The sequence below is a fragment of the Mesocricetus auratus genome, unplaced genomic scaffold (genome assembly GCF_017639785.1).
Source record: "Mesocricetus auratus isolate SY011 unplaced genomic scaffold, BCM_Maur_2.0 Super-Scaffold_100013, whole genome shotgun sequence".
NCBI lineage: Eukaryota > Metazoa > Chordata > Mammalia > Rodentia > Cricetidae > Mesocricetus > Mesocricetus auratus.
In genome coordinates this window covers 22,937,288-23,009,376 of record NW_024429196.1, presented here as the reverse complement: position 1 = coordinate 23,009,376, position 72,089 = coordinate 22,937,288, and the positions used below count along the sequence as shown (strand labels likewise).

At 43.5% G+C, this 72,089-nt stretch overlaps 1 protein-coding gene across 5 annotated transcripts; it reads left to right on the top strand.

The window, feature by feature from the left end:
• Positions 1-27,390: 27,390 nt before the first annotated feature.
• On the top strand, positions 27,391-69,062 carry Optn (optineurin). Of its 5 annotated transcripts, none has more exons than XM_040755514.1 (14): positions 27,391-27,548; positions 36,300-36,476; positions 37,489-37,691; positions 41,697-41,879; positions 44,783-44,856; positions 46,796-46,930; positions 50,329-50,428; positions 51,937-52,052; positions 53,374-53,523; positions 55,016-55,109; positions 56,596-56,754; positions 60,683-60,816; positions 63,519-63,601; positions 66,718-69,062. In XM_040755514.1, the coding sequence occupies exons 2-14, from the start codon at positions 36,311-36,313 to the stop codon at positions 66,843-66,845; spliced, it is 1,725 nt and encodes a 574-aa protein (XP_040611448.1). In that variant the 5' UTR covers positions 27,391-27,548; positions 36,300-36,310; the 3' UTR covers positions 66,846-69,062. The 5 variants fall into 5 exon arrangements, with proteins under 5 accessions (XP_040611448.1, XP_040611447.1, XP_040611451.1 ...); XM_040755513.1 differs by having other exon boundaries at positions 27,391-27,559; XM_040755515.1 differs by lacking the exon at positions 27,391-27,548 and adding an exon at positions 27,628-27,775.
• The last annotated feature ends 3,027 nt before the right edge of the window (positions 69,063-72,089 follow it).

Sequence of the window (72,089 nt, the reverse complement as noted above, 5' to 3'; positions counted from 1 at the left end):
CATACATACACACGTGCACAAACGTGCACACATAGCACAAATGTGTACACACATGCATGCACACATATTACACATGTGTGCACACATGTACACACATGCACACATACATGCACACACGTGTGCACACACATGCTCTTCACAAGCTCTTCTACATTATTGTATGTCAGAACACCGTCCAAGAATGGAGTCCTGTGAGAAGAATTCTGAGCGCTTGTAAGAAAATGCAAGAAAGCAAGAGTCTTGTGACCTGTTTCTTCCAAACACAGAATTGTTCTTGGAATGTGTTTGCATGCCCCTTTCAGGTGTAGCGGAAAGGAGGGAGTTTACTTCAGATTATTCATTACAACTGGCTATTGTTATTTGTTCATATCAGTCTAGGGAAAAACATGGTTTTGCCACATATGGCTTGTCCTTATGACCGTACCCTGTATGCACGTGACTCATCTTAACCCTCAGAATACAAGCTGTCTGACGCTCTGAGTGGAGATGGCCACTGCATGAGACTTTAGTCTGTCTCGTTTTTAGGCTACATTTGCCCGTGTTCCACCACCTAAAAGTGGTAGACAATTGTACCTTTGCCCTTTAAAAACATGTCATCACTTTCATTCCTCACCGTTTAATTTATCTCAAAAGTAAAGACAGACATGCATATTCCCACACAAGGATACACACATTTATATACACATACACTCACATACTTGTGCATACACACACTCATATACATACACTCACACATACAAGTACACTCATGTATGTAACCTACTCACATATGCACATACAGACGCTATACATAAACCCACACATATGCACACCTACCAACATACATCCACATATATATTCACACAAAAACATGCACTCACATATATATGCATACTCATATATGTACACTCACACGTACACATATACACATGTGTAGACTCAAAACACATGAATACACATGTACATGTACATTCCTAGGAAATTCCCTGTATTGGGGTACTGTTTTACTGAAGTATTTTCTGACCTCTGTTCCCATGATTCCACAATGTCACTACATCCCTGTGAGGGAGGCCATTTTCTTGTCTGTTTTTTTTATTTTGATACATATTTCCTACTAAAATGGAGCAAGTTAAAATGTCTTAACTGACAATAGAGTGTTTTCTTTACAATGCTGACCTTGCATTAAGTGCTTCCTCAATTTTTCCAGAGAGGGATGCCGCTTGGCCGCAGCCTGTCATTTGGCGCCATCTGCTGGACAGAGGGAGTCTGAGCAAGTCAGAGCTGAAGCCCCTGGAACAGGCATTGAGTGCCTAGAAATAAAGAGAGCCAAATATTTCCTGTTGAAACAGTGCTGGTGTGGCTCTACGGCAAATCTGCAACTTCCCGTGCATGTCTCCAAGTTACCCCTTCCCATCTCCTCCAAATTTCACAAAACACCTCTTTATAGCCTTGGTCAAGGCAGCTCGCACTGTAGAACAGAAGCCACTGCCGTCACTGCATGCCCAGCGTCCAGCATACGGTCCCGGACACAGTCAGGGCTGTGAGGTGTGTTTCTTTTGGTCTTGTGACCTTCGAATGGCATGGTGATCAATATGGAACATGGGAGATGATGAAACACAATAAGCAGCTGAGGTTGAACCTGAAACTTCTCCCTCTACCTCCCCATGCTGGGTTACAAGCATGTGCCACCTGGCTTATACAGCGCTGGGAATCAAACCCAGGACCTCGTGCATATGCGGTAAGCACTCTACCAGCTGAGACATATGCACAGCCCTGTCCCATCACTTCCTATGATCCTCTGCATTAATTGGCTTTGTCACGATTTCTTCCGATCGTTGTCATGAACACTGCTGAATTCTACTAGGAGCTCAGCCGGGCAGAACACCCACGGAGACTCACTCAGAAGGCAAACAGCTGGTGCTAGCCTTTGCTTGGGCCTCTGGGTTCTCCCCATCGAGACCCTCACCGGCCACAAACTAAACAGGCTTTTTCATGATCTGTCAGCAGGCCTCCAAGAGAGTAGAAGCTATGGGCAGTGATGAAACACAATTTTATTGTAAGCAGACATGCAGTGGCTAACGGTTAAGGTCAGGTCTTAGTGTAATCCCAGTCCTCCAGTAGCTGGAGCAGGTAAGTAGAGAGTTTGAGGCATGTATCAACAAAAATACAGGAAATTCTAAGTAGGAAGTCTGCCTGCCTATAATATATTTGTGAAGAACCGGAAAGGGAATGCTAACCAGGAAAAAAAGAAGCAGAAATTAGTGACAGCACCGTGGATGGGAGGCAGGTGAGAGCATGGTCTTGCTTACACATCCTCTGAGAATCAGACTGAGGTTGGATAAACACCAGCTGCTCCAAATGCCTTCTCAAATTCTTAAAAACTTCTTCAAATTAAACAAAATGGAAATTCTAGAGACCATGTAGCCCAGGTCAACCTCAAACTTGGTCCTCCTGCCTCAGCCTCTGAAGCCCTCAGTAACCTTTAAAAATTGATAGTCCGAAGTTCTTCCTAGTGTACAGTTAATTGTGTGCATTAACCTGGTCAAACACCACTAAAGAAGCTCTCAGGAAGGCATGTTCTAGGTGTGGTTAACTTCTGAGTGAAGCCTGTGACTCTCTGTATTGTGATCTGGTCCTTTGAAAGCCTTAAGAGTAAAGACTGCAGTTTCCCAAGATAGGAGGGACTTCTTTTCATCTAGACTCTATCAGAGAAATGCTGCCTCAGTTTCTCATCTGCGGAATTTGGACTCCAAACTGAAGTTCCAGACTGCTGATCTCATATAAACCTTAGACATCCCTTCATCAAATTCACTCTTTTGCTACCTCTCTCTCTCTCTCTCTCTCTCTCTCTCTCTCTCTCTCTCTCTCTCACACACACACACACACACACACACACACACACACACACACTCCTCTCTTTCCCCTATTGGACTCATTTTCCTGGAGAATGCTGACTAATACATGTGTACTATACACTATATAAATACAGCATCATGTGTCATATAAACTCACTAAGAAGTTAACTTTGGAGGTGGAATTGCCCTCCAACTTCATACCCAAGCATATCTGTCTTAGCATACCCTCCAAGATCTTAGTCCAGGAAAAAATGATCCCACCCCCAGCCCTATGAGAAATGGGCAGGAGAACAGCAAAACAGCCTAAGAGCAGAAACATCACAACCTTGAGAACAAACAAATTCTTAGAGGAAACACACCATGTCCCTGAACACAGTGAGGGGGTATGTCATTCCCAGAGGCCTTCCTGAAGCAAAAGACTCAGCTGCAGTTTATCTCATGATAGAAAATGCCTGAGGTGGGAATAGCTAGCTGGGAGTCTCGCCCAGATGTCTGCCTGTGACCCTTCCCATGGGTCAGACATTCCAGCAGTCTATTTGGTTCTAGGGCTCCCCAGCCAGTCCCAGATGAGGTAAACATCTGACCTGCACTTGCTGATTTATCCCGTTACCCTGCTTGCTGGACTCTTCATCAGTTCACTCACTGGAAACTTGAAGCATGGCTGTCCTGGCTTATTCTCCACTTGGAATAGACTTTGCTGTGTAGTCCGCCTCATTGGTTCACAGGTCTTAATGTGCATCAGGATACAATGGAGTCATTGTCTCTGGGAGAACATTTCAGGGCATCTGTCTGGGAAAAGTTCTATAGTCATACTTGTGATGGCTATTCTTGGTTGTCAACGTGACTACATCTGGAATTAACTAAAATCCAAAAATATAGAACACACATATGAGGGATTTTGCTTAATTCTATGTGTAGGCCTACTGCTGATCTGAATCTCTGAGGTAAGAAGACACATGCCTTTAATCCAGATCTTGAGGTTCGAAGACACACCTTTAATGTGAACCACACCTTCTGCTGGAAGCCTATATAAAGCCATTGAAGAAGGAAGCTGAGACATCCAGCCTTGTGGACGGAGCATCTACTGGATTCTTGAACTTTCCATTTATAGGCAGCCATTGTTGGATTAGGTGAACCACAGCCTGTAAGCAATTCTAATAAATTCCTCCCTATATAGAGATTCATTCTGATATTCTAGAGAATAGCCCTGAGCATTGAAATACCTGCTGTGCATTACATTAGATTTACTAAAAAACTTTTGACCACTGAAATTTTATCAAAAATGGTATATATTTTAGCCAAAAATATGGACTAGAAGTAACATTTCTTACATACACACACACACACACACACACACACACACACACACACACACACACAGTGTGCCACATACTGGACTAGACTCCTCCCAGAATGCAGAAAGCCCTGGGTTTGATCCCTAGCACCTCATAAACAGTCGGTGATGGTGCGCACCTGCAATCACTGCCCTTGGGAAACAGGAGGATCAGAAATTCAAGGTCATCCTAGGCTACACAGCGAGTTTGAGGGTAGCCTGGGCTATATGGTACCATGTCAGGGAGAGGGAGGGAAGGGGGAGGAGTAAAGGGAGAGAGAGCGATTTTGAAGCTCACTGGGTTTGAAGAGAGTCAATGACCAGCAGAGTTTCTGGATGGGGTGGACATTCAAGCTTTGTTAAACACAGATATGATCAGAACTCTTGTACAGTGACAGTTGAGGCACACAAGAATTGGTACAGTGGTGACCACAAGGAAGCAGGCAGAAACACCAGTGTGAGACCCAAAAGAGAGGTTATCTGTAGTTCAGATGCTGAATGTCCCCAAAGGTCTGTGCTTTTAATAGTATGAGGCTCATAACAGGGTGTGGTGGCAAGAATCTGTAATTCCAACACTTGGCTGAGGCAGGGGATCTTGAGTTCAAGGTAAACCTAGACTACATAGTAAATTCCTGTTCAGGAAGAAAGAAAAGGAAGGAAGGAGTGAGGAAAAGAAGGAAGGAAGGAATGAAGGAAGGAAGGAAGGAAGGAAGGAAGGAAGGAAGGAAGGAAGGAAGGAAGGAAGGTAGGCTCCAAGGAGACATTATGGAAGATCATACACTGCCTATCAATAATATCCCTTGCATTTCTAACCAGTTCTGTGTAGTCTGGAGAGTCTGCACTCCCAATTCCCTGCAGTTCTTCTAAGTTGTTCTCTCCCACAATTCACAGTTTGTGGGTTCCCAATCTACTGACAGGTATCCTTATAAACTGAGAAATTTAGACACAGTAGCACATGCCTGGGAGCCTGGTGTGCAAGTATGTATGAGACAAAGAACTCCAAAGATTGCCATCAAGGAATCAGCAGCCACAGAACACTTTCCCTCTCAGTCTTCAGAAGGCTTGCCCTGCCAACACCTTAATATCAGAGAGCTAATATGTCAGTCAGTCAGTAACAGAACACTTGGCATTAACAACTTGAAAGAGGAAGGATTGATTTTGCTCGTGGTTTCGGGCCACAGTCACTTGCTCTAGGTTTCTGAGCACCTGGTGAGACAGAAAGCATCCTGGCAGACACAAGAGGGGGAAGAGGTTGCTCACATCTTGCCAGGAAGGAAGCAGAGAGGAATCATGACAGCATAGGACTGAGGCAGCACAGATGCCAGTGGCCTGCTTCCTCTAACTGGACCCTACTTTCCACCACTGCACCTCATCTATTCAGTTTTTACCCATCAACGGATTAAACCAGTCATTAGATGAGAGCACTCCGATTTAATTGTTACTGGGAACATTTCATATCACAAATACACCCTAGGCAGTCTCTTGATCACATAAAGCCATCAATAACAATTAGCCCCCAAAACTGTAAAACAATACGTGTTTGTAGTTTAAATCAGCCAATCTATGGTGATTTGTTTTGGCAGGTCCCAAAAACATGCCCCTGTTAGAAGCAGAAGTGCTCTTTAGATAAGATAAGGTATGAAAGGGACAGGCTTGATGACTAACTGATCTGGGGTCAAAGATATCTCTAGAGCTATTAAAAAAAAAAACTAGAGCCCGTCACAAGCAGGCCAATGTCCCCATCAGATATACCACACCTTCAAGTGCATCCTTATCAGCTGTGAAAGAAATGTTTCACTTCTCATTTGACTTTCTCTTACTTCTGTCTTTTTCCTTATTTCTCATTTGTTCAGGAACCAGAGAGAGAGGAAAGGATGATTTTCTTCACTCCCTCAAGAGGATGTGTTGAGCATCCATATCTGTGATAGACTCAGATATTTGAATGATTAGAGAGAGACTAGTGTTGGGAGGTGTGGCCTTACCTTGTTGGAGGAACAGTGTCACTGGGGGTGGGTTTTAAGGTTTCAGAAGCTTAAGCCAGCCCCAGTGGCTCACTTGCTCTTCCTGCTGCCTGCCAATCCAGGTATAGAACTCTCAGCTCCTTCTCCAGCACCATGTCTGCCAGCGTGCAGCTATGCTTCCCACCATGATGATAAGGGACTGAACCTATGAAATTGTAAGTCACCAGCCCCAATTGAATGTTTTTCTCTATAAGAGTGGCTGTGGTCATAGTGTCTCTTCACAACAATAGAACCCCTACGGCAATATCCTCCTTCCCAGAAAGATCGGTGACTCCCTGGCAAAGTGTCCCAGTCATCCCAACAATGTGAGATACACATGGAGACATGAGGTCTAGTGGTGTCAGAGTAGTGGACAGAGGCATCAAAATTAGCAGACATGGATCAGTGAGATGGTACAGCAGACAAAAGCACTTGCTGCCAAGCCTGATGACCTGAGTTCCATCCTTGGGACCCACATGATGGAAAAGAACCTACTCCCTGAAGATGTCCCCTGATCTCTGTGTGCACACCTGTACACATACATACATACACATACACACACACACACACACACACACACACACACACACTAAATGTAAAAGGCAGAGATTAGCATATGAAAGAAAGCGATGACCATCCCTACCAAGGCTAACTTGTCATAGAGCACAATTCAGAATGTTTCCTTCTCTGTGAATGACCAGAATGACCCGCACCATAGCCCCATCCTTTGGTAAGCATCACCATTAAGCTGTCTCTAGCCCACTTCCACTCTCAGAAGTGCCTTTTTCTTTTAATAAACCAACCTGGTATCTACTACTATCCACAAATTCCTGATGCAATTCCTTGTTGCTTAAATTCTCCCAAGGTGCCCTCCAGACTCCTGTGGCAACCTAGAACTGGCCACCTAGCAAGCCTCAGCCCTGGAGAAGGGGAGACGAATAAGTACCCTATCATATGTTCTCCACAGACAGGTCACAGCTGTGTAGCCAATGGAGCTGTTCAAGCAAGAAAAGTTCACTTCAAGGCGACTCCATCCCTGTGTGAAAAACAGAGATGGCTGGTGACTTTGACATGTCAGTTTCTTCTGCTAACAGCCTTGCCATGTTCTGTTGCACTGCCACTGAGCTTGGTAAGAGGGAGTCCAGTGACCTTGGATAGAGTGTGTGGTCTTCAGTACAAAGCATCTGGTAGGCGCTGGGTCCTGTATCTCCTTTTTGGAACCTCACAGGGCACATTGGCATATTAAATGCCTCTAATGGAAAGAAGCTTCAATTTTGCCAAACAAGATTTGTTTGAGCCTTCATGTAGAAAACCTATGGGTAACCCATAAAACATTTGAAGTTTGGAGGGCCAAATATTAATTTAAGAAGTCTGAATGAGAAGAAAGTACATTAGAGGCTGAGACGATAACTCAGACCTAAGTTTTACCCCCTAGTACCCATGATAAAGCTGGGCTCAGTCAGCCATGGTGGCATACACCCTTAATCCCAGTACTCAGGAGGCTGAGGCAGGCAGATCTCTGAGTCTGAGGCCAGCCTGGCTACACAGAGAAACCTTGTCTCAAACAAACAAACAAACAATGGGCTCTGTGGCGTGTGCCTATAATCTCAGTGATGGGGAGAAAGAGCTCAGAGGGACCCTTAAACCTCACTAGACATCCAACCTATCCTAGTTAATGAGCCCCAGTTCCCAATGAGAGGCCCAGTTTGAGAAAACAAGATGTACAGCTGCTGAAGAATGATGCCTAAGCTTGAATGCTGGCCTCTGCACACAGGGACTTGCACATACACAAAGACACACACCCCATATGCACACCTGTGCACACACACATACAAACACACTTTTTAAATGAAGAAAGAACTTTTTTTGTTCAACTTACATTTTTTAATTTTTATTTTTAAATTTAAATTAGAAACAAGGTTGCTTCACATGTCAATTCCAGGTCCCTCTCCCTTTCCCTCCCCTCCTCACATGCCCTCCCACCTACCCCTCTAATATCCCCTCATTTCCCCAGGAAGGGTGAAGCCCTCCATGGGGGTGTCCATAGTCTGTCATTTCATCCAGGGCAGGGCCTAGACCCTTCCCCAAGAGTCCAGGGTGAGAGTGAATCTCTCATTGTTGGATGGGCACCCAAAGTCCATTTGTATACCCGGGATAAATACTGATCTACTACCCAAGACCCAATAGATTACCTAGGCCTCCTCACTGACACCCACATTCAGGGGATCTTGATCAGTCCTGTGCTGGATTCCCAACCATCAGTCTAGGATTCAAGAGTTAACCCTTTTCAGGTCAGCTGTTTCTGGGGGTTAAACCAGCCCAGTCTTAACCCTTTTGCTTGTCAGTCCTCCCTCTCTGTCACTGGATACCTAGGGTTCAGCTCAGTGTTTAGCTGTGGGAGTCTGCCTCTGCTTCCATCAGCCATTGAATGAAGGTTCTGTTTCACAGACTCTCTGGCCATGGGATTGTAGGCTGGCACTCCCCAGATCTATGTCTAAAATTCATATATGAGAGAGTACATGCCATGTTTCTCTTTTTGTGACTGGGTTACCTTACTCAGGATGGTTTCTTCTAGTGCCATCCATTTGCCTGCAAATTTTAGGATTCCATTGTTTTTTTTCTGCTGAATAGTACTCCATTGTGTAAATGTACCACATTTTCTCTATTCACTCTTCAGTTGAGGGGCATCTAAGTTCTGCTTATTACAAATAATGCTGCTATGAACATAGTGGAACAGATGTCCTTGTTGTATGAATGTGAATCTTTTGGATATATGCCTAAGAGTGGAGTTGCTGGGTCTTGTGGTAGATAGATTCCCATTTTCCTGAGGAATCTCCATACTGATTTCCAAAGTGGCTTGTACAAGCTGGCACTCCCATCAGCAGTGCAGGAGTGTTCCCTTTTCTCCACATCCTCTCCAGCATAAATTGTTGTTGGTGTTTTTTATTTTAGCCATTCTGACAGGAGTAAAATGGTATCTCAGAGTTGTTTTGATTTGCATTTCCCAGATGGCTAAGGATGTTGAGCACTTTCTCAAGTGCCTCTCAGCCATTTTAGACTCCTCTATTGAGAATTCTGTATTTAGTTCTGTAGCCCACTTTTTAATTGGATCCTTTGGTGTTTTGGAGACTTGCTTCTTGAGAAGAAAGAACATTTTTAACAGAAAGAAAATACATTAGAAAGTATGGTTGCAGGGGCTAATGAAGTGATTTAACAGGTAAGGGCACTTGTCACTGTGGGGACACCACACCTTGAGCAGAGACCCACTTCCCCATCGGCCTGGGAGTAGGCAACTGTAAGACAATGTTTACTAAAAACATGTTTACTAAAAACAATACAATGCCCTGGGCAACAAGTTCCTGAAAAGGGCTGGCCCATGGGACCTGCCCTGACCTCGACTTTTCCCAAAGACTATCTGCCTCTTCAGACCACCCATTCCCACCTCTGGTGTCAGGATATATAATAACAGAATAGGAATAAAGGAGCCTTCTCGAGGAGCCTTCTGGTCTCTGTGTCGTCAATCCTGACACCCTTGCCACATTCTCGGACACAGGCTGCGCAGCGGATACGGCAGTCACCAAGCCTGAGAGCCAAGTCCTATCTCCAGAACCCACATAGAGGAAGGAGAAAAGTGATGTCCACAAGCTGGCCTCAAATCTCTAGACTCACAACCTCAGAGACTTTGGTTTCTCTGTCCTTAAGCCTCAGGCCAGTTGTGAGGCAAAATAAGTATGTCATGGTGGAAACTCACAGTACAGGAAAGTTACTCACCCCATGACAGCCAGGGAGTAGAAAGTAAGCTCATAATTATGCCAAAACTCCTCCCAAAGCCTTCAAGCTTTGACTCCAAATTACAGGTCAAGGTCTTTGGGATCCAATGACCACCCAAATGTCACTCGTAAACACTATGACATTGGGGGGTCTGTTTTGGAGTATTAGTTGAAGATATGCTACATTTCTTTATGTTGTGGACTATTAGTTTAATGATACAAAGATGTGTTGCATTCTTTTATGTTGCTTCTGTTTAGCCCCATGAAGCTGTGTTACTTTGCCTGTCTAAAACTCCTAAATGGTCTATTAGAGAGCGGAATGGCCAATAGCTAGGCAAAAGAGAGAAGTAGTCAGGGCTGGGAGGCAGAGAGAATAAATAGAAGGCAAAAAAGAAAGATTGAGGAATGAGAAAAAAGGAGAGGACACCAGGAGCCAGCCACACAGCAAGCCACAGAGTAAGAAGAAAGGCCAGATCCTAGAACCTTCATCCAGTGACTGATGGAAGCAGAGGCAGATACACACAGCTAAACACTGAACTGAACTCCTGGAACCCAGTGACAGAGATGGAGGAGTGATGAGCAAAGGGGTCAAGACCATGCTGGGGAAACCCACAAAGACAGCTGACCGGACAAGGAGGAGCTCTTGAACCCCAGGCTGATGGCTGAGAGGCCAACAGGAGACTGATCCAGACTCCATGAAGGTAGTGTCAGTGAGGAGGCCTCAGAAATCTCTGGGGCCTTGGGTAGTAGATCAGTGTTTACCATGGTGTAAACATTGGGAGCCCATTCCACATAGAAGGATACTCTCTCAGCCTGGACACATGGGGAAGGGCCTAGGTCCTGCCCTGGATGAAATGACAGACTCTGGAGATCCCCCCAAGGAGGGCCTCACCCTCCCTGGAGAATGATGTGGGGATTGGGTGGGGGGCTGGAGGGCTGATGGAGGGATAAGGCAGGAGGGGAGGAGGGATGGGAGAGGGAGCTGGGATTGACATGTGAAGCAATCATGTTTCTAATTTAAATAAAAACATATATTGAGATAAAAAAAAAGAAGGCTGGGTGTTGGTGGCACATGCCTTTAATTCCAGCACTCGGGAGGCAGAGGCAGGCGGATCTCTGTGAGTTCGAGACCAGCCTGGTCTACTGAATGAGTTCCAGGACAGCTTCCAAAACAATTGCAAATTAATGAACAGGAAGCACATTTATCACTCATTTAAAAAATATGGCTCAAAATTTTAGAAGTAGTATTGAAAAGAACAGAATGATTCCAGTTCTACAGAGGTAATATGCAACTCTTAAAAAAATATAAAGGAGGCCTGGGCAGACACTGCCTGGAATGCCCACTAAGGCCAACTTGGCTGCCATCAGGGCCCAGATCCAATGCTTTGAGTCAGTCCACACTAACATCTACTCCATCTGTGAGCTGCCGGAGTGAGGGGAGGAACCAGTCCTGTAGAACCAGATGTTTCTACTAAACAGGGCCAGTCCTAGGCCTGCCAGCCATCCCCTAGCATGAAGCTACTGCAGCTTCAACCCATGCTGCCTGCCCTTCTGGGAGACAAGAGTGTGGGGCAGTGGTACTGGCCACAGGCTACTAAGCACAAAAGTTGAGCCTGCAAGCCTTGGGGCAGCCAACATCAGCATCAAGACAAGGAGGTGTGCTGCAGCCTGGAGTTCAGATGCCTTGCTAGCTTCAAGATCACTCTGACTCTGCACTACAGCAGGATACCCAAAACAAGTCTTGGCAATGGTCCAGTATTTATGGTACATCAAAACCCAGAAATCTTGAACCAGACCAATGACTGGTTGCAATGAACACTTGCATATATGATGGGGGAAGTCCTTCTGTGTATATGTTTTTCTTATTGGCTAATGAGTAAAACACTGATTGGCTGATTGGCCAGGCAGGAAGTAACATAGCAGGGACAAACATGAAATCGCTCTCTGCTCTTCTCTTCTCTGCAGACATACTAAGCAATTGACATGCACGATGCCAGAGGAGTAACAGGCCCCTGGACCTTTTTCCAGTAAGATAAGGCCACGAGGAAATACATAGATTAGTAGTTACAAGTTAAGAATAAGAAGCCCAAGTTGCCAGCCAACAGTTTTATGACTAATATAGCATGTCTGCGTGTATCTTTGGGACAGAGAAGAGCAGCGGGACCTAGCCGGGCCACAGAAAGCTCACGGTACACATATAAAGCTGTTTGGGCAATATATATATATATATATATATACACCCAGTGACACACTGCAGTTTCCAATGCCATTACAACAAGCAAAGATTCCGTGGAGAGGTGAGAAGGGCGGAGGAATGGCGTGGCATGCGCTCATGGAAAGAGGTGGAGCTAGAGGTGCAACAGAGAGAGGCAATGTCTGTAAAAGGTGTGAGGAAAGGCTGCAGTGGACAGGGGAACATGCTGTTGCTGAGTAGGGTTGGCAGGGTGGTGAGCAGCAGCCCAGAGCTTTCGCAGACTCAGCCCATGAACATGCTGCAGAGCCACAAGTCGCCCCAGCTCTGAGCAGCAACAGGAGGTCAGAGATGAAGAACATGGTTCATTTTCTTAACAGAACCCCCTTGAAAGACCTTCATGGTTGGTGCAGCCCCAGAGGCCATGTTGGTGTCCATGGTCTGTGCTGCTGCCCCGGGCAGTGTTGAAGCTGGAGGTTCATGTGGATGTCTGTGGTCCCTGCTACTGTGAGAAACTATGTGGAAATCAATGATCCATGCCCCCACTGACTATAAAGGGCAAGGAAGCTACTTTTGCACTGGTGTCAATGACTGCAGACTCAAAGTTGACAAAGAAAGACATAGAAGGCTTCTGTGACCTCTACCCCCAACACACAACCCAACACCCCCCCCAAAGTAATAGTCTAGACAGGAAGCCATTGAAGAGAACTCTTAAAGGATGCTGCAGTTTAGCTCTCTACAACTGATAACTTCTGGTGAGAGTTGGGTGGGAAAGGACTCAGTTTTCTTTAAGGAGCTGGCCACTGGGAGTTTGACCATGCTCCAGCAAGTATATGATAAGCACAAATTGAACTTTTTTTCTTCTTTTTTTGGGAGGGCCACAAGGGTTGGAGGACAGACCTGGGAGGACTGGGAAGTGAGTGTAATTGGGGTGCATTATGGGAATTATGAAATTCCAAAATAATCAATAAAAATACTATGTTAGAAAAAAGTATACAGGAAATGTGAATTGAGTCAACTAGTGTTATAAACATAAGAAAGGGTGTTATAAGACTTAACTGTCCAAAGTCCACTAGAGGCCGTATCAACTGCAGTTAACACATGTGTCCATGTTGGGTGAATTATATGACAAATAGGCCTTTTTTTTCTTGAAAGGAAAGATAAGAACTAGGAATGAAAACTGGTCTGCAATGGGCTTGAGTGCAGGGGCATAGCTCAGTGGCACAGCATGTACGTAGCTTGCATGAAGCTCTGGATTTGATCTCCAAGACACACGCACACACGCACACACTTTACCCTCTCTGGCAGATCCCTTCAAAGACCTTTAACAGACAAGTAGTTTTAGTTTTTTTTTAATTAATGATCATTATGTCATTGTACAGAGTAACAGGTTTTATCATGGCATTTTCATACCCATAGAACAGTATTCTTTGTCCTCTTTCAGTGTCCTCTCCAAGGTATTTGATTTTGATAAAGATTCATCCTAAATGGCATCAGTTTGCGGTGATATATTATTTATGATCTAATAAAGCCACTGAAGATCAGAATGCTGAGCAGTGATGGCAGACACCTTTAATCCCAGCACTCAGGAGACAAAGGCAGATGGATCAGAGTTCACACTTTTAATCCCAGCACTAGGGAGGTATATAAGAAGGAACCCAAGATGGGCGTTGGTGGCATACGCCTTTAATCCCAGCACTCAGGAGGCAGAGGCAGGCGGATCTCTGTGAGTTCGAGACCAGCCTGGTCTACAGAGTGAGTTCCAGGACAGTGAGAGCTACACAGAGAAACCTTGTCTCAAAAACAAACAAACAAAAAACCATCTTCAGGCCACCTTGCAGAGCCAGGATGGAGACAAAGATCATCAAAACACACTTGATCAGGACTGATTAGCTACACACATCTCTTGTCCCCTGCCCCAATCCTTCCTCTATTTAAACTTGAAACTCATGTCAGAATCCCAAAGATAACACTGAAGTCATTTGGATACTGTGATACTACTGTTCTTTATTCCTCTTCCCAATGTATTCATTAAATGTCCTCTCACAGTTAATCATTTGTGTGTGTATGTGTGTGTGTGTGAGAGAGAGAGAGCAGGCATATGTGCTCCACAAGCACATGTAAAAGTCAGAGTACAACCAACCTCAGGTGTTGGTCCTTGCCTAGATCCTTGTTTGATACAGTCTCTGTTCTTCGCCCTGTATGTCTATCAGATCAGTAGTCTGAGCCCTTCCACCTCCCATGTCATCACAGGAGCACTAGGATTACAGATGTGAGCTTTACATGGGTTCTGGAGAATCAAACTCAGGTTCCCATGCTTGCACAACAAACACTTCACCGCCGAGCCTCCTCTCTAGCTCTGTCATCTCTTTAATTAGTATCTCGGGATGGTAGGCAAGCCTAGCTGGAGGCCTTTGCACTAAAACGCCATAGAATTTGAAAACTTCAGTGATAACAACATGCCACAATAGGACTTGGAAGAAAGAAACACCCTTCTAGTCCTGAAGACCTAAGGAGACAAAGAGCTCACACATACCAGGACCTACATGCATCAGCAATGAAGGGGCCAAGGTCATCTCTTCTTCCTGGGTTTACAGAAGCTTAGGTATGCTGGCACCTAATCCCTCCATATTACACCCCTTCCCTCCTTCATTTCCCCCCTCCTCCCTCCCTCCTTCCTTCCCTTCCTTCCTTCCTCCCTCCTTTCCTTCCTTCCTCCCTTCCTCCCTTCCTTCTTCTTTTGAGGCAGGGTCTCACTATGTATTCTAGACTAACCTTAAACTCAAAATTTTCCTGCCCTGGCCTCCAAAGTCCTGGAACAACAGTGTGTACCACAAGAGCCACCACCAGGACTGGCCCCACTGTTACATAACTAGTTAGATATTAGCAAACTTAAAAGACATTGAGGCTAGACCCTTCTGTCACAGTCAATAGCCTGAAAAACAGAGATGTAGAACAGTAGTGCTCTAATTACTAGTCAGAAGACTGGAAACTGAGTCAGCTTTCTAGACCTAGTAGGAGACACGACACCCTAAATGTCCTAAAAGGTAATTAATGCATAGCTGTCCCAGTATAGCTTGAAGACTCCTAAACCTTATATGATCACTGCATACAGAAAGCTTTCTCATAAAGGACAAAAGCATGCCACTTTCCCCTCAAGTAAGAATCAAACCAAAAAAGAGTAATCAACCACCTGCACAGAACAAAATCCCCCAGGAGAGCTGCTTGACCTAAAGACTTCAGAAATAGTCTAAAACCTGGCCGATGTGTAAGCCAGCCAGCACAGAGTCCTCTCCCAGCCCTTGAGAAGGACTCAACTGTGTTCCATAAAAAACTCTGCCTGTCTTCTACAATGTACTCTGGGAGTGCCTTCTGAGTCCATTTGCTGGAGATCAGAAAGACCAGGGAGCAGAGGGGAGTGTGGGAATCCCCTCAGCCCCCTAACACCTCCACCCTCCCCCACCAACCCAACACAATGTCTCTCAAGCCACACCCATCTGCAGCAGTCTCTTTTCTCTATAAAGGAAATGGCAAATTCTACCACTGAGAGCCTAGCTGTAAATCTCTATCCCCATAACAGCCTCCCTGAGTGTCTGGATTCCAGGAGAAAATGGGAGTCATTCTCACTTCCCCCAGGAAGATTTATAGACTTCAGGTTGTCAGATACTGAGACTTCAAAGGGCCACCAGTAGCAATGTAACCCCCACCCATATGAGCGCACCTTAACTAGATGTGCCTGGCCTCAAACTAAGTCACAATCTTCCTGCCCCAGAGTAGCACTTTCTTACTGCAGAATTCCCTGCTGTCCCCAGACTGCCCAGGAGTCAGGGACAGCCTGAATGCCTCTGAGACCTACCAAAAGGGATCCCTACTTTGCCTTATGGGCCTGAACTCTCTACAGAGTACTCACCGTCCGTCCGTCCGTCAGTCTGTCTGTCTTTGATGTCACTAACTTCTAATAAATATTTTACTCAGAAGCACAAACCCTGAACTTGAAATCCTCCAGGGGTGCAGAGGATGACAGCACCATCCACGCTTGCAGAAGAGCGAAGAGTGAACTGTCCTTTTGGACAAAATAAGTGAGATAGAGGAACGAATAAAAACCACTGTGGTGCCCTTGCCACAAGCAAGTCTAGCATATCAAGCGAAAGCCTAGAGATTTAAATAAAAGACAAGACGTTCAGCTGTTTGTGCTAAGAGAATAGGTGTGCACCCCTATGTGTGTCTTTATTGCAAGGAGTGAGCAGCCTTATATACAGACTTACAGCACAGTGGAAAAACCCCACAGTGGAAAACATGTAAGAGTCCATGTTTTCCTCATACTAGATAGTGCAATAAGGCCAGGGTTGTAAGCCAGGACTAAAGAACAGGATGCACCTGTGGTTATCAGCTGAAAGCAATGCACAGAGATCATGGGGGCTGGGACCCAACAAATCACAACACTTCAGTTTCTCAAATTTGGAGCAAGAAGCTAAAGCCGTGTATTAGATTATACACCCAGGTCATTTCTCAGGCATGCACAGAAGAAAACATCAATAATTTTTAGACAATAACAAAGAATTACAGGATATTATAGTAATTATTTTCCCAAATCACTGGCTCTGGATAACTAACACTTGTTTTGGGTTGAATGTTGTCTTAGTGACTGTTCCACTGTTGTGAAGAGACACCATGACCAAGACAGCTTAAAAGAGAAAACATTTAACTCAGAAACTGTAGTTTCTGATGGTGAGTCCATTTTAGTCATGGTGGGGAGCATGGCAGCAGCTTGCAGACATGACCTGGAACAGTAACTGAGAACTCACCTCTGACCCACAGGCAGAGAGAGCCAGTGGGCCTCAAGCCCACCCCAGTGACACACCTACTCTAAAGGCCACACCTCCTAATCCTTCCTAAGCAGTCCACCAGGAACCAAACATTCAAGTATATGAGCCTATGGGGGCATTTCTCATTCAAACTACCACAAATATGAAATGATCCCCCATAGGCTCACATGTTTGAACACTTGGTCCCCAGCTGGGGTCGCTGTTGGGGAAGGTTGTGGACACTTTAGAAGGTAGAATCCACTGGAGGATGTGAATCACTGGGAACTTACCCTCAGGCTTTATAGCCCAGCCCGACACCCTGTTCACCCTCTGCTTCCTGAATGTGACTGCAATGTGTCCAGCCTTCCTATTCCTGACATCATGCCTTCCCTTCTGGCCACCATGTCTCCTTCCTCTCCATGGTGGATTGTACCCCCAGGAACAGTAACCCCAAATAAACCCTTTCTTAAATTGCTTTTGTTGGGGCATTTGACCACAGCAATGAGAAAGTAGCAAAGGTAATACTTTATTTTGTTTGCTTTTTGTTTTTCAAGACAGGATTTCTCTGTATTGCTTTGTAGACCAGGCTGGCCTTGAACTCACAGAGATCCACCTGCCTCTGCCTCTGCCTCTGCCTCCTGAGTGCTGAGATTAAAGGTGTGCACCACCAATATCTGACTCAAAGATAATACTTTAAAAGAAAGTTTTGGTCCAGGAACTCAATGGTTTAATAACAAAAACAAAACACAGAAGTGAGGATTCATCATTTTGTCTGTGCTTTTCTCTGCTCTGGTAGAAAAATAACAAGAACTACACAGCTTTTGCACAATGGGAAAGGAGTGGATAGTTCTTAGTAAATGGTCATCTTACTGTGTATCTTAATTATTCTCCTTGCCAACATTGCTAAGTATTAAACAGAAGCAACTTATGGCAAGAAGGATTTATTTTGGCTCATGGTTCAGAGGGTTTTCAGTTTCCCAAGGTTGATAACAGAGACACATGGAGAAGATTTTCATGTCTTAGAGAGCAGGGCTAGATCCTAACCCTTAGAGCCCACCCCTAGTGGCCTACAGTCACCAGCTAGGCCCTGTGTCCCAAAGGTCTTAGAATCTCTCAACACAGCACCACTAGCTGAGGTCTAAGTGTTCAAACACGTAAGACTGTATGGAATACATCACACCAAAACACTCTGATACTAATATTAACAGAGCATCAATCCATCACCCAAAAGATAAACTGGGATTTGGCTTTTCAGGAAGCACAGCTTTTTCTTTTGGGACTTGATATTTTTGCCTGAGCTTGGACCCTAATTTGCAGCCTTTCTCTGACATTGCTGCAGCTTTGCCCCTCAATTCTGAGAAATGATTACCACCATGTAAGTTTCCAGGGAAACCTACAACCAGAGGCATGTACATACAGACACTTGTTTAGGTCCCTCTTTTCAATTTCTTTAGATGTACCTGGAAACAGAATTGTTGGGCCATATGCTAACTCTGTTATACATTATTGAACTTTATCTCAAAGTCCTAGACTAACAATCGATTCTGGTTCCCAAACCAAACAATCCAGAAACGCCAAAAGGTTTTTCTTATAGTGCCTCTCTTTAGCCAATGTAGGTTTAACCAACATAGGTTCCATGCAAGCATTTATGTCTTCCTAAAATGTTTTCTTTCCTTTTCTTTTGTATGCTTATACGTGGTGTATGCAGTGTGTGTGCGTGTGTGTTCAGGTATACATGCCACGCGTATGTGAATGGAGGCCATCCAGTGTCCTGCTCTTTCACTCTTTGCCATATTGCTCTGAGACAGGGTCTTTTACTAAACCTGAAGTCGGACTGACAGCTAGAAAACCCCCAAGAGCCTCTTGTCTCTGCCCCTCCATAGCCTCAGGATTACAGACATGAATGAGGTCATTGATGTTGTGGATTCAAATTCAGAGCCTTGTGCTTTCGAGTGCTCTTACCTACTAAGCCATCTCCCCAGACACACACAGATATCCAACCTTTTTCTGCTATGAAAATATTCTTAGCTCTAAGTTTAACAGATCTTTTACTACCTGCTATGTAGCCTAGCTGCTGGAAGTTGTGAGAAACTGTCTTGGAATCTGGTCCTCTTTCTGGCTAGCATCTGTAGGAAGTAACGATGATGATCACTACACTATAAAAGTAACTTAAGTCTTCTCTGTGAGTTCGAGGCCAGCCTGGTCTACAGAGTGCATTCCAGGACAGCCACCAAAACAATACAGAGAAACCCTGTCTCAAAAAACCAATAAATAAATAAATAAAGTAACTTAAGTCTAGCATGTATAACATCTCCGTCTCAATACACTGTTTATTCCAAAAATCCTTTTGTCTCAAGAGTATAGACTAAATACCTATATACCATAAAATTTACCTATTGTGCATGCACAATCCAGTGACACCCACTCACATCTATACCATTGCATAACCATCATCACAATGCAGTGTCAGATATATCCATCGTCTCCCTAAATTTCCATGAGCTTGTTTCTAAGGAAAGCCACTCCCAACCCCAGACAATAACTGGTCTTTTCCTGTCTCTATTTTCCTTCTCTAGACATCATTTGCTGAATCTTGGTCCATAGAGTCTTCTGTATCTGTATCATCGAGTATCAATAGTCTGTTAGCTGAGCTGTGTATTAAATGTTACACATCTTTTCTTTCTTAAATTCCATCCAGCCTATGCCAGCAGGGGTGTCAAGAAGCCAATTTCCTGAAATCTCTCAGCCTTCCTTCCATAAGGGCACACAAAAATCTAGAAGATCTTTCAACTCACTTCGGAACCAAGGACATTTATTCTCCAACCCAGCATTCTCACTAATGCCCTCACTATAAAACTCATCTACAATGACAAGCTTGGGCACTAGGATCTGCCAAAAGGTCTGAGTTCCAATAAATAGGCCACATAGCTGTCATCTGAAGGTTCTGTCTTAGACAATTGTGAGGCCACCAATCCCCTCCCTTCTCCTAAGCTGGAGGAGTTACTATTCTCTCTAACTGTTGTGAACTTCCCGCCCCATCCTGCCTCTCTACTCCTCCTAGGACACCTGGTATCTTAGTTAGGGTTACTGTTGCTGTGAAGAGACATCAAGACCATGGTAACTCTTATAAAGAAGGCAGTTAACTGAGGTGGCTCAGTTACAGTTTCAGAAGTTCAGTCCATTATCATCATGATGGGGCACATGGCAGCGTGCAGGCAGACATGTGTTGGAGCTGAGAGGGCTACATCTTGACCAGAAGGCAGCAGGAAATCGACTGACTATCACACTGAGGGAAACTTGAGCAGAAGTGACCTCAAAACCCACCCCAAGAGTGACATACTTCCTCCAACAAGGCTACACACCTCCTGATGGTGCACTCTCTATGGCAGCCATTTTCTTTCAAACCACATTTCACATCCTGGCCCCCAAAGGCTTATAGCCACATCATAATGCAAAATAATGCATTCAGTCTGATTTCAAAAGTCTCAAAAGTTGTTTGAAATTCCAAAGTCTCTTCTGAGAGCATGGCAATCTCTTAAATGTAATCCCCCTGTAAAAATCAAAATAAAAAAGCAGATCACATACTTACAGCAATACCCATCCCTGGTACCAATTTTTGTCTTAGTTAGGGTTAATATTGCTGTGAAGAGACACCATGACCATGGCAACTCTTACAAAGAAAACATTTGATTGGGGTGGCTCATTTATAGTTTCAGAGGTTCAGTTCATTAGAATCGTGACAGGGAGCATGGCAGCATGCAGGCAGAGGCAGACATGGTGCTAGAGTTGAGAGTTGACCAGAAGATAACACAAAGTCAACTGAAAGTTACTCTAAGGGAAACTTGAGCAAAAAGGTCCTCAAAGCCTGACCCCAGAGTGACACATTTCCTCTCACAAGGCCACACCTCCTATTAGTGTCACTCCATCTGGGGGTCATTTTCTTTCAAACCACCACACCTGGGCTAGATAATATCTCTTTAAGTCAGCTTTTTCAAAGGCAAGAATGAAAAATGGTTATTCTTCTAAGAACTGTGGCTTAAGAGGAATGCAGAGGCCACTAAGATGGGGAATACAGAGGGACCAGTCAGCAGCTCAAAACAGCAGGTCACAGTTAAGCAGGAAAACAAGGGCATGGCGCACAAATCAACGTCTCACTGAAAGCCAGTATGTGGCTATTCACTTGCCTACCCCAAAACCACATCACTGAAGCTGCAAAATGCATGTTTCAGTTTCAGTCTTAGATGACTAACGTTCTAGCTGCTCATTGAAGGGTAGGAGAGAATGGAAGCCCCACTCACACTAAGAAGTTGATCTGACCTTCTCCAGGGAATTATGTTAAATATCCTGCAGAAACGTTGATTGTGTAGGTGTTAGCTAGCTAGTGTATAAAATGAGGACCTGACTGCTCCAAGGTATGGTTGAGGGGGAAGTTTTTATTGCAGATATGAGAGAGAGTACAATCAGTAGCATCTGTAAGAGTTCTGGGCAGGGAAAGAAAGTAATTATGACCAGCAGAATGAACTGGGCCATGAGAGAATGGGGGAGGGGGAATGGGGAGGGTGGAGGGCAAGAGAGCATGGCTGAAATAAGAAGGTTATATGGGAATTAGAAGCTGGGAGAAGGGAAGCCAGGAGCCGAAGAAGTTTATGATAGGGGGTGGGGTGAGAAGAGCTGAGAGGAGTCAGGATACCAGCATGGACTCTGTGACAGGTACCTGTGATGCTAAGGAGCCTGGAGGCCAGCATGTACTTTGATATGCTAATAGGTACCACAGTTAGCCATTTGTCCTGAGTTACTGTTGTACCTGACAGATATTCTTAGCAGGCTTAAAGTTCATTGGATATGAATTACTTCATCATAATCAGCAGCTAATAAAACCAGGAATTGAAACTATGAAACTCTGATTACTGGTTCAAAGAATAAGATCTGAGTTCTATATCAGGTCCTGGGTAGAGACATAGCATTATTATGCTGCCTCAAAATCCAATTGGTTACTATCTAGCTGGCATTTTTCTAGTAGAAAACAGAGACATTGTTCCCTCCCTCAAGAGTTAATCTAAATTTGGGGTTGGAGAGATGGCTTATCAGTTAAGAGTACTTGCTGCTCCTCCAGAGGACCCTCGTTCATTTCTTCAGCAACCACATTGTGGCTAACAACAATCTATAATTCCAGTTCCAGGGGATCCATCACCCTCTCCTGGCTGACTCAGATACTAAGCACATACATGGTATACTTACATACAGGCAAGTAAAACCTCATATGCACATTTAAAAAAAAAAGAGTTAATTCTAATCATCCAGCCAATCATCTGGGGAGAAAAAAACTGCAAATCTGCTCTAGAGACTCAAATGTATAAAACCTACTTAAAACATAGATGGGTACAATGTTTGTTTGACTACTGTCTACTCTCACTTTTTTCTTTCTTTTTTTGGTTTTTCGAGACAGGGTTTCTCTGTGGCTTTGGAGGCTGTCCTGGAACTCGCTCTTGTAGGCCAGGCTGGTCTTGAACTCTTGCCTCTGGATTAAAGGCATGTAACACCACCGCCTGGCCACAGCAATTCTTATAGAGGTAGAGAGAGGTAGGAGATAGATGTTAACTAACCAGAACTGACTTTAATAATTATGTTACTGGTCAAGCTGGCTTGCTCACCCCTATCTTGGACCAATTAAGTTTAGAAGCAATGTCTTCTGACAGAGAAGAAAGGGGACTCTTGTCACAAAGCCTCTGCTGGAAGACTCAGGGGTACAAAGGGTTTTCAGAGAGAGGAAAGAGTAGGAGAATGGGAAAGTTACAGACTGAGCAGAACTCTGTCTTGCAAGGCTGCTTATCTCCTTCCACCTCTGGCCAAGACATTGTGATGCTCTTTGACCTCCTGGGACTGGCTCCAGAATTTTTAATAAACATAATGCTGTAATTTCTACCTCATAGTGATTTACAAAGCTGATGACTAAGGAGGGGAATTACTGAGCCTGGCAGAGGTTCTGGGACTCTAAAGAAACACCATTTAGCAGTTAACATCTTAACAGGAAGAGGCACAGGAGGGCAGAAGGGTAAAAGGGAGTAGGGACCTTCCCCACTGTTCCCTAGGCTGACACAAATGCCAGGCATGGTTGTAAGTGCCTTGTGCATGTTACACACAGTTCATTTAAGCAAGCTGAGCCAACTTGAGCATGACGGTGTTGAATGAAATGCCCCCCACCCTTGTATTCTCGTGCATTTGAATACTTAAACCCCAGTTGGAAGCTGAGGGGGAGGTTTAGGAGGAGTGGCCTTGCTGGAGGAAGTGTGTCACTGGGGGAGTCTTTGAGGACCCAAAAGTCACAAATATTCCCAGTTTCTTGATTGTGGATTGAGATGTGAGCTCCCAGCTTCTGCTCCAGCCATGTTTTCCCGTGATGAAGGACTCTTACACCTCTCTTCTATAAACTGCCTTAATCATGGCATTTTGAAATGGTCCATACAAGATAGTTAGTTACAACCATGCTGATTAACCCAATTAAAAATTTTAATCTTCTTATTAATGTCCACACCAAGAGCAAGCTGCTGCCTCTTAAGTCTCTTGGTGCCCAAGTTAGGGGTACACCGTTTTTAAAGGCAAAAACCACAAAGACCATAATTTACATCAAAATTGGATGAGGGTCAGAGTGAGCTTGAAACAGAGTAACAGGACAATTATATTTGACTCAAATCATCTTTAGTTATTTTAGTTTACTTTATTTTGGGTAATACATCTAGACCATGGTCAAGGCCATAGAAATCTCACATGTGTTGCCAAGGCAAATGTGACCATTCAGAGGAGGAGGCAGGGCTGAGAACTGTCTAAGAAAACACAAAATGGAGTTGGAACAGAATGGTATGACGTTAGGCACTTTGTTTTATAACAGCAATAGAAAAGTAACTAAGACGATGAGTGATTCCATTTTATTTTCAGCCTGATGTGTTAGGACCTAGTTCAAAAGTTTAGTCCAGAAAAATGGTAGCCTATAATTTTTGACAAGAAGAGTGTAAATAACTCCAGGCACTCCTAACTATCCTTAGGTAGTAGGTGGTTTCAGAACCAGGAATTTTAGGGATTTTAAAAGGGTAATATGTGTGTCTCTTATAGAGCATTGCACCTCCAGAAGTTCTGAAGCAGCTCTCACACAAATTAATTAATGTAAAGCAGGACACAGTATCTAATGCCTTTAATCTCAGCACTGGGGGTAGGAGGGTGACAGAGGCAGGCAGATCTCTGTGAGTTCTAGGCCAGCCTGGTCTGTATAATGAGACCATGTGAAGAAGAAGAAAAAGAGGAAGAGTTGAGGGGGAGGAGGAGGAGGACAAGAGGAAGAGCAAGCCAAAGCAGAAGCAGCCACCACCACCCCAGCTCCAGCAACCCCAACAGGATGGGCTGGAAGGCTGAGACAGGAGGATTGCTACAAGTTCGAGATCATCAGATTTTAAAGTGAGTTCCAAGCCATCCTAAACTATAAAATGAGACATTGAAAAAAATAGTGTATGTAATTAAATAGTCCTGGTCAGAATATGCGGTTTGGTTTATCACTATTGATTTTGGTTCTGCAAGGTGATCAAAGTCCGTATCTATCTATCCTTATAGAACCAAGCAGAAGATAACTTCTGGACCAGGGTTTGGCACTGTGGTCATCTTGGATAACTGCCCAAGAATGACACACAGAAAGATAAACATCATGGAAATCACTTAGCTAGGAGTGTGTGTGGGTGTGTGTGGGTGTGTATGGGTGAGTGGGGGGAAGGGAGGGAAGGAGGGAGGGGCATTGTAAGTGTGCTCCAGGAAGAGCAAATTGTCACATGGTTACCTTGATTACCTTTTCTACCTGGAACTGCCTCTCCCCCTCCCATTCCATGCCTCGGTAGCCTCACAGCTTCCCTGATTGTCATTTTACCTCTCACCTCACCATGGCTTAAAATAGAATCAAAAGCAAAAGCTTTAACAACCTAGTTTAATGATCTATGAGGGTAGGAGGAGAAGAAAGCAGAGGTGAGGGGAGGGAAGGGGAAGAAAGGGGAAGAAGAGGGGAGGGATTTGTAACCCAGGCTAGCCTAGAACCCCCTCTGTTGTAGGAGTAGTCAATGACAATTGTGAATTTCTGATTCACCTGCCTCTAGCAGTCCCAATGCTGGGATTACTACAAATTCCAAGATTGTAGGATTCTAGTAGGTGCTTATGTGGTTCTTATAATGCTGGGGATCAAATCCAGAGCTTCATAAATACTAGGCAAGCTTTCTACCAACTGAGCTCCATCCAAGAGTGTCTAGATGTGTAAATACAAGCGAAATGGAAAGTGGGAGGAGAGCATACCCCAACTCCACAGGGACAGAATCTTCAGTCTTACGAGCATGTCCCAGCCTCCCCATCTCTATTTATGTGTATCTGTTAAAATATTATTTTGTAATAAATTTGAGTTTTGTGAGGGGCATAGCAAATGGATAAGACCCAAAGAGGAGAACCTGTAAATCCCAATTTACAATAGGTTAGTGGGACAGAAACTCTGGTAAAACAACCTGGAGCTTCCACTTGGTGTTGGAAGACTAGAACAGATCTGTAGGATGACATTCTTACCTGTGGGATCTACCACCACATACAATACTAGCCTGCCCTTGGGGTTCCAACAGGATACACCCTCAGCTGCAGCCACTAAGAGCACCACCTGTGCACATTCACTACATTCCCTTTTAAAAGGGCCCTGCACACCTCCCATCCTTCTTTCTGATTCTCTCTCTCTGCCTCTCCCTCTCTCTCTTCATCTCATCTTGTCTCTTCTCCTGCTTCTTTCCCCAAAAACTAGTCTCCCCTCTCCCTTCCTCACCCTTTTCCATTCATTTTCCTCCAATAAAAAAAAAAAAACCTCCACTCACTTTGGGAGCCCATTCCCTATGAAGGGACACTATATCAGCCCAGATACACAGAGGAGTGCCTAGGCCCTCCCCCAAATTATGGGACAGACTTTGATGATCCCCCATAGAAGGCCTCACTATCCTTGGGAAGCAGATGGGGGTGGGTTGGGAGGTTGGTAGGGGACATGGGAGGATAGGAGGAAGGGTGAATGGGGGGGTTGATATGTAAAATGATTGTTTCTAAATTGAAAAAATACAAACAAAAAACCTCCACTCAAGCTCTGTTGTATGGTGTCTTTCTCTGGTGCCAATTTTTTTTTTAATCACATTGGTTCCCTGGCAGGTGTCAGAAGTCAGTAGAATAAAGGACACTCAGCTGACATCCCCCGAAAATGTAACTGATTGGTGGTGGAGAGACCTGACCAGAGGTCATGGAAGTCTTCTGTGTTGATTGTAGAGAGTATTAGAAAAATGACAGGCACTCCCTGACACAACTTCTCAGACCTCTGACTGGGTCTCGGGTTAATTTGGAGCCAGGTCTTGGAAAGGACAGCAGGTGATCTGGTCTGGACAGCAGACTGGGCAGGGCTGGGCTGCCTCTTCCTCATGTTAGGGATCCCTACCCTCCCTTCAGACCTGTGAACAGGTGCGTATGCAGTCACAACCACGTGTTTCTTATCACCACCGCAGTCCTTTCATCAGCAAACAAATTTCTTCCCTGGTTGTGACATCCATTTAACCTTGAGCACAAAACCTGATCTCATGCTGTCTTCTGAGCCACCCAGGAACCTGCCCCAGTTTCTTCCTACTTACCTTTCCCTGGGGGTCTGGTTGTCAAGACAACGCTTTGCCGGGAGCTCACCCTTCTGATCAAATGCCATCTGTGTCTTGCGATGCCACCTTACTGATGCCTTCTCGGGGACCAGGAATGCAAACCAGGGCAGTTCCCTATTGTTTTCTAGCTTTTCATTCTTCAGTATGGTATAGCACCATAACAGTTAAGACTGCTTCCTGAATGTCATCAATCTCACCCGCTTGGGTCATCTGATGCAGCCATGTGTCAACAGATTCGGGCGAACAGGAACAAGAGCATTTTACAAGCTTACAATCTTTCCTTCCTTCCTCCCTTCCTTCCTTCCTTCCTTCCTTCCTTCCTTCCTTCCTTTCCTTCCTTCCTTTCCTTCTTTGTTTTCTGTTTTGGTTTTTAATTAAAACCTCCTAAAGAAGATAGGGAATCAGTGTGCTGCCTAATTGTAAGGTAGGAGTGGGCAGAGAAACTGACAGAAAGATGAAGGCCTTGCTCTGAAGATGCCTGCGACCCTTCTGAAGGGCTCAGAGAGCCCGTGTGATTCTGATTTTTCTCTATAGGCACAGGAAAGCCCGACTCTGCCCATTCGGTCATATTAGTACTTTGCTGTAGTTAACGCTAGGTGTCTGACACTTCGTTTTTCTCCCAATTCACTAGCACCAGATCGCAGAAGTAGATCGCCGGGCTCAGGAAGAGATGCCGAGGAGGGCGGGGCTTTGGGAGTGGTTTTTCAGGGGCGTGCCCTGGTGGGCGTGGTCTGGGAAATTCCCCGGCTAGGGCGGGAGCGGGCTCTGTGGTCAGCTGAGCGGCGCCCGGCGGGTCTCGAGGCCGCGCGTCACCGTCCAGCTGCCCGTCGCCGCCCCCTGGCCGGTCCCTGGCGGGCGTCGGCATTCAGAGCTCTGGTACTGGGACAAGATGCCAACGAAGCAGTGACCCGAGAGGAGCGGATGTAAGCGGACGGTGAGCCGGGCTGGGGGTGGCGGGCGCTGGCCGAGCGCGGCGACTCTCCCCGGCGGGCTCCACTCCATCCTGGCAGCGATTCTCGCTGTTGCCGTCTCCCGGAGCCTCCTGCGGGGAGGGTGACGAAGCTGGGGCGGCCCTCTGGTAGGAGGCTTCCCTGGGAAGGCTTCCAAGGCCCAGGCGAATCCTGACCTGGTGTGAAAGGGCAGCTGAGATGTGAGTGGGGGTATGGGGGTGGCAGCCGCCCCAAAGAACTCCCCTCTTTCCCCAGCATGGTAAAACACAGGCTTGGCTGGCCGCAGGTTACTTCCAGTTCAGGTCACTAAGGTGGTTTGAAGGTGATGTCCCAGGTTGATGGTGATTAAGCAAGCAGTCGGTTCATTATAAGGAGAAAGTGGTTCAAGGTACTGTCGCAAGGAATGAAGGCACTCCGAATGATGTGGCCCAGGAACAGAAAAAAATAGAGACCCCTTGCCAAAGTGACAGGCTTGCAGATGGATATGTAAACTGTTGTGTCTATCTGGGAAAGGGTGCTATATCCATGCATGTATATACACCCGTGTATATTTGTATTGTGTGGGGAGGGAGGAAGGAGAGACAGAGACACAGAAGAATATATGAGAATGAGAATGAATTTAATGAAACTGGGAACTTTACAGTGATGGTTTTTACCACAGGCAATGTGTAAATTGGAGGCAGGAAACAAGCCTCAGAGGAAAATAAAACTCAGCCCCTGACCTGGCCTTCACTATCAGACTCCTATAGGTAGGAATGTAAGCCAGAGATGTTTAAGATTGAAAAGAAAAACCTTAGGGAGAGCCTCAAGAAAATAACCTAAGGTAGTATTGGGCCACTGGAGCTTTCACAACTATCTCCAAAGCTGCCCTTTTACCCAAAGCAGCCTGAGGAGCCCCATAGCCTCAGGACTGATAATGGGGTAGAGCTGGACAGAGCAGAGGCCACTGCCAGAGACTGCCTTGGATTTGATCGGGCAAATGAAATTTCATTGTGGACTGTGTGCATGTTTGATCTGTTTACACTGAGCTGGTTTGAGCAGTACTTTATGCAGTGTGTGCAACACCATGAAAGTAACTACAGTTCTTACAGCTGGCCTGTAAATTGCATATTATGTGTGTGTATCTATGCGTGTTTGTGAGAGAGAGGGAAGAAGGAAAGAGAGAGAGAGAGAGAGAGAGAGAGAGAGAGAGAGAGAGAGAGAGAGAGAGAGGAGACTCTATTTTGTGAGACTGAAATGAACTTGAAAGGAATTGGTTATTATCTTTCTCCTGAACTCCCTCATTTAAGTAGCACATAATTGTTCTGGCCATGAAATATCCCTACTGATCCCACAAATCTACTTTCCTGACTTTTTTATTATAGAGACTTAGCATGTTAATGAGCTTTCTGGATTTTCTGGAATATCAAAATTCAAAAGGAAAGAAATTAAACTCCTTAAATTGTATTATATTTATTCTCTGTATGTGCATGCTTGTGTGTGCATGTGTGTTCATGGATGTATGCATCTGCTTGCCATGGTGTTTATGTGGACACCAGGGGGCACAGTCTGTGAGAGATCCATGGAGCCCATTCAGGTTGTCAGGATTGGCAGGATGTGCCTTTACCCGTTGAACCATCTTTCTGACCCATAAAGTCTTGTTTTGGTTTGGTTTTGAGACAGGGTCTCACTAGCTCTACCTGACTGGCCTGAAACTCACTTTGTGTAAACCAAGCTGACCATGAACTCACAGAAATCTGTTTTGCTTTTGCCTCACAAGTGCTGAGATCAAAGGCATGCACCAACACCCCTCCCCATATCTTTTTTTTTTTAAGTTAAATTTGTTAAGGCTTTCCTTGATTCTGCTTTGGCATGTTATGATAACGAGTTACTAGAATTTGTGTTATGTAATAATATCCAGATCTTTTGCAGTGGTAGAGAAAAACGGTTCTGATTTTAAAAATAAGTTTAAGAAGTTGACTTCAGGAATCTGGATGTGAACACCCTAGACCTGCAGGAAATTCATAACAATACTAACACATGGGCTCTGTGCTTACACATCAGAAAGCTTTTTACAGGTGCTGGACTTAAATAGCTCGCATTAGGCTGTGTTTTCATCTTGTTTCAATGAACACTTACTCAGAGGCTGCTGTGTGCCATTCTCTATTAAGAAAAAGATGGAGAGAAAGTAGATGGTGTAAGGCTGGCAATAATTGCTGAGAGAGCTAAGGAGCTGGAAATACAAATGGTTATTAGGTGCTAAGAACTGCTTCTCCACAAAATGTCATATTTGCGCTGGACTTTGAAACTGCCCCATGAACATGTGCCAGAGCAAATGGGAGCCAGGCATTTCACAGGGAGGACACTGCAGAGGCAAGGACACAAGCCAAGAATGCACGAAGCCATGAGCCCCTTAGTGTGGTGTTTGTGGTTTGATGACAGGAGGTGACATTGATGTCTATGGATAAGTAAGCTTGAAAATAAATAAAAATAAATGACTCTCAACTTCAATTGCAGCAGGATTGAAATGAAAAGAGAAAAGTGCTATTAAACTCATTCAGCAAAACCTGGTAATTTTTTCTTGTGCGCACCACAGTACTGGGGACACAACAGTAGACAAAATAGGTGAAAGTTAAACATTGCCATTGTCAGGCAACTAAAGCCCAAGCTTAAGTCTTTATGGATGGAGATGTGAGAGCTTTGGGAGCATTTTGGAGGTAGAAGTGACTGGACTTGATGACCCCTTTAGATTAAGGAGAAGGGGGTTGGTTGGAAAAAAGTCTTATTGCCATGTTCCTGCCTTCGAAAGTGAGTTAAATCTGTTTCTGTTTTCTGTGTATTATTATAAGTCATGAAATAACCTTACTAATAGCTTCCTTGGAAACAGTATCAAGGCTTCTTTTACTCTAGAAATAACATAGGTGTGTGTGTGTGTGTGTGTGTGTGTGTCCCACCTTCCTTTTCCACAGAGATATTGGGTTTAATCATGAAATCTAACCAATGACCCTTTATTTTATATGTTTATTCTGTCACTGTGGGTGTGAGTGCACACATGCCGTGGCATGTGTGAGGAAGACTCAGGACAGCTTGTAAGAGGCATTTTTTCCTTCTGACATGTGGCTCCTGGGGTCATACTGGTCAACAAGTGCCTTGACCTCCTGAGCCATCTTGCTAGCCCCCTTTAGCCCCTTTTGTGAATGGAAACTGCACTTTACCATAACTAGCTATTGGTGCTCTTCAGGAAACAGGTTTTCATTGTTGAAACATAATTGACCAGGATCAGCAGTAATACTTTCTGCTCTCCCAGAGGACCTGAGTCCTGTTCAGGACCCACTGCAGGCAGCCCAGCTCCAGGGAATCCAATGCCTCTGGATCCAATGCACATACCCACATATGAACACACACCTACACATAAAAAAGTCATCATTTACCCATGGAGGTACTGAACCTGTTAATACTTCAGCCAAAAATCTGAAGACTCATCTACACCAGGGAGAAGGACTGAGCTTGTTTTGTATCCAGTGTCCAATGGGCAGTAAGTTGGCATAAGGCAGATAACAATGGGCACATGGTCTTCTGGCTGTCAGAGCCATCCTGTAATGGAAGAGACAGTGCCTGCTGGGGGGCATGAGCCAGTTGTGTGCAGCCACAAACCATTGAAACCACACAGACATTCTTGTATTGAATAAGAAGTCAGTAGATTATCTCTAAGGCCAAGTCAGGAATGAACTTTATGCCCGTGTCTCGGGTCAGGTCATTACTATAATTATTTAACCTCAGAATAAAAAGTACAAGTGTACATGGTTAGAGACTTGGGGAGCACATCTAGGGAACAGAGCTGGGAATTTGCCTCTGACTTTCTGCCTTGGTAATTCCCAGTCTTTCTTAGTGAAGTCTTGACAAATCCTGTGCTTCTTTATTTTTTTAAGATTTATTTATTACATATACAGTGTTCTGCCAGAAGAGGGCACCAGATTGAATTGTAGATGGTTGTGAGCCACCATGTGGTTGCTGGGAATTGAACTCAGGACCTCTGGAAGAGCAGTCAGTGCTCTTAACCTCTGAGCCACCTTTACAGCCCCATTGTGCTTCTTATTGTATCCTCCCATTGTTAAATATCTTCTTCTTTATTTTGCAGCTGGGCTTGCTATGTAGCCCAGGCTGGCGTAGAACTTCTGGCAACCCTCTTGCCTCAGCTTCCCTGGTGATAGGATTATAGGCTTCTTGCACCATCATGCAAACCTAAAATTTTTTTGGTTTGCCTCATGCTAATTCTTTTTCTTTTTCTTTTGTCTCATACTGTAGACTTCGCTGGTCTGGAACTCACTCTATATCCCAGGTTATCCTCAAACACAAGGCATTCCTTCTGCCTCAGCTTCCCAAGTGCTGGGTTACAAGTATGTACCACCTTCCCCTTCTTACTAAAATCTTTGCCTAGAAATGGCACTGATCAACCCAGATCAGTTGGATTTCTATGAGGAATCCTGCTGTTAGAGGGAACCTGCCAATAAATACTTCTCTCCAGTTTTGTCATCTCTGAAGATACGTAAAAAGATATGTATCTCCGTGTTTGCTTAGTTGAATGTAGTTCAAGAGGAAGTTAAAGACCTAGACATTCAGGCACCAGTGAGTTGGTTTAACAAGTAAAGGTTCATGCTGCCAAGCTTAATGGTCTGATTTCCATCCTTGGGACCCAGATGGTGGGAAGACAGAAACGAGATGCCATCTGACCTCCACATAGACGGAATGGTGGAATGGTGCTTGTGCTTACTGGAGCTAGTGCTCTCTCTCTCTCTCTCTCTCTCTCTCTCTCTCTCTCTCTCTCTCTCTCTCTCTCTGTGTGTGTGTGTGTGTGTGTGTGTGTGTGTGTGTGTGAGAGAGAGAGAGAGAGAGAGAGAGAGAGGATAAAAATGTTTGATTTTGAGATTTAAGTGTTCTCTCACTACATTCTCCCAGTAGATGTTTCGAGTGCCCATTGTATAGTGGTAATCCGTTAATATTTTGAGTACCTTTAAAGTACCCAGAAGTCCTGACGTGACCTTTGAGTCTTCCCCTCTTCCTTCAAACTGCTTTTAGTAAAGTGGTGGTAGTATTTGAATGCTCACATTTGCAGTATATGCTAACTTCTTATTCACCATGACATTTGAATTATGGAATTAATTTTCCTAACAACGTTTGGCAACAATGTGACTAGGTGAGTATTTGTGAGAATGGTCAGTATAATGGTAGTGGTGTAGTGATATATTATTTATGATTTATTAAACTTGTCTGAAGTTGGGTGTTGGTGGCTCACGCCTTTAATCTCAGCACTCAGGAGGCAGTGGCAGACAGATCTCACAGAGGGAGTTCCAGGACAGCCTCCGAAACATTATAGAGAAACCCTGATTCGAAAAACAAAACAAAACAAAACAAAAGCTTGCCTGAGGATTCAGAAAGCAAAGTCAGTTACAAGTTATAGAAGCCAGGCACACACCTTTAATCCCAGCAGCCTGAAGCTAGGAGGTGCTGGTACACACCTTTAATCCTAGGACTCAGGATTAAGAGATAGATCTCTGTGAGTGCAAGGCCACCCACATCTACACAAGATTGATCCAGTTCTAAAGAGAAACAGTTCATGCCTTTTATCCCAGCACCTGGGATCACATGCCTTTAATCCCAGAATTAGAGAAGTATATAAGGATCAGGCAGTCAATATTGAGGAGTCATTCTCCAGCCATGTTAAGAATAGGAACACCTCAGCCCTTTTATAGGTAAGAGCTCTCTGGTAGCAAAAACAGCCAAGTTTTGCTTCCCTGATCTTCAGGTTAAATCCCAATATCTGTCTCTGGGTCATTTATTTTTCACGTTACAGATGGAACTAAACACATCTTCTAGATGTCTGTTTATTACTTTTAAAAAATCTATTGAGATGAGCATAGTCGCTCATCTTTGTAATCTCAGCACTCAGCATGTAGAGGCAGGAGGATCACCATGAATTCAAGGGCAATCTGCTCTACATAATGAGTCCCAGGCCAACTTGGGCTATAAAATAAGACTGTCTCAAAAGGCAAAGATAAAACAAAATCAAAATAGTGTGTTGGAAGCCGGGCGGTGGTGGCACACGCCTTTATCCCAGCACTCGGGAGGCAGAGGCAGGCGGATCTCTGTGAGTTCGAGGCCGGGCTGGACCGACAGCCTCCAAAACAATACAGAGTAACCCTGTCTCGTAAAACCAAAAAAAAAAAAAAAAAAGTGTTGGAATAGGTACAGCTCACAGAGTGCTTGCTAGCACCCATGATACCCTGGGGATCTGTTCCTGGCAGTCACTTCCCAACACACAAGTCTGTCAAATGTTTCTATGGCTTTTGCTGATTAAATGCCTCAAGAAAATTTACTGATGCTCCAAAAACTCCATTTTTAATGAAATGTTATCGCCAACATCAATATGTGCATAAATTAAAAATTGATTTTTTTTCTTTTCTATGTGTATGTATATGCATGTTCACCATGTCTGAAGTTGGCAGCAGTCATCTTCCTTGATTGTTCTCTAGTTTATTTATTGAGGCAGGATCTCTTCACTGAATCTGGAACTCACAAATTCTAACTAGTCTAGCTGTCCAGCTTGCTCCCAGGATCCCATCTCTGCCTCCCAAAATGCTGGCATTACAAGGGTCCGCCGTATCTTTCTGACATGGAGATCCAAACCTCGAGCTTGCACAGTGGCATTTGGTCTCCAGACTATCTCCTCAGACCCTTTCATTGGTTTTACAGGGACAGGTTTTCACCGTATATCCCACAATGGTTTGAAATATGTGATCCTCCTGCCTCAGCATCCTAAAGCAGTGAATAGAAGATGTGCACCATCATTCTCAGTTGCAAAAATGTTACGTGTCAGAGAAGGTGGTTCTCCTGCCTGTCACAAGAGCTACCAATGTCATGTATAATGGAATACAACTCATGGAACCACGCAGGCACCTTAATCATGAGGAGCTGGCAGTCTAAGAGCAATGCCTTCACCCCCAGTTAGAAACAAGATTGGGTACTGAGGCTGTAGCTCAGTGGTAGAGCACTTGCCTGACATGCCTGAGCCTCTAGATTCAATTCCTACAGGGGTAGAGGGGAGCCAGTGCTCACCAGCATGTGCCCATATGTGCCTTCTTCATCCCGGGGCTTTCTGTGCCACTGGTGACTGCTTTATCATAATCGTAGGGCAAGCATTATCATTTGATGCCATTTGCTGCATAGATGGATTTAAATTTTTCTTATAATTAATTCTCAGAGGTAAAGTTTTTAGTTTTTAAAAAATGTATGTGTGTGTGCGTGTGTGTGTGTGTGTGTGTGTGTGTGTGTGTCTGTGTGAGCATATAGCATGTGTATGTGTGTGCTTATGGAGGCCCGAAGAGGACAACAGGCCAGAAGAGGACATCAGATCCCCTAGAGCTGGAGTTACAGGCAATTTTGAGCCATCTGACATGGGTGCTGGGAGCCAAAGAGGGCGGAGTACTTTTAAATACTGAGCCATCTCTCCAGGCCCAAGATTTTTTTTTCATTCATCTCTCTGGACTTCAATCATTTGCCCTTTGTAGAATAAGGCAGTGTGTGTGTGTGTGTGTGTGTGTGTGTGTGTGTGTGTGTGTGTGTGTGTGTGTGTGTTACCTTTACTTTGTATTGTTTTATGATCCTATTCACGTCAGTTCATGAAACATGAAGATGAATTTTTTTTGGCCTGGAATGTGTGTGTAGCCAGTCATTGGAAAGATGTCTGTTTGCATGAGCGGTAGGTAATAAAGAAGTGAAACTGTCATTTCTTCTTATTTATGTGTTCTCATTGACATGTCTATGAAATAAAGCCTCAGGCATAGAAGTGTTTTCAGGATATGCAGTAGGTATCAAGCTGCTTTAGTGTTTTGTGCATATGCACGGATAAATATCATATCAAAGCCTCAAGTAAAAAAACTTTCTTGCGCCTTCTTTGTATTGTAAGATGGTATCTTCATCTCAAATTTGCCATGTACCACTTCTAACCTTAAGTGAGCTGTTACACCTGCTTCTCACCTGAAAGATCATGATTAGGGATGTCACCAGGCGCTGGTGGCCCACATCTTTAATCTCAGCACTTGGAGAGGCAGAGGCAGTATGATCTCTGTGAGTTCAAGGCCAGCCCTGATCTACAGAGTGAGTTCCAGGACAACCAGGACTGTTACACAGAGAAGCTCTGTCACAAAAAAACAAAAAACAAAAAAGACTAGGGACATGTCTGGTAGAGTGTTTCAGCACGTACTAAGTCTAAGAATTGCCAAAAATAAACATTAACTTCCATTCCTTTTTATCAAAGATAAAATATGGAAATTTTAATAGCTTTCAATAAATATAAAATATGCAGAGTTTAATTAGCTTTCAATAAATATAAAATATAGAGATCTTAATAGCTTTCAATAAATATATAAATGAAGATTTTAACAGATTTATTGAACCCTAACTCCTAAACTATACAATTCACTTAAAAAAAGGAGATTTGAACTTAAAAGATGTCAGGGGTTATGTAGTGATCCTACATCAAGGCTACAGATATTATTCTAATTATCACTTCCTATACTTGGAATCTCATTTCCATTTCCACCCCCTTTCTATGCATGGCCCCGTGAAGGTGGGCCATGCGACTGGATGTGTGCATACTGCTACTCATCACTAATAGATTTGTGGGCCTTTCCAAGGCCTGTGGCAGACTGAGGACAGCTATATCTTTAGCTTGTGGCTTTTCCATAGGACCTGTTATCATGTCCCATCAACCTCTGAGCTGCCTGACTGAGAAGGGTGACAGCCCCTGTGAGAACCCAGGAAATGGAACCCCTAGTAGGGTTCACCCCAGCCTGGACACATCCACTCCTGAGGAGCTGTTGCAGCAAATGAAGGAACTCCTGGTTGAGAACCACCAGCTGAAAGGTGAGCAGGACTGTCTTCTGGATTTGCCATTCAGGAAACAGAGTCCCTTCTGCAGAAGGGTTGTTAAGTGAGGTCCTGTCTCAGCCCATTTCCCTAGGGGGAGAAACAGCACAACAAGACTTTGAGCTGTACTGCAAGGCTTTTATTTACATACATTTACATGTCAGACTGAAAAGTACTCTGTTTAGGGGCTGAGAGTGTAGATCAGTAATAGAGAGCTTGCCCAACATGTGCAAAGCTCTAGGATGGATCCTCACCACTATACAAAACCAAAGTATTCCATCTCTGAAAATAGTCTAATGACATTTTAGCCCATTTAAAAGACAAAGCAGAGGCACCTCTGATTACAATTTGGTGTCAGTGTTTGTCAGGAGAAAGCACTCTGAGCTAGGCATGATGGTGCAGGGCTGTATCTTAGCTCCAGAACAGAAGAGGCCCTGGGATTCCAAGTTGAGTGCTGTCAGGTGCTAGATACCAAGTTTTAGGCCACCCTGGGCTACATACATAGTGAAACTTGGTTTATACTCTGATACCTCAAGCCATGGCTAATTGAACATTGTAATCAAAGAATGATAGGTCCTCCCCCAGTCTTCCAGACTTCTGGTAATTAACAGGAACTTATATCCCAAGTCAATTTTATTTGGGGGATTTTGTTGTTTTGAGACAGTGTCTTGTGTAGCCCAGGATAGCCTGCTGCTCACTGTGTAGCTGAGACTGACCTTGAACTCTCCATCATCTTCCCTTTTGCCTCCCAGTGCTGGGAGTACAGTTATGAGCCGCCATGCCTGGCCTTTCTTGTGACCATTACGGACTAGTAATAACAGTGTTAGTTTGAGAGCAAACTCTGCTCACATCGCTGTAGTCTTTTCCCTGCTGATGCACCCATCCCAGGCCACTGGGGTGTGATTAGACCCAGAGCCCCTAAGTATTGAAATAGCCAGAGGGGAGAGCTGGTTCATGAACTCACATCCATTCCCTGGCGGGTGACTCCCTCTCTCTAAACCCCAAATAGAAGCCATGAAGCTAAACAATCAAGCCATGAAGGGGCGCTATGAGGAGCTTGCGGCCTGGGCCGAGAAGCAGAAGGAAGAACGCCAGTTGTTTGAGACACAGAGCAAAGAAGCTAAGAAGCTCATGATGACCTTGAGTTATGAAAATGAGAGACTGAAGGTAGAACTTGGAAAACTAAGAGAGAAGCCAGAAAGGCCATTTGAAGTGAGTATGTGATCCACCGTGGTTTTATTTTCTTGTGTGACCAAACTTTGCCTGGGAAGATGCAATATACACATCTACTTACTCCACATAGGAATCCCATGACAGACAAAAGTATGGATACCACCAAAGTCCAACTTGGTGAACCAATGAGTTTTATTAGGGTTACTTATAGGAGTATGGGTGAGTGACTACTTACAGGAGCAGAAATAAAGGCAGCGTCATCATCAAGGCCCACCCTAGCATGGGTGACTGCTCACAAAAGCTAAGAAACGAAAGCACACTGCACAGCCTGCAGGCAATCAACCAGTTAGAGAGTGTCCTTTCCAGGTGACTCTGGTCTAACCTCTTCTAGGCAGCTGGGCTGGTTTCTGCTTCTTCCAGGTAGCTGATCTGGTCTCAGAATCTTGTCTTTATATTTCTCTCCTCTCATTGTTTTTATAGCTCAGCTTCCTTCCATCAAAGAAGGACTCTCGGCTGTTTTGGTTTGGTTTTGTTCCTTCAAGGCAGGGTTTCTCTGTGTAGCCTTGGCTGTCTTGGAACTCTGTAGCCCAGGCTGGCTTTGAACTCACAGATACCTGCCTGCCTCTGCTGCCCGAGTGCTGGGATTAGAAGCATGTGCCACCACTGCCCGGCCTCCTCTGGCAGGGAGAGATCTAGTAATATCTGGAAAGTTTCAGGGTCTTCCTGAAGCTATTTTGAGTTATTCACCTTCCTGTTTAAATTCCTGCGTGAAGAAATGTCTCTGTCGGAGGAAACCGTTTCACAACAGCAGTAGAATCTTACTGGTCTTAACCATTTGATCAAAACTTTTGTGGCTCAAGCTGCACAGGTGTTTTACATGGTCTTGGAAGCCATGTGGTTTGGCTGGAAACACTGACTGGGTTGTATAATATCTCTTTTGGGGAGGGGTATTTGTAAGGGCAGAGCTGTGGAGATGGCTCGGTCTGTGAAGTGCCTGCCATGCAAACATGAGGACCTGATCTCCAACACCCATGTAAAATATAGAACTGGAATCAGTACCAGGGCCAAGACAGTCACATCCCTGAACTCATTGGCCAGCCAGCCAGATCAATGAGCTGCAGGTTCAGTGAGAGACTCTGTCTCAAAAAAGAAATGGAGAGTGATCTAGGAACACCCCAGTGTCTATCCCTGGCCTCCATAATACACACCTATATGCATGTTCACCTTCATACTTTCATGCACATACCCACATGAACATACATACATACAAACATATATGATATATATGTATATGCATATATATGTGTGTATGTATATATCACAAACAAAGCATACACTTATAAGATCTGGTGCACACCTTTAATCCCAGCACTAAGAAGGCAGAGGCAGGTGACTCTCTGTGATTTGAGGCCAACCTGGTCTACAGAGAGAGTGCCAGGATAGGCTCCAAAGCTACACAGAGAAACCCAGTCTTGAAAAAAAAAGTAATTTATAAGATCTCATACAATATAGTTAAAAGATAATTATGAGCTAGGCATGGTGGCTTACCATGTAATCCCATCTCTGTAGGGACTGAGGCAGGCGGCTCAAGACCCCAAAGCCAGCCTGGACTACGGGTGAGTTCCAGGCCAGGTGGAGTAGTATGAGACTCTCTGTCTCAAAATAACTAAACCAAAAACATCCAGATTATAAATCAGTGTTTCATAGTAAACTTAAAAAGCAAAAGTTTTTAAGTTTACTATTCATTAAAATGGTAGGTAGACTGCTCTTCCAGAGGTCCTGAGTTCAATTCTCAGTACCCACATGGTGGCCCTCGACATCTGTGATGAGATCTGGTGCCCTCTTCTGACATGCAGGCAGAACATGGTATACATAATAAATAAATCTTTAAAAAAAATGGTAGGTGGACCTCTGCCTACAGCCATCCATTTGTTGGTTCTTAGTTTATATCCTTGATATAAAATTAGACTTTACAAATATACCTTGGAATGCTTACTTTTTGGCCTTGTTATCCTTTAAAGTAGAGGTGATTTCCTTCACAGTTTGCTTTTGAAAAATGACTTAGGAGTGCCATGTTGTCATATGGGACACTGACTGTGGGGCTGCCATGGTTAAAGAGGAAATGGTCACATTTTGGCTAACCCAAAAGGCCTGTGAAATGCATTCACTCCTGACAAACCAGAGCACACTGATCTCAACTGGTCCTTCAAGGCCCCAGGTGACAACTGGGTGGCACCTACCAAACCTCATACTTAACCCTTCCAAGGATGGAGCACTGGATTTTCTGTTTGTTTTTTTAAGTTTACTATCCAAAAATCCACTCTAGGACCATGTATAGTGAACTGGTACATACGGGTGATCCCAGCACTCAAGAGACAGAATCAGGAAGATTGCCACAAGTTGGAGTCCAGCCTGGCCTACATAGTGAGTTCCAGTACATCCTGGGCTACTTAACAAGGCTCTGTCTTAAATAAATAAAAACAAAACAAAAGTAGGTGTGGCACTGGAGAGGGGTGGGTTGGGGCAGCTCCCTGGCTAGTCAGTGTAGCTGCAATTGTGAGGGCCAGGTTTAGTGAGACAGTGTTTCAAGATAATAAGGTTAAAATAAAATTAAAAATAAGGTGGAGAAGTAATTGAGAAGGATATCCAGACACAGCCTCTGGCCTCCACACTCACCTACATGGGCAAGTGCATCTGCACGCATGTATACACATGCACACACCATACACATATACAAAAACAGTAAATTAATACTAGAGCTGGGGTATAGCCTTTCCTTATTTTGTCATTACTGAGACACACACGTCACATTCTTGGTGCTCTGGCTTCTGACTGCACATGGGGGGTGGGGTGGAGATAAATAGATGCTTGTGGGGAGGGGAAAAGGTAGAAGGTTGAGTTTTGACAACTTTTTTTTGTCTTTTGTTTTGTTTTGTTTTTCGAGACAGGGTTTCTCTGTGGCTTTGGAGGCTGTCCTGGAACTAGCTCTTGTAGACCAGGCTGGCCTCGAACTCACAGAGATCCGCCTGCCTCTGCCTTCCAAGTGCCGGGATTAAAGGTGTGCGCCACCAACGCCCGGCTGAGTTTTGACAACTCTTGGTCCTTGTTTTCTGAGATTTTGACCTACAGTACCTGAGTCTACCAGTGTCAGAGTTTGATTGGTTATTTTCATGAATCTAATCCATGATTCTAGCATTCTGTGGAAGCCTTTCTTATTATTATAAATTTCTTTTTTTTGTATGTGTGACTCTGTGGATTGAACCTAGGGTCTCACACGTTTGAGGCAAGCTACCCCTAGCCTCCAAATTCTAATTTTATATGGTGTGTCAAAATAAGTTGTTAAATAAGAGAGAGAATCTTCTACTTACAGCGCAGCAGATGAAGATGTTAGAAAGGTGCATAGGCCTGGAGATGGAGCTCAGTTAAGGAAGAGCCAAAGACCCAAGTGTAATCTCCACAACACACATGAAAACGCCAGGCATGGTGATATGTGTATATAATCCCGGTACCGGGGATGCAGCAACAAGAAAATTCCTGGGGCTCACTTGCTAGCCAGTCAAGACCTAGGTCAATAAGAGAACCTTCTCCAAAATAAAAGAGAAAATGTGGACAAGATGGTTGGCACCTGAGGGATAATACCTAAGGTTGTTTTTCTCTATAAACACACATGTATACCATGAGCATACCCACACACATGTACACCCCCAACACACACAAAAAAAATGGGACATCATGGTGCATGTCTATAATACCAGCACTTGGAAGATAGAGGCAGGAGGTTCCAAAGTTCAAGGCTATCCTCAGTTCTGAGTTCAAGGCCAACCTGGGCTACATGATATCCTGGAAGGGGAGAGGGAGAGGGAGAGGGAGAGGGAGAGAGAGAGAGAGAGAGAGAGAGAGAGAGAGAGAGAGAGAGAGAGAGAGAGAGAGAGAGAGAGAGAGAGAGAGTGTATGAGCGTTGTCTGATGTTTGGCTATCAAGTTTGCTGGCAGACCAGACCCTTTGGTTTGATTTGTGTATTTGCCTCATTCTTGGTCTTCCCAGGGCTCCATATGTGGCCCCAGGCTTCCCAGGGCTGACTTGGAGCAGGAGGTGGAGCAGCTGAAGATCCAGGTGACTCGTCTTCAGGCTGAAAAGACTGACCTGCTGGGCATCGTCTCAGAACTGCAGCTCAAGCTCAACTCCAGTGGCTCCTCAGAGGACTCCTTTGTTGAGATCAGGATGGCTGTAAGAATTGTGGTCATTTCTATATGAAGCAAATGTCGAGCTCCCCTCTAGACATGTGAAAAATGTACCTCAGTGTGTTGTCCACACAGCCTATCCAAATAATGAGGAAACTCCAGTATAGCAGAGATAAATTTGCTCCCATTTTTAAGTGTAAGATGATGCCTAGGAAGGGTCTGTTTATATTGGGATCCATTACTAGCTGAAATTAAAAAAAAAAAAACACTCAGCTATTTGCTATTTGGACAAAAGATGAAGTACCCACCCCAATCTGTCCTCCCAAGTTGGACAGTTTCCTGACTGACCTGAAAACAAACAAAATGTCCCAAATGAAAATCACAAGCATGAACTTTATCTTTTTTCCCCAAGCCAAGTCTCAGAATTCTGTTGAATAGTCCACTTAGATGAGCAAAATTGTGATCAAATGTTTGAATTTTTTTTTTTTTTTTTGGTTTTTCGAGACAGGGTTTCTCTGTGGTTTTGGAGGCTGTCCTGGAACTAGCTCTTGTAGACCAGGCTGGTCTCGAACTCACAGAGATCCACCTGCCTCTGCCTCCCAAGTGCTGGGATTAAAGGCGTGCGCCACCAACGCCCGGTGTTGAATCATTTTTTAAGCAGTTTAAATTATTTTTTATACAAGTGCCATGACACTGTGTGGAGGTCAGAAGACAACCTTCCAGAATTGGTTCTCTCCTACGATATGGGTCCAAGGAATTGAACTCAGGTCATCAGTGTTGGTGGCAAGTGTCTTAACCTACTGAGTCATCTTACCAACCCTTAAACTCCTTTTAATAGTGTTCAATAGACTCTTTGCAAAGTCTAGTGTGTGACCATGCTCGTTAAAAATAAGAGGGGCTGAAAAGATGGCTCATCAGCAAAAGGTGTTGGCCACCTACGGCCAACAGCTTGAGTTTGGTCTCTGGAACACACAGAAAGGCAGAAGGAGAGTACTGGCCCAGAGTTGTCACCTGACCTGTGTACAAGTACAATTTTAATGATAAAACGTACTGGTGTGTAGCTTAATTGGTTAAGAGTGCTTGCTTGCAAATTGGGTATGTGAAGCAAGCAAGCCTCCTGGGGACATATGAAACAATTACCCACAATTTGCTGTCAACACAGCTAAGCCACATGAAGAGTAACAGTGGAACAGAGATAAATTGGTTATTAAATTTTGCCAAGCCAGCTGTCATTATACATTTGCTGCACCACTGCCTGTAAGCGAACTAAAACCTAAAGACTCAGACTGACAGGATTTGTGAGCTGGTTATATTTCAGTAAACTAATGGAGTAAATCTTCACAAATGCACAAAGGTGGTTTGGGTTGCCTTGGCTACACACTTCCTAAGCCATGGACAGGGTTTTCCAGCTCACAGAAGCAAAGCGAAGCACATTTACACTCACAATAGCTATCACTTATCTGGGAGGCAGCAAATGATACCGGGAGAGGCCTCATTTGCAAACGTGTTCATTTTAAATGTATAGTGCCAGACAAAGGTTGTCCTGGATGCATGTGAGAGCCTGAGTTCCATTCCCAGCATCCACACTGGGTAGCTCACAACTTACCTTTAACTCCAGCTCCAGAGCACTGACACCTCCTCTGGCCTCAGATGGTACCTGTACTCACCTACACTTACTTATACACAAATACATACATGCATATAATCAGTAATAAATATTGGGGTGGGGCAGGAAGAACAGAGTTACTCTGGGTGTAGACTGAGGAGGTCTGGTCTTTACCTCCTTGCTACAAGCTATGACTTGGCTTCTAAGAACAGAGTTTGCAGCCAGAGCCATCAAACCTAAATTTGGTGCAACCCATGTGAATTGGCCAACTGAGGCAGTATGTACCGATCCCTGAGCTCTTGTGGGGTGTCCTTTTTGATGAGACCTGGGTGCACTAAGTCCCAAAACAGGAAAAAATGCAGATGGATAAGCTTTCGAGGGACCTCTCCTTCAGTGCTGCTAAGAGATACCTGAATTGAGGGTAAGAACTATACCAAGACAAAATCCCTTGTAATAGAAGTATCATTTCCATTTTGTCAGAGTTCATATCTGATGTAGGAAAAACGATTAAGGAGAGAAGTGTACTTTGTAGATAAGGTTGGGGAGTGTAGAACAGCTTGTAAGACACCCAAGGTACTAGATAGATCTGGAATAATTAGTGTGGAACTCCTTACTTACCAACTGCCCAACAAATCAGTCCAGTTGGAAAATGACCCTCTAAGAAATTTTAGGCGCATTTGGAGTGCCCAGAATGAGGATTTGAAAAGCATACTTGTTCACAAGTGGCTGAAGATAACTGAGACACAAAGTTAGAACTGTAGCCCTGTAAATGGCTGATAAAAGTCAGGAAACCCAGACATTTTATCACAAGTTTCCAAATGAGGCCTCTCCCAGGATTAGCATCATCTGCTGCCTCCCAGATGAGTGACGGTTATTGTGAGTATAAATGTGCTTCACTTTGCTTCTGTGCACTAGAAAACTCTGTCCATGGCTTAGGAAGTGTGTAGCCAAAGCATCCCAAACCACCTTTGTGCATTTGTGAAGATTTACTCACAAATTTAGCTTATTGAAATATAACCAGCTCACAGATCCTGCCAGTCTTGAGTCTTTAGACTTTGGTTCCCTAACAGGCAGTGGTGCAGCAAATGTATAATGTCAGCTGGGCTGGCAAGACCACTGCATTGTAAGCCTCATCCACATGTTTATGGAGTTGGGCTGAATGTGTTATATGGCAGGAGACTGACCTTCATGCCTTAGCTTGGGTATTTATAATCCTGACAGGGTGTGCAGGCCCAGAGGAGAGTGTTTTCTGTTTCCTTGTGTGGAATCTTTTCTTTTTCTTTTGAAAAGGGGTCTGCCTTGCACATCTATTGTATTCAGTCGCTTTCGTCTCTGCTTTACAGGAAGGAGACGCTGAAGGGGCAATGAAGGAAATGAAGAGCAGTTCTATACCTGTGAGGACAGACGCCATCAACATGTAGGTGTGGGAACTCTGGAGTTGTCAGGCGCACAGAAGGGGCAATCTTGTCACTTTGAACCTGTCATTGGAAGTTAGGTTCAGATGGACTGAAGTAACTTATCTTGTTTTCTGAGGCAGGGTCTTCCTCTGTGATCAGGATTGATTTGAATCTGCAACCACCCTGCCTCAGCTTCCCACGAGCTAGCCTTCATTTTCAACGGTATTTAATGTTGCAACCCAAACTGGAAGGGAATGAAAACCATGTCTGGTGACTTTTTAAGGCTAACAAGTGCTGACCCTGTGTTAGAAATGTAAACAAATTCATCCCCAGTCAAAAAGGGACTTTTTCATCAGCAGCAGCCCCGTGTTTTCTCATTCATTTGTCAGAGCTGCTTGGAGTGAACAGGCTGCCCGGCTTCCGTAAATGGGATGGACCCTTTTTCTCTTCTCTGTTCCTCCTGATTATAATAAGCCACATTAACCAACACTGGCTACAGAGGCAAAGGCTGTGATAGCTGTCAGCACTGAGATATTTCATAAAAGTACCCCAGACCTTTACCCTTAATTTATTGTTAGTGTGTATGCATATGATGGGGAGGGAACATGCCACAGCACACATGTGGAGGCCACGGGACAGCTTATGGAAATCTGTTCTCTCCATTATGTGGGTTCTGAGGATCAAACTCAGGCCATCAGACTCCATGGCAACATCTTTACCCATCTCATCATCTCATCAACCTCAAAAATGTCCGGGAACTTACCTGTAGAATCTCAACTCTGCCTTTCCCAAGCAGACTCTAGGAAACAGACAAGTAATGGAAAGGCCTTTAAGCAGAGGTGGTAGAAGAACTGGACACTGAACTTCCTGGTTCTTGAAGCCATTATTACCCAAAGCTAGTCGTTCCCTTATCCTGTGTGTGTGCATGCAACATTAGTCCATTTGCCTGTCAGTTTGCTCAGAATTTCTCTGCATCTCCTGTCTCATGGACTTTTAAAACCATTTTTTCTGTTGCTTGATAAATATACATAGAGAATGAGACAGAAAAAGCTAACAATATTTTTTAGGTCTGCCCCTATGTTCTCATGTCATGGAGAATGTAAATAATACAACAGTTTTTCATTAGAGTAATTAGTATAGGTGAGTGTTATTCCTTTTTTTAATGTAAAATTCAACTTTTAAATTGCTGTTTTTAATATCCAGACTTTCCTGGAAGTATAGGGAAGAAAGAAAACTGTATTTGTAATGTTTTATCCACTTCCTCTTCATTTATTTCCATATGCAAAGACATCTTCCTCTTTCAGGCCAGTAGCCTTATCTTTTATGAGTCTGAAGGGATCTGGTATGGTTTCTAGGCTTGGAGCACCACGTTGGAGTCTTTAATCCTGGCTGTTAGATACGTGAGCCTAGCAGATGAGAGACTAGCAGCCATCCCTACCATCTTCGCCATCACTCTGAACATTCATTCCATTACTGAGTGATGGTCATAGTTGCTTGTTTATTGTGAATGTGTCTCTTGATCAGATTCTGAAACTTAGAAAAACTTTTGCCAGTAGTGTCTACATTGCCTCTGCTTTGTGTGAAACCAAAACCAGAAAAGTTTTTCTTCCCTCGACTCACAAAGATGATAGTCTACAGAGTTGTAGTAGGCAATAGTTAGAAACCAGATCTCTGGAGATCACAGCACCTCCAGCCACTGTGGATGCAATAACTCTTTGGAGTGAGTGCTCACATTATGAGGCTAGCTTTCTTGAAGCATTATGTTAGTCCCCACAGCCTTCCCAGCGTGCACAGAAAGACTAGTGTCCACAAGATCAGCTGCGCTTGGGGCAGTTTAGAATTCATTGGAAGACGTTGGTTTCAGCTGTATTGGGCTTCTCTGTTCTTATTCTTGACATTTTTGTTGAGTTTAAGACCTTTTTAATTTCCATACTGAATGTGGTGGTGATGTCTTATTAGGACGAAATCTACAGAAGATACCAGGACTTGTGTGGAGTCTGAGGAATTAGCTGTGAGCCAACTCCTGCCTTGCCTAAGGGAAGGAAACCAAAAGATGGAGAGACTCGAAGTGGCACTCAAAGAAGCCAAAGAAAGGTATGAACTATTAATGTGAAAAATTAATGACTTTAGTAAGACACACACAAGGAACCATGCAGGTCGCCCTTTAAAGTATACATTCCAAGGTCTTTAGTCACATGACTGTATGCCCATTACCACTATATAGTCTTAGAACATTTCTCTCCGTATAAAGAATCAGTATCCCTCAGTATTCACTACCCACTTCTCCAGGAACTGACTCTGTCTTTGGAGATCTCTGCATCCTGGACATTTATACAGGATTGGTCTTCTGTTAGTGACTTCTTCCACTCACCATAGTGTTTTTGAGCTTCATCCACAATGTCATGGAACTCTGCTCCTTAATGCTAGTGAATAATAAAATAGAAGATGTGTAAGCTTGGCAGCTTACTAATCATAGATTCCTAATCTTCTTCCTGCTTTCAAACAAAGCAAACAAAAACACAGCTTTCTCCCTAGAAACCAGAAGGTGTATATCTCTTTAGAGGTGCATGCCCAACCCTGACTACCTTAGAAAGGTTCCTTTTTTCGATGACATTGAACTTGTGGCCCAGGTGACTCTCGGTATTTAACAGGGCAAGCCAATAAGCACTTGCAGAGATTCATTTCCTCTGCATGGTACCAGGGTAGTGGATGCTTCTCAGTCAAGGCAGGACTTAAGCCAAGACACATCATGGACACATGGTCACACACCCTGATTTGCACACACTGAAATCGGTTTTGGCACAAACACGTTGCAAGACCGGCCCTGTGTTTTTCTGAAATAAGTGGGCCAGCTTTCAGCCTTTCTCCCCAATCACTGGAAACAAGAATAAGAGTGTTCTACATTTAATTTTAATGAAAATGAAATTTAAGGTGATGTATGGGGGAAAGGGACAATAGTAGGTTTGCCTTTCTTCTTTGAGGTGTGTATAGCTTTCATGTTTCATGCAATTTTAGGGCTTTTTGTTTTTGTCTTTTGTTTGTCATTTTGAATTTTTGTTTTTTGAGATATGCAGCCCTGGCTGGCCTGGAACATGCTGTGATAGACCATGCTGATCTCAGAGACCCACCTGCCTCAACTTCCGATGCTGAGCTTAAAAGTGTGCACGCCACAACTGACTTAATGTCTATTTTCTAAATAAGCCAGTAGGAAGAAAGAAGGTGTGTAGGAATTTTTAAAAAAATCAAGAAATAGCAAGGAAAAAATGACTCAAAGTGAATATTTGCCCCAGATAATTAAGATTCCTTTTGATTCAAACGTAGGTCAAAACCTGCATGAAATGTGAATGGTACTACAGTGTTGATAAGCCCACCCTCCTGCCTGTACCATCTGGTGCTCATCCGTGTGTTCAGTCTAGCCAGAGAGATAATACTGCATACCAATTGGGGTTGACAGTTTGTAACACAAAAATAATAAACCAAAAATGCCTCTATAGCCCTTCCCATAAAGAAGCAGTGCTTTGACCAGCCCCTTCCCACCCATACTTCTCCTGTTTCTCAGTCACTTTCAACCCATCTGTTTGGTTCTTTTGGTAGCTGCCTTCATGGATAAGGTTTAGATTGTTATTTTCTTTGAAGATTTTAATTATGACATACTGACCTCTAAGTTTGGATGAAGAAGATTTAAGTGTCTTACACAACCTTCATCGACACAGTACATTTCTGGAACTTTCCCTACCACCTGTTCCTAGCTGAAACCAATAATTCTGAGCCTTATTCACATGACTATTGAGTGTCCATGTTACTGAACATTTAGACATAAGCACACAGCATATATGTGTACTCACATTTGAGCCATGCACGGTGCAAGACCACTTTTCCTTCATAGTCTTTTTATATCTCAGTGCAGAGTTAGCCATTTAAACATTTGCATGGAACTTTTTTGGTACTGTTTTTCCTTGCCCCTGCAGGATTTTTCATTTGTCCCAAGTAGTCTGAAATTTGATGCATGTTTTGGTTAGAGGCTGTTTTCATTCATTTGTTCTGGTTTGATTGAACCCTTTCATTCTCCAAACTCCTGATCTTCTGTCCTTACAAAGCAATCTCAATTAATTATGTGGGATTTTGTCCTAACTTGGTCCTTTTTCACTTCTAGAGCCTGCTATCATCTTATCGTTATATAGAACTGACTAGTCATGTGATTGTCTTAACCTGTGTTCCCCTACGCCATCTGTACTCTCTCGCTCACTCTAAGATCTGACCAATGTTCATCTTTTTAGGATGGTTTTTAATGTTTAATGGCTACATATAATGCCTTGGGTCTCTAGGGATATTAATGATAATCTCTCCTTTATACTGCTCTGTTCTATCTTCAGTATAAAATGTTTTATTTCAAGGTTTTCCTCAAATGTCTAGTGATCTTGGCTGGTCAGAGTTAGCAGAGAGGAGAGTTGGAAGCTACTAGAAGCTTTGGGAAGACTCAGCTTGGAGATTTTCCTTGGTGAGGCTGTGTCTGAAACTTTAAATATTTTTCCTGTTCCTAGACCAGTTCTACAGAGAGGATGCCTCCTGCCTCCTGCTTAGAGAATGTCTTTCTAGACATCCTGATATGAAAAGGAGAGGGCAAGGGCTTCATTTGTCTAATGTAAATCCCCTTCCTTCAGGTCCCTCGACTGTGATTACCATCTCTGCGTCCTGAACCCCCTTATTGTGCCACTTTCCAGTTGCCTTTGTTTATCCCCCACCCTATGATATCCCCAGTTCCCAAGCCATAAAGAGTTTCAGCAGTATAAGACAGGTAACTTCTTGGTTCTCCTTATAGGGTCTAACTTTCTTAGAACCCTAACCATGCCCTACTCATTCTGTACTTACTGTTTATTGGTACTGCTGTTGTCCCTCTGTTCCTGTAGGCATGTGAGTATTAGAAAGTCACATTTGTAGGATTTGTAAAATTGTGTGCACATATGGAACCTACTATATATATATATATATATATATATATATATATATATATATATATATATATACTTAAGTACTGGAGATTGAAGCCAGGGACATAGACATGCTTGACAAGGACTTTACCACTGATCCACATCCCCAGCTCTGTTTGTACTTTTTATTTTGATACAGGGTCCTCTGAAGTTTCCAAGGCTGGCCTTGAACAGCAATTGTTAGGTCACCCAGGTAGCCTTTGAGCTTGTGACTTTCACACCTCAGATTCCCCGGTAGCGGAGATTACAGACCTGCCAGTGATTCACAGTCTCTATTGCTTAACTGGACCGGGACGCCTGTGTTCTATGTAATTCATGTTAAGTCACAGCAGTTAAAGCCAGCATTAGGATGAGAGCAAGAGCACTGCTAGTGAGGCAGATATAAAAACTTTGAAAACACCTCTTTACCCAGGCTCTGATAGCTCGTGTTGGCATGCATCTACAATTGCTCATCCTCCTGCAGAGAGTAGAACCTTTCTACATTCCTGTGTTGTTGTTTTTCAGAATTGCAGAGTTCGAAAAGAAAGCAAATGACCATTCCGAGATTGAGACCCAGACAGAGGAGATCACAGAAAAGGATGAAGATGACAAAGACACAGAAAGTGTGGGTGTTGTACACTTCTAAGAGACTGCCATCCTCTCATTGGTGATGTAGTTGTGGGTTCAAGGCTTATGTTGTGCTAGAAATGTAAACTTTTTGTTTGGTACTGGATATTTTCTATTTCTCTTTCATTTCCTAATTCTGGGTTTAAAGTACATGTCAATCACAGTAAGATTGCACATGTCTGCACTACACAAAACACTCATATCTCTTCTTGACTGATGTCACCCCCTAAATCCTCTATCCAATAAGCCCACCACATGAAAAACACATTTTGACTATGTTGTGATAAGATCCTTTGTGGACATGGCTCTGAAACTTTGAGAATTGGAAGATGTTGTTTCTGTCTCAGCACTGATGGGAACAAGAAGTTGACATAAAAAAGACTGTTCCTAAATATATATTCATTGTTGTGTAGTGACTTAGAGGTATTCCTTTGAACCTGAAGAGTCTTAAGCTTAGGAAAAGTTCCCAAAGCTAGGAAGTTATGGTACTCACAGTAGTCCATAAGAGAGAGAAGTATAAAATGATCCTTTTGTCCAATTTATTCATCAGCATATATACACACACCACTACCTGCTTCTTCCTTCCTTCCTTCCTTCCTTCCTTCCTTCCTTCCTTCCTTCCTTCCTTCTTTCCTTCCTTTCCTTCCCCCAGGAGGCAGGAGGGATGACAGCATCTTATTACTCAGCATACACTAAGCTCTGACATACTATGTAGCCCAGGAGAGAAACTCTTGATGCCCCTGCCTTTGGTGTGCTAGAATTAGAGATGTGTACCACCTTGTCTGGCTCTGAGTCCCTACTTTAAGACAATGGAGAACATTTCAAAGACTGGCATGACAGTGCTCACCCCTATAATTCCAGTGCCTGGCAGGCTGAGGCAGGTGGATTTTGAGTTTGAGGACAGCTTATACTACACAGCAAGTTCCAGGCCAGCATGGCTACAAAAGTAAAATGGGGGAGGGGCAGGGGCAGGTGGAGAAGGAAACACAGTGAACTTAGATGAAGAGAGAACTTTTCTGCAGAACAACACACCATGAACATAAATGAACCGATAGTTAATGGGAAAGTATTGACATTGCTAAACTGTCATTGAAACTCATGTACAAATTTGCAACTGGCAGGCTTCCAGGAAAAGAGCTGTCTAACAAATAATTACATGGACTAGAAGCAGAAGTTGGTAAGGCATAGAGTCCAGAGTTTTTCCCCAGATGGATAAGAAAATTGCACTTTGATACCTCATGTGACCTGAAGCATGAGTAGCCTGGGGGATTAATAGTAAATCAATTATCTATGCTCAGACTGATAGTCAATGCTCTATAAGGAAATAGAAACCTACCCAGAAGACTACTTTTCCCACAAAGCACTTGGGGAGGTCTTGCCCAAATTAAATGTACTTGGGGTATCAGTGTTAGCTGGATGCTAGTGGTGCGTACTGTTTTCTCACACGGGGTTCATTTGCTCTCTGATGGTTATCTTATGTGAATGTCTGCATTTTTTATGTGGCAGGTTGGAAGTGAAGTGGAAGCATTGAACATTCGAGTGACATCTCTGTTTAAGGAGCTGCAAGAGGCACACACAAAACTCAGTGAGGCTGAGCTAATGAAAAAGAGACTTCAAGAAAAGTAATAACTTAGTTAATTTTACTGCATGATCTATGAAGTATGTTACTGATTCAAAATGGTTTTGCTACTGTATCCTGCTGGAAAAAAAAAGAAAAGAAAAGGGCAGGAACCTAACAGAAATGTGGTTCAGAAAAAAGAGTTTTGGTGTTGGTGTATAAACCTGACGCCATTGTTGTCACCTGGGTCATGAGGACACAAGAGGGTCTGGGTTGTATTGTGAAGAACACCAGCCTTTGCAACCCTTGTACAGAGCTGTGAGGTTGATTACCAAGCAAAAGATGTCTGGAATGAGCATAAGAATAGAGTGGGGGTTATTTAGAAAAGGCCCATCCCAATGAATTACTATCTAATGACTAGGAATTTAGCTGAGGGGTTGGTTTGCTTGCCTAACATGTTCAGAGTCCTGTTTAACACACAAAACTGAGATAGGGCAAGGAGTGGGGAGTCATCCAAGCCAGGAATAATGACACAGTACTTTAATCTCAGCACTGGAGAGGCTGAGACCAGAAGGTTAGTAGTTTGAGGCCTGCCTGAACTAAATAGTGTAAAAGCAGAGGGTAGGGGCTAGTGAGATGACTCGGTAGGCAGACACTTGCTTCCAAGCCTGACAACCTGAGTTCCTTAATTCCATCCCCAGGACTCACAGAATGGAAGGCCAGAACTGATTCCCCAAACTGTCCTCTGACTCCCGCATGCACATCCCAACACATACACACAAAACAAACAAGTAAATAAAAGTGTTAAAGAGGAGCTAGCCAAAGCTAGCAAACCAAGTCAAACTAAGCTGATGTCACAATCGTTAAGCAGTTTAACCTCCCTGAGCCTCAGTTTTGTCAAACTTCGTACGATATACATACAGTATTGTGATGGGAGATATGTAGTGTGCTTGGCATTAACGCCCTGTGCATAGCTATCATTTATTTAGCTTTTACTATTATTCCATTCAAGTTCTCTTTCTGGTCTCTAAGGGAAGTCCAGGGGCTTTCCTTTCCTCATACTGAATCCTTGTCAAAAACCCAAGTCTTTGTAACAGACCAACTTTTTAACTCTGAAAAGTGCCCAGGGATTTCAGTATGAGATGCCCCTTAGCCAGCTACCACTCGATTGGGGTTTAGAGCATCACCATGTCTCATTAAGAAGCAAGGAAGAAGGAAACAAACAAAAAGCAAATAGGAAGCAAAGAGAACAAAGTACTTTGTTTTGCCTTCGTAAATCCTGTAGACCTAACACACTATGTATTTTAAGTCCTTTGGGGATTTGTGCAGAAGCCACAGGAGTGACAAAGCACTCTTTCTCCTCATGAAAGACTCACCTTTTTCAGGTGCCAGGCTCTGGAAAGGAAGAACTCTGCCACCCCATCAGAGCTGAGTGAGAAGCAAGAACTTGTTTACACCAACAAGAAGTTAGAGCTGCAGGTGGAGAGCATGCGTGCTGAAATCAAGATGGAGCAAGCTAAGACAGAGGATGAAAAGTGAGTGTGCTGCCCGGGATGGCGCTTGCCCACAACGGGAAGGACAGCTGTCCAAATGCATACTGGAAGTAGAACGGGAGAACCATGTCATAAAATCTGTTTGACGTTTGGAAGCGTTCTAGGTGACTCTTTGGGAGTTTTAAAATTTTGAGTTGTATTGTAACAAAATACGAAAATTATTTCTTTCTATCTTTTGGGGGAAAGACAGTCTTTTGGAAGATACCATTTTCTTTGAGGATAAGAAAGGCTGACACATGGTAGTTCCAGTTCCGTTTCCATTGCTGTGATAGAATATCCCGGCAGAAGTAACTATGGACCAAGAGTTTATCTTGGTCTGCAGTCCCGCGTGGTAGTTCCAGTTCCGTTTCCATTGCTGTGATAGAATATCCCGGCAGAAGTAACTATGGACCAAGAGTTTATCTTGGTCTGCAGTCCCGCGTGGTAGTTCCAGTTCCGTTTCCATTGCTGTGATAGAATATCCCGGCAGAAGTAACTGTGGACCAAGAGCTTATCTTGGTCTGCAGTCCCAAGTTCGCGCCCCTTATTGGGAGGAGGCCAAGGTTGTCTGGGCTTGACACAGCTGCTCACTGTCACATCCACAGCCAAGAGCAGGGAAATGAACGCTTGGTTCACAGCTAGCTTTTTCTACTTTTACATAGCCCAGTGCCCCAACCTGAGGAATGGCAGGCACCGCCTGCTTTCAAGCTGGGTCATCCCCGTGGACTAAGGCCACTAAGACAATCCCCATAGACGTGTCCATGAGCCAGCCTGATCCAAACAGTCCCTCACTGAGACTTCCTTCTCAGGTGATTCTAAGTTGTGTCAAGCTGACAATTAAAAGTTGGTAAGATGGTGTAGACATGTGGAGGCCTAAGCCTTCAGAGTCCACCCTGGAGTCTGCCCTCCAGAAGAGGGGCTGAGTGCAGTGATGTGAGAGAGGGCCTCTGGGGGCTGCCATTCTCAGTATCGTGTGGGAATTTTACAAGCCAAAATACTAACTTTTGCTTTGTAGTGTAGAAAGGAGTGTTTTTAACAACAAAACCCCAACTCTTTGTGTATTTTTAATCAACTCTTTACTCTGAGTCACGCTCCAATGCAGATCACGCTCCAATTATGATGGAAGATATTTTTTATAATTAATTGCTGAAGGGACTCATTCCCAGACAAAGCAATAGTCATGATGTCATGGAACTGATATATTGATTGTTTTTAATAAATGAACACTGGCAATAAACTGTCCATTGAATTGCAAATACTGGTTATAAGGTAGTGCCACTGATACCTCTTTCATGTTTAGAAACACCTTCTGTTACTATTCAAAAGATGTTTTTAATCATGCAAATAAATGTTTTTAGAGATTAAAAAAACAAGTTGGTAAGATGGTAAAAGCAGAGATTTTTCTACTTGAGTTTTCAAAGGCTGTTAGTGAAATAAGATGAGTTTCTGTTGGTATTTCCTTAATGATTTCATCTTTGATATCATATTTTAATAGATCCAGGTTAGCCACTCTGCAGTCAACACACAACAAGCTTCTTCAAGAACATAATAATGCACTGAAAACAATTGAGGAACTAACCAAAAAACAGGTATTTTCACACTGTGCCTACATAGAACGTGCCTTGTGTATGGAGATGGTGCTGATTTCTACCAGGCAGGCCATGGGTCTTTCCTTTTCTCAGGGTATGTCTGGAGGAGAGCTGAGAATCTGGGCTCCTGTGTGAACAGTGTACAGGGAGACAGCTGGTGATGACCATCTGCTGAATGAAATTAAGCAAGGGCATTTTGCCTGTTGGTAGTGAACTTGGAACCCTGGATTTACAGCATTTAATTTAAAATAGTAACAGTGCCCAGCATGATATAAAGCGTACAGACAATGGAATCTGAATTAAGTCTTTTGATTTATATCCTTATAAAAATGCTCCTTGCCACTCCCTCATTCCCTTCATTTCTACGGTGGCAATTAAATCTAGGGCCTCCTGCATACTAGACAAATGTTCTACCACTAAGCTTCATCCTCATCCTCCATCCTTCACCTCTTACAGAGTCTCAGAGTTACCTGAGCAGATCTTGAACTTGCAATCCTACTGCCTCAGTCTCCTGAGTAGCTAAGATTACAGGCCTCTACATAGGCCAGGGGCTGATGTTTGCTAGTTTTTCAAACAGTCCACCTTAGTTTTTGAGTGACTCTCTTATTGAACCAGAAGCTCACCAATTGGCTAGGCTGGCTGACCAGCAAGTTGAGGATCCTCCTGTCTCTGCGTGCCCAGCATTAGAGGTGCAGACAAGATTCACCATCACATACATCCGGCTTTAGATATATCTGGCTTTACGTGGAGCTGAGGATCTGGTGTCAAGCCCTCATACACACTGCAGGCGCTTTATGAACTGGATAATTTTCCAGCTCTCGGGAGGCAGTGACAGGTAGATGCCTGAATTTGAGACCAGCCTGATCTACAAAGCAAGTTTCTGGACAGCCAGGGCTGTTACACAGAAGAAACCCTGTTTTGAAAAACAAACAAACAAAAAGGCCGTTATAACTTCATAGCTTTAAAAAAAACTCACATTTATTTATTTAGAAAATCAGTTTTCTGTGTAACCTTGCCTATCCTACCTAGAACTCGATATGTAGAAAAGGCTGGCCTTGAATTCAAAGAGTTCCACCTGCCCCTGCCTCCTAAGTGTTGGGATTAAAGGTATGAGTCATAAGGCCCAGCAAGGACATAATCCCTTTTAAATATAAACACGATAAATAACAGAATCCATGCCTGGCAAGCCCATCATAGTGGGGCTTGTTATTATTGTGTATTTGACAGTTACCTGGTTTTTGATGTGTACTAAAGAACTGAACTCATACACTGTGAAGAGCTGACTTTTAAGAAATTGTTTTCAACACGAGAGTGTTTATTTGCAAGTCACAAGTGACTACAACTTCCCAAATGAATTATCACTGCTAAGTAACAGACTGGAGCTGACAGTTTTTAAGTGTAAATGTTTCTATTTTCCTAAAGTAGGCTGCATCATTTCAAAGCTATCTCTAGAATGAAGTTGTGTTGTGTTTTGTTTTGTTTTCAGGCAGAAAAGGTGGACAAGATGATGCTGCAAGATCTCCAAGAAAAGCTGGAGCTGGCAGAGCGGGCTCTGGCATCCAAACAGCTTCAGATGGACGAGATGAAGCAGATCATTGCTAAGCAAGAGGAGGACCTGGAAACCATGACTGTCCTCAGGGCTCAGGTGAGACACAGTCTAGAACATGAGCTGAGTGAGGTCAGCCCTGATCAGGTTTCCAGTGTGACAGTGGTGGTGCTTAACATATACAGTGCTTTTTTATGTTCTTTCTGCCAATGTTTTTGTCGTCATTCCCTTTTGTTTTGTCTTATTGATACACGGTCTCACTGGATAGCTCTGGTTGACTTGGAACTTACTATGTAGACCAGGCTGGCCTTGAACTCACAGAGATCTGCCTGCCGCTGCTTCCCAAATGCTGGGATTAAAGGCTTGCACCACCATGTCTACCCAATGGGTTTTACTTGTTTTTAATTTTAAATCACGGTTGTACATGCCTGAAATTTCAGCACTTGGAAGGTAAGGGTATCAAGACTTCAAGACCAGCCTTAGACTCACAGGTACCAGTATTGAAGACTAAAGAAGTGGGCCATCATACCTGGCCTGGGTGAGTATTTTGGAGGCAAGGTGTCATATAGCTCAGGCTGGTCTCTTTTTTCTTAGTAATGTTTTCAATCTTAGTAGTTTCTTATCTTTCATAAGACTTATTTCTAAATATTTTATATTTTATATAGTTTATTATAAATGATGTTTGGTGAGAGTGGTAGTTTTGTTTTTGAGACAAGGCCTCTTGTAACCCAGGCTACCTAAATTTGCTATGTAGTCAAGGATGACCTTGAACTCCTGATTTTTTTTGTTGTTGTACTCAAGTCTTTTATTTTTGATACAAAGTGACATTTTTAGTACAGCATGTCCCACCTGTCAGATCCATACCTGTCTGGGCCCTATGACCAGGGAAATAGTCCTTGTCCCACAACTGTGCAAGTAAGACCTTGAGAGTGGTCAGCGGCGTCTGTCAGTTGTCTGAGCTAGAAAATGTGTGCCTGTAAGGCACAGGACAGCCTGGAGGGCTGCGACTCTCGCTCTCTTTTAAACAGCTGTGCAAGAAAATACATCCCTTTAAAAAATGGCGAAACTACAATCTAATGTCTAGAATTACAAAGAGTAAAATGAAATCAAAGATTTCTTGCTAATAAAATGAAATGTTAGGAACAGTATTAAAATATAGGTAAACTCAGCCGGGCGTTGGTGGCACACGCCTTTAATCCCAGCACTAGGGAAGCAGAGGCAGGTGGATCTCTGTGAGTTCGAGGCCAGCCTGGTTTACAGAGCGAGTTCCAGGACAGCCCTCAGAACAATACAGAAAAACCCTGTCTAAAAAAAATATATATATACATATATATATACATATATATATATATATATATGTAAACTCCTGATTTTTATGCCACTACTCCAAATACAGAGATTGCAGGCCTGTGCTACCATGCCTACCTTCATAATGATCTCTTTCTTTAGATTTGCTACTAAATAAAAATACAAAACACAAGTTTAAAAAAAAAACAAAGAAAACTGGGTATAGTGGCTTGTACTTGTGATCCCAATGCCTGGGGTTCCCTGGCCAGTCAGTCTAGCACACTTGGGAAAGTCCAGGCCAGTGAGGGGTGCTGTCTCAAAAATTAGGTATATGACATCTGAGGATGTCCTCTGGCCTCCAAATGTACATGTGCACATATGCACCTATACACCAATGCACTGTAGGGGATGATTACATCATTAAACACACTGCTTATTTTAAAGTTAAACACTACCAATTTGTCTCACAAAAATAAAACATAACCAGAATTCTCCCAGGAGGGCCCCCAAGTCTTTATACCCTTGTATTATTTACTTCGAAATGATGCCAGCAGTTTGCTATGCTACCTGAGGCTTCATTACCACCAGGTGCCCACTGGCCAAACCCCAAGGTGGAGTTTGTGCCTATGGTTTTAATTTCAATGCCACAGGAATATCACAAGAGCCTGCTTCCCAGAGCCTTGAGTAGCCCACATTATGGGGCTTTTCTGCTGCCCAGGCCCATGTGTCTGTGTCACGGCTATACACAGGCATCTGTTTGGTAGATGCTGTTCATTCAGCACCTCTCCTTTATACATATCAGAAGGAAGATAATACTCTCAGTGCTGGTACAGGAAGGGGCAGCACAGAGACTCTACTTTTGCTGACTCTAAGCTAGAAAGTCATAGAAGTGAGTCTCCCCCATGATCATTTACTCATGCCATAATATGGGAGGGAATCCTCCTAAAATGATCCCTTCATTACATATATTACATAACTTTGGTAATTAGAACTTTGAGAGATGCTTAGCATGTACAACTCCTTCAGGAGACCCAATTTTAGTCCCCAGGACCCATGTCAGGCTACTCACAATCCCTTGCAACTCCAGCTGCAGGGAACACAACACCTTCTTCTGGCCTCTGTAAGGTACCGCACACATGTATACATGCATGCATGTGAACACATGAGCACACACATATATACACACAAATAATCTTTTAAAAAATGGAAAGAAACTTGGTACCAGGTACAATGGTGCATGCCTGCAATCTTAGCACTCAGAAGGCAGGTCATATGATACAAACACAAGACTACAAGTTTGAAGTGAACCTCATCTGCATATTGAGTTCCAAGCCACCCAGGGCTACCTAATGAGATGTTGTCTCAAGGCTGAAATGATGGCTCAGTGATACAACAAAACAAAGGAATGCAAAAGATTAAAAATTGCTATTAAAACAGTATTCAGATCACCTCCATTCACTATGAAATTGATTGTTTCATGTAATAATTTGAGAATAACAAAATCACTGCCATCATGTATTCGTTATCTACTTTTCTATGTGGCAAATTATCCCCAATGTACAGCAGCTGAAAACAGAAGCAAACATTTGTTGTCTTGTGTACAGATTCTATAGGTGAAAGTCCAGGGGTAGCCCAGCAAGGGAGGAAAGGAGGTCTAACTCAGAGTCTCCCATGAGACTGCACTAAAAACAGACTTGACGAGCCATTTCAAGATGACTCAGTCACATGACTGTTAGGAGGCCTCCCTGTGTGGGCCTCCCCAGAGGCTTGCTCATTGCATGGAGGCTGGCCTCCCCCACAGCACATGATCCAGAAGAGAGCATGGCATGAGGCTAGGGTCAAAATCAACCAACCACTCCTTCTGTAGCAATCTGAGTTACACAGGCCGGCCCTGCTGTGGGAATAGACCCCACAAGAATTTCAATACCTGGCCATGAAAATCACTGGAGCCATAGTGAAGGCTGGTGACCCCACATACAGAGGAGTTCAGGGAAAATAAAACTTCTATCTAGGTTCAAATACTGGTAACTAAACAAATTTCTTTTTGAGACAGTCTTGCCATGTAGCCCAGGCTAGGCTAGAACTCAACATCCTCTTGCCTCAAGCTCGGAAGCACAGCCTTGTGCTACCATGCTCAGCCAGGTTCTCCTAAGACTGGGGAGTATTAAGCACACTTGAAGAAATGATGAGTCCACATCTCCAGAACTTTTTAAAGACAGGGTCCTGGTGTATAGCCCAGGACGTGTAACATAGACCTGAACAGACCTATGATTCTCCTGTCTCCATCTCCCAAGTGCTATTCAGAGGACTTCTGATGAGGTGAGATAAGCAGCCAACATAAGGCCTCACACAAGTCTGGAATTCAACAAATGACATGCATTTATTTATTTTAAGTTTAGCTTAAGACTACATTCTGGTAAACCACTTTCTGTTATTCCTGAATACTGTTTTTAAAAACATATTTTACTGAATTAATGATGCATGTTTTCCTTAAGCCATTTGTGTCAGTTCAATTTGGTAGTTCCCATTGTTAAAGCATCCACATACACATGATTTGTATCTGTCATTTAATGGCATTGGAAAGCTGTGTTTTAGTACAACAGTTGGCAGCAGAAGTCTCTGTCATTTCAAATCCTGTCCACACGTGCAGCACTGACCCTGACCTCAGACAGGTCAAGGTCAGATCACCCTGAATCAATGCTCATCTCCATGGTAACTTACTTACCTTTTCCTCTAACAGATGGAGCTGTACTGTTCAGATTTCCACGCTGAAAGAGCAGCAAGAGAGAAGATTCATGAAGAAAAGGAGCAGCTGGCCTTGCAGCTGGCAATTTTGCTGAGGGAGAACAATGACTTTGAGGATGACGGAGGCAGGTAAGATAAAGCAAGAGGGGATGTGGCACACGGGACAGTGCTGACCGGGGTCCGCTATGGAAGCAGATCGCATCTTCCGAGCGTCTTCGCATTCACACCCCAGAGCCACTCTCCCTGCACCCCACCTGTGCCTGTTTCACACCTACTTCAGCTACAAATGCGCCTGCAGGGCCTGGCCAACTTCCTTGCTTTGAAATAAGCTGTAAAAATGACATTCTGTGTCCCAGTGGCTTACCTGGCCTTTTCTGTTTTAGAAGAAAATACTCGGCAAATTCTGACTTTTTGCTTGCTTGCTTGTTTGTTTGTTTGCTTGCTTGTTTGTTTGTTTGTTTGTTTGGAAGCAGGTCTTCCCTGTCGCTTCGGCTTACCTAGAACTTGCTGTGTGCTTCATGCTGGTCTCAAACTCGTCCTCTTTCCTCGGTTTCTAGAGTGCTGCTGGGAGATCAGGCAGCACTGGCTTTTTGGGAGAGGTCTTAAATGCTTAGATAGAAAACAAAATGACACGAGTGATCTGTGTACCATTCTAAATGAACTGTTCCTATTATTTGCTTCAAGTATTTTTAAATTTTTTCTTTAAACAACTTTTATTATATTCATTTATGTGTAGGGTATTGACCCTTGCTGCAGTTTGCGTATGGAGATCAGGGGACGACTTGCAAGAGTCCGTTGTCTTTTTCCACCTTGTGGGTCCCAAGGATTGAACTCAGGCTTTTGTCAGCAAGTGTCTTTTCCAGCTGAGCCAGCTCACCAGCCCCAAGTACTACAGTCAAAGGAACAAAGGGAGTTGTAGCCAAAGCTCAGGTCTCTTTGTTTTCCCTGTCGTCCTTCAGTGTACCCTGCCCCCTCCCTTACTTTGTAAGACCAGGAATTTGATGAGTAGCCACACCATCTGTACTGTAATATTACATATACATATGCACACAAATCCCTGCATGGTATTTTTAGTCAGCTTTTTTTGGGGGTGTTTGTTTTTGTTTTTGTTTTGTTTTTTCAAGACAGGGTTTCTCTGTGGCTTTGGAGGCTGTCCTGGAACTTGCTTGGTAGTCCAGGCTGGTCTCGAACTTACAGAGATCCACCTGCCACTGCCTCCGAGTGCTGGGATTAAAGGCGTGCGCCACCAACGCCCGGCTTTTAGCCAGCTTTTTAAGATTTGTTTATGTACATGAGTATTTTGCCTGCATGTTTGTATGTGTACCAAATGGGTGCCTGATGCCAGCAGAAGTCATAGAGGATATCCAATCCCCTGAACTAACATTACAGATAATTGGGAGCCACTGTGTGGGTGCTAGGAACCAAACCCAGGTCCTCTGTTAGAGTATAAATGCTCTTAACTGCTTAGTCATCTCTCCAGCTCCCAACATGGTGTTTTTTAAGGAAGATGCTGATTTTTTTCTGTGTTTAAGTCACAAAATGATCATTATAGATATTGTGCTGCAATTTTGTTTATATCATGTGATTGTGAACTCTAGATGAAGTTTTTTGGTTGTTTTGTGTGTATGTGTGTGTATGTGTGTTTTGGGTTGTTTTTTTTTTTTTTTGAAAATGGGGGTTTTGTTTGTTTCTATCAGTTTTTGAGACACGGTTTCTCTGTGTAGCGATGGCTGTCCTGGAATTCACTCTGTAGACCATGCCGGCCTTGAACTCACAGAACTGCCTGCCTCTGCCCACTGCCCCACACCCTCTCCCAACCTGTATTCTGGGATTAAAGGTGTGCACCATGCTGCCCTGTGAGGTGTTTTTTTGTTGTTGTTGTTTTGGGTTTTTTTTTACTTTTTTTCTCTTAGCAAGTGAAATAATCCATTCTATTTAATTGCCAGAAATATGGTACTTTTCTCTGATCCACTTTGTATCGATAAAGAATTTGGTTGTTTCTTGATTTTATAAAGGCCTGCTTCATGTCTTTGTTACATTCTGTCCTGGTATTAGGGGTAGTTAAGAATCAAGTTAGAAGAGCAGGAAAGATGACTGAGTGCTTAAAAGCACTGGCTGCTCTTCCAGAGGACCCAGGTTCAATTCCCAGCACCTACATGGCAGGTCACAGTTGTCTGTAGCCTCAGTTTCAGGGGACTCAACACCCTCATAAGGACATAATTGCAGGCAAAACACCAATGCTCATAAATAAAATAAAAACTAAAAAAAAAAAAAACCAAATTAGTCAGGTGGTGATGGCACACTCCTAGAGGCAGGCAGATCTCTGAGTTCCAGGACAGCCAGGACTATGCAGATAAAGCCTGTCTCAGAGAGAGAGAGAGAGAGAGAGAGAGAGAGAGAGAGAGAGAGAGAGAGAGAGAGAGAGAGAGAGACAGAGACAGAGAGAGACAGAGACAGAGAGAGAGACAGAGAGAGACAGAGAGAGACAGAGAGAGACAGAGAGACAGAGAGAGACAGAGAGACAGAGAGAGAGAGAGACAGAGAGAGAGAGAGACAGAGACAGAGAGAGAGACAGAGAGAGAGACAGAGAGAGAGTTAGTCCTGAGTCTGAGTTCTGGATGGTTTCATGGCACTGGCAGTTGAACCCAGGGACTTGTGCATGCTAGGCAAACTGTCTGCCACTAAGCTATATCCTCAGGTCAATTCTGGTTCTTATGAACTTCAGCCTGGTTTTCTGACTCCTTTCCCTCCTCACACTTCTATTGGCTGCTTTAATGGTATCCTGTTACAAGGTTATCGTGCATCAAAAGTAGTGTTGGTTTTGATCCCAGTAGGCAATCCTTGATGGAAATGCAGAGCCGGCACGGGGCAAGAACCAGTGACTCTGACCAACAGGCTTACCTGCTTCAAAGAGGTGAGTCACCTATGAGCTAGGTTTCCCAGGGAAAACTCCATTACATTGTATAGAATGGGTCCCAAATCAAACTAGTCAACACACAGTGCCTCTTATTTCTTCAGAATTCCAGTCTCCAATAACTTCAGCCCAGACTCTTCACCAGCCACATAATGCCAGGTCACTCCAGTATACTATTCACTGATCTGAATCACTTTCTTCCACACATCTTGAACCTCTATTTGCTTTTATTTAGAAAGGTTTTGCTTTGTTTTATTTTGTTTATGATGCTAGAAATTGAACCTAGATCCTCATGAAATGCTACACAAGTCCAGGTCCGAAATACATGGTGTTAGATTTATTATGCAGTGCTATTACATGGGTAACAGTGTTCTGTAATTTATAGTAAGTTATCAAAAGGGAAGTATTATCCTTGATTCTACATAGGAAAAATAATAAATTTGAAGACCCAACATAGCTAGGAGAAAAGTTACTCGCAGTGCTCTACCACTAAGATGTCATCATGAACTTCACAGACATAAAAAAATGTTAAGTACTAGGCCATCCCAAGTGCCCTTTCACATTTTGTTAGGCTTTTGTTGCTGTTGCTGTGATAACATACTCCAACAAGAAGCTACTTAGGAGAGGGTTTATTTCAGCTCACACTTCCAGGTGGGTCACCGCCCATCATTGCAAGGAAATGAGGCAGCAGGAACTGGAAACGGTCATATCACAGCCACAGTCAAGTGCAGAGAAAAGCTGATGCATGCATGTCTCCCCATGCTTACCTGTCTCCGGACCCAAGCCCAGGAAAGGTGCTCCACACAGTGGGTTTCCCACATAGTCACCATAATCAAGACAATCTCCACAGACACGACCACAGGCCAGCCTAATCTAGACAGCCCCTCACTGAGACACTCTCCCAGGTGACTCTTGATTGTGGCAAGATGACAATGAAAACTAACCATCACACATACAACTGATGACTTATGTCCTACTGCAGTTTAATCACCAGCAACAAAACAATATTATCATATATAGTAAGCTAGTAAATCTTGAGGCAGTCTCTCCAAATGTCATTTTGTATTTCCTCTCTGTCTGTCCCTCCCTCCTTCCCCATGCCCCCCAGCAAAGTCTGTTTATAAGAAAATAAGTTAAAAACAAGTTTAGCAGCCAAGTGTGATTTATGCCTATAATCCTAGTACTTGGAAGGGAGAGACAGGAAGATTGAGAACTCCAGGCCAGCCTGGGCTAGTCTTTCTAAAAATAAATAAATAAATAAATAAAACAAAGATTAATGTGCATTTTTGAAAGTATCACAGTGAAATCCACTGTTTTTAATAATTAATATGCATTGATAAAGGAGCTAGAGAGATGACTCAGCAGTTAAGAGTACCTGCTGGTCTTTCAGAGAACCCAAGTTCAGTTCCCAGCACCCATATCAGGCCACTCACAACTGCATGTTACTACATCTCTAAGGCGTCTGACTCCCTCTTCTGGTCTCTGCAAGTACCTTAAGACACACAGCATACATACAAACACATGAATAAAAAATTATAAATGAAAATTTTACATAGATGTGTATATACTGATTAAAAACAAAAATCCTAAATCACAGAATGAATCCAAACAATAAAAACATATACATTCATAGAGCATGTGCAGAGGAGATAAATAGCACATGGCCTGACATAAATGTCAACCTGAGCCACTTTCAGCACCAGGGATAAAATGCTAACCTGTCTCAAAAATTTAGGTTGGAGTATGAAAAAGAGAAACACCAGAAGTCAACCTGTGGCCTCCACACATGTTCACACAGTTGAGCATACCCACACACATGTGCATACAAACATCTCTACCCCCCCACAGACCCCCACACTTCTTGCTCCAGTGATAATGAGTTTGCTTATCATGCTGAAGCCCTAGTTTGACCCTCAGTTTTGCAATAATAAAAATGCCCGGCCGGGAGGTGGTGGCACACGCCTTTAATCCCAGCACTCGGGAGGCAGAGGCAGGCGGATCTCTGTGAGTTAGAGGCCAAGCTGGACCGATAGCCTCCAAAACAATACAGAAAAACCCTGTCTTGTAAAAACCAAAAAAAAAAAAAAAAAAGCCCTAAAACTGCTTACTACAAGGCATGTAATAGCCTTCTGTATCATAAATTTAAATAATGTGCTTTGAAGCCGACATATGTTAAAGGTCATTTTCTTTGTCATACTCCAAAAATTATGCTTTTGGTGCTGACCAATCACTAGTCTAAGACTCTTAAAAAGTAAAAAGTGTGGTCCATAAAGGTTAGGTCAGAGAGATGCCTTGGGAGCGAAAGCACTTTTCAGCAGTAATGGCAATTTTTTTTGATCAGAGATCTCCTCTGAGTTGGGGTGTATTTCAAGTATGTTTTGTGGGGAACATCATGACAGTGGGAAGGAGGAGGCCGTTCACAAGAGGACAGGGTCAGGGTACCGTAGAGCCCCAACACACACACACACTCGCGCACACACACATGCACGTGTGTCCAGTGACCTACTTCCTCCAGATAAGCTATGCTTCCTATAGGTCCCACAGCCTTCCCACCCACACTAGCGATGCCATCTGAGAGTCAGCACGTGAGCCTCTGGAGAGGGGCTTCATACCCCACACAACAAGGCCTTGCTGCCGAGCCAGGGGCCTTCTCTTGATCCTGCTGAACCCCTGAGCCTGAGGCTGCACCCGCTGCTCTTCCCCACCTCATTGGTATCCCAGCACAGAGTGGGACTGTCATGCACCATGGAGGGCTCACCATCTACTGAGTAAAACCTTCCCCAGCTTGTTCAATCGCTCTCTTGGTTATATCCTCATCCATCTCTTACTCTTGTGGATTTAGTTCTCAATAGAATGTGTATCATCCTGTACCTAGCACTGAAACTAGGTTTTCACAGACCTTGAACTTGAGATGTGATTGAAATAAGTTATTTATAGATTTCTCTGCGTTCATAGTCATAATTTCCACTAATGACCCAAAAATATGTACTTGTGTCCCACCAGATACTGATTAGAAAGTTTAACAGATGCTCACATTAACCATCTGTTACTAAATTCAGGCCAAAGTGCTCTTGAGATGGAACTGATGACAATTGTCACTTCTTGTTTATTCCCAGGGGCCGAGGACATGAGCTGGAGACAGCAGCAGCCTCAGAGTATTCCAATTCACTCTTGCCCCAAATGTGGAGAAGTTCTGCCGGACATCGACACACTGCAGATCCATGTCATGGATTGCATCATTTGAGTGTTGTTCATTTGAGTTCAGCTCCCAAAAACTGTTGGTAAATGCCAGATTTTCTCCTCCAAGACTTGTACTTCTGTCTTATTTGGTGTCACACAAATATTTTTGCCACATTATCCTTATTCCAGGAGAAAGAAAATGTACCCTTCCTAAGGAGAGCATCTTCTGGACTGACCAGAACTCACAAATCTAGTTACAGCCCTTCCAGTAAGAGATCCAGTGTTTTTATGTTCGCTCCTAAGAGTCACTGAGAGCAGTCAGCCAAAATGGGACAGCATGTGACCAAGCTCATGAAATTACATGGGAGAAACTCACTGACATCTGTTACGAACCTTTACAAGGCAGGAAAATGAAATGGTCAGGAAACATGTCTGGCATGTTTTCCTAGGCAAGTCTCCACCCTGCAGGCGTTTTATGTATAATTATTTGGAAGTTACCATATGGCACTCTGACTGAGCACTGTGAACTTTCTGTTGTTATCAGGTCAGGTGAGCGCTGGGAATGTCGCTCAGGCGTGGAGTGCTTTCCCACAGCTGTAGTGTGTCGATGCCTTCAGCCTGTTTTGTGCTGGAGGTGTATGGGCTAGTACAGCACACAGTTTAATTTTAAATAGAACAGCTATTTCCCAGATGAAGTAGAAGCTTACACACATGAGTTATTACAAAATAAAATTTTGCTGCAAGTCTGCCCCATGGCTCATATATTACCAGTAACATTGTAGTATGTATATTCTGTATTAAGCTCATTTAGCTTAATATAAACTTAATACTGAGATGTTTTATTCATGATAAATGGGAGCAAATCCTTTTCATAGAGGGCCAGTACATGCTCACATGAGATCCCTGTTGAAATAGTGAATACAGGCATGGCGGTGCATAGCACACCTGCAACTCTAGCACGTGGGAGACTGGAGTAGGAGATCAGCAACTCATGGCCAGCTAGGGCTACCTAGAGTAAATAGGGATTTGCCAATTTTCTATTTTTAAAAAAAAGGCAAGCAAGAATTAAACAAGTCACAAAAGTAAACAGTATCAAGTCCAGAAACATTTAAGAGAAAATGAGGTTTGCTTTGTTTCCGTTTACAATAAGATCTCTGGTTAAACATACACGTGTGTATTTAAATAGAATCAAAACAGTTGATTTGTCCCAAGGGAACAGACTGTCCAAGTTACAGTTCTCTCCATGCCTGAACTGTTTACCTTCACTCAAGACAGTAGAGCACTGTATAGGGTCAGCAGTGGTTAGGTTTCATTTCCACAAGACAGTAGAGCACTGTATAGGGTCAGCAGTGGTTAGGTTTCATTTCCACTTGCACCCTTGGGCAGTGTTTGTTAATGACATTTCTAAAATGACAATGAAATCTTTTCTTTTCTTATGGTTTCTAGTATAAATTTCTTTACTATTTTATACTGGAAAAAGTAGATTTCTATAGAATCCCAGATGGAGGAGGAAACCAAATGGTTCCACAATGAAGTTAGTGGGAAAATCCTTTTTCAGGTAGTAACTGTCTGATAAATCCAAACTGTGAAGTGAGAACTCAAATGGCCTTAATAAGACTGTGGCCAGCCGGGCGTTGGTGGCGCACGCCTTTAATCCCAGCACTCGGGAGGCAGAGGCAGACGGATCTCTGTGAGTTCGAGACCAGCCTGGACTACCAAGCAAGTTCCAGGACAGCCTCCAAAGCCACAGAGAAACCCTGTCTCGAAAAACAAAAAACAAAACAAAACAAAACAAAAAAAGACTGTGGCCAACACACTTGTTTGACCAGTGAGTGGAGAGGATTGCAAATGAAGACAAGTTCAAATTAAGAAAATTGGAGAGATATCTGTAGACCATCTTCATAGCAGCATTTTCTGCAGTAGCTAGGATACAGTGCAACCTAGGTGTCCATTTACCTAGATAAGAAAAATGCAATATATACATATAATGAAGTAGTATTCAGATAAACCTGGAGGATGCTATGTCTATTCATAAATACCACGTGATCTCACTTATATGTGGACTCTGAAAAAATTGAATTCATAGATTTGAGAGCTGAGTGGGGTTAGCTGCACATAAAGGAAGGTGTGGAGAGGGTGAGAAGATGTTGATTAAAGGCACGCCGTCTCAGGGGGGATGACCTGTAGTGATCTACTGTACAGAATAGTAACTTCAATAATTTGTATATTCAGGCTGTGTGGTTTAAGGAAATCACAAGTTCAGTAAACAATTTGTAAATGCTGTGTGTGTTATATGATTTATTTAATCTACTATCTGTTCTAAGGCCTGCTTCCATGCTACCAGTTAGCTACAAATCATAGGAGTATTGTGCATGTTATTTTCTTTCTTTGTTTTCTTGTTTTGGTTTTTTGAGACCAGCTCTCATTATGTATGTCCTGGAACTCACTATGTAGACCGGACTGGCTTCAAACTCACAGAAATTCACTTGCCTCCTTCCTGAGTGCTGGAATTAAAGGCGTGCATCACCATGCCCGGCTTACACATGTTATTTTTATGCCTGAATAATTATCATCTGAGTGTGTTAATAGCACGCTTATCTGCATGTGTTTATCATGTGACAAATTACCTGACAGAAAACTGAAAAGGAAGACAGTTCCCTTTTGACTTAGTGTCTCAGAGGTTTTGGTCCTCTCTGCTAGGGAAGGTGTGGTGGAACTGGGTGACTCACACCATGGGAGGCCAGGAAGCAGACAGAGATGCCTGATCCCACTGGAGTCGTCACCTGCCAGGTAGTGCTGCTTACATTTAGTGCTGATCTATCCCTCTCTGGAAACTCAGGGGAGAGTTACTAATCTCCAGGGTTCTTAGCAATCCAGTCAAGCTGACAATTAAATTACTATCATATCACTCTCTTAGCAATCCCTCAGGGTGCCAGGCTTGCACAACAAGCACATTACCAATGGAGTCATCTTACCAGCCCACATCCTTACTAACATTTGTTGTCTTCTTTCCTTCTTTCTTTCTTTCTTTCTTTCTTTCTTTCTTTCTTTCTTTCTGCTGATAATGGCCATCTTATCAGATGGCATAATATATTACTGTCATTTGGCTTTGTGTTTTCCCAGTGATCAGTTATTTTAAGCCTTCTAAATACCTGCTGGTCACTTGTAAGTCTTTGGAAACATGTCTACCCCAGTCCTTTGCCCGCTTTTAAACTGCATGACTAGGTTTTGTTCCATTTCTGATTGTTGATATTTTGGACACTAACCTTGTACACACATATATACACAGTTTGCTTTACAAACATTTCCCATCATTCCATAGTTGGTCTTTCAACTTGGTTGATTATACCTTTGGCCAGACACGCTTCTCTTACTCTTGTGTAGTCGAGTTCCACTTATTTTCATTTTTTTCTTCTGCTTTCAGTAAGTGACCGATAGTGAGTGACTGTTAAGCACCCAGACTCAATAGAACATCTGTATTACATAAGTCAAGGCCCAGGAATTATCACAAGGGGAAGTCAGAACATGGGTAGGGGTGCTATGATATTCTGGCCATTGCCTGAACTCACAGCAAGTGTGAATACCTGCACAATACCTACACAAGATTGGGCTCCCATCAACACACCTTCATGGATGAGGAAAGTGCTCAGGACATCCTACCTATCCTGGAAGAGCTATTGACAGTGAATGAGTTGCCAGAGGAAGGAAAGTTGTTTTCCTTAGTAGTGTAATCACTGGGGAGTTGCCCATACATTAGTAAATAACTCCCTTCTGTGCTCATTTTAAAAACTCTAATGAAACTCAATGGTTGTTTCATTAAGACATGCCTATAGCCGGAGGATTAGTTGTAAAGTAGTTCAGCACGGAAGGGCAGGAATATGAGAAAGTCATGGAGGGTAGTCTGATCAAAAGACAAATGTTGTATACATATAAAAATTTCAAGATGTAAGTTTTTCTAACTTAATCTTATAGATTAAGTTTCAATGTAATTCCAGCCAAGATCCTAGTAAGCTATTTTGTGGATATCAACAAAGTGACATCTAAATTTTAAACGGGAATGTAGTATTATAAAAGATCTGAAGCTGGCTGGAGAGGTGGCTCAGAGGTTAAGAATGCTAACTGCTCTTCCAGGGGTCCTGAGTTCAATTCCCAGCAACCAAATGGTGGCTCACAACCATCTACAAATCAATCTGGTGCCCTCCTCTGGTATGTAGGCAGAACACTGTATATGTAATAAATAAATCTTTAGAAAAATATCTGAAGCCAATACAGTTTGGAATAATGAAGTCAAAACTTCAAGTTTCTGCAGCCTACAATCCCATGGCCAGAGAGTCTGGGAAACAGAAACTTCATTCAGTGGCTGATCAAAGAAGAGGCAGACTCCCGTGGCTAAGCACTGAGCTGAACTCAAGAAAGCCAGTAACAGAGAGGGAGGACTGATGACCAAAGGGATTAAGACTGGGCTGGTTTAAAAACAGCTGACCTGACAAAGGTTAACTCTTGAATCCCAGGCATTACATGGGACTGATCAAAACCCCCTGATTGTGGGTGTCAGTGAGGAGGCCTAGGTAATCTATTGAGACTTGGGTAGTAGATCAGTATTTATCCTGGGTATACAAATGGACTTTGGACTCCCATCCAACAATGTGAGATGCACTCTCACCCTGAACTCTTGGGGGAGGGTCTAGGCCCTGCCCTGGATGAAATGACACACTATGGACACCCCATGGAGGGCCTCACCCTCCCTGGGGAAATCAGGGGATATTGGGGGCGATTGGGGAGAGGGCACGGGAGGAGGAGAGGAAACGGAGAGGGACCTGGAACTGATTTGTGAAGAAACCTTGTTTCTAATTTAAATTTAAAAATTAATTAAAAATAAAAAACAAGTTTCTGGTTGTGGGTACTGTTTTGCTATTAAGTTGTGTTCATTTTGGGACACACACACACACACACACACAGGCATTCAAAAAAACCTCAACTCACTGGAAAACTAAAATCAAAGACTAGAGTTGTTGGCAGTGAAACAGACAATACAGAATGGTGTACCCAGAAAGAAGCAAACCCACTCAAATGCAATCAACTAACATTTGAGGAGAGCAGGGCCATGTGAAGGATAAGAGCATCGGGATGAAAGCTGTCCTGCCAACTCTGTCATGCCCACTCTGACTGTTCTGGTCACTGGTTCCTCTTTCCAGTTTCTGGCCTTCTGCACCAGAAGCTCCTGGAACTCACACTAGACCAGCCTGGTCTCAGACTCACAGAGATCTGCCTGCCTCTGCCTCCTGAGTGCTGGGATTAAAGGTGTGTA

Excerpts from the sequence above, each read along its gene's own strand:
- Optn (XM_040755514.1), top strand. The coding sequence starts at position 36,311 with ATGTCCCATCAACCTCTGAGCTGCCTGACTGAGAAGGGTGACAGCCCC. Across the intron at positions 36,477-37,488 it reads TGAGAACCACCAGCTGAAAG|AAGCCATGAAGCTAAACAAT; the intron begins GTGAGCAGGACT and ends AACCCCAAATAG. Across the intron at positions 37,692-41,696 it reads AGCCAGAAAGGCCATTTGAA|GGCTCCATATGTGGCCCCAG; the intron begins GTGAGTATGTGA and ends TGGTCTTCCCAG.